The sequence below is a fragment of the Rosa chinensis genome, chromosome 6 (assembly GCF_002994745.2).
Source record: "Rosa chinensis cultivar Old Blush chromosome 6, RchiOBHm-V2, whole genome shotgun sequence".
Lineage (NCBI taxonomy): Eukaryota > Viridiplantae > Streptophyta > Magnoliopsida > Rosales > Rosaceae > Rosa > Rosa chinensis.
This window is the reverse complement of record NC_037093.1, coordinates 48,543,274-48,614,741: the sequence shown is the minus strand read 5'-3', so window position 1 is coordinate 48,614,741 and position 71,468 is coordinate 48,543,274. Positions and strand designations below refer to the sequence as shown.

The following is a 71,468-nucleotide window of genomic DNA, read 5'->3' as shown; positions in this document are numbered from 1 at the left end:
GATTTTGGTGACCCAAAATCACCCCAACACTCTTCATTTTCATGTTTCCCATGCTGCTTCTCTCTTCTCCTAAGTCATTTTTTCTACTCTACATTCTCATATCTCATCATTACTTCCCTCTTTTTGCTCCATCTCTTCCATACCCCTTTTCCCTTGTTTTTAAGATCTATTGCCACTCTCATACTCCACCTCCATGCTTCTTACAATGCTTGTGCTGCTCCCTTTTGCTTCCATTCATCATTTTACTCATCTCTCTCTTCTCTATATAAACATCCCTTCATTACACTCTTAAGACATCGCTCATACCACTCCATTCCACTTCTTTCTATCTCCATCTCCACCTCCCAAAATTCAAACCCATAATATCCATACTCCTCAACTCCATCACCACCACCACAACCACCATCTTTCACCACCACAAACTCCATCACCACCACCACTACTTCATCACTACCACTTAAAGTTAGCCAAAAAAGCATCATATCTTTATCACCATTTCATTCATCATCCACGAGAAGTTCATCATCCATCAATTCCACCATCAAGGAGGATTCAAGGAGGAAAACAAGGGAGGAGGTAGCCATTGATTTGTCAAGCTTCAACTAGTTCATTCTTTCCTTTGACTCTTTAATTTACCATGATGTATATTATAGATTTGATGCTAATTTATATGATTATGAGTGTGTAGTTACTTTGTTGGGGCTAGGGTTGAAAGCCTTAGCCAATCTTGTATGGATTGATGCTATAATATGATGTGATGCAATTTTCTTTAACATGCCTACATGCTAGTTCAAGAGTTGAATGCATATGCTTAGACTTCACCACTTTTAGTATGTATATTTGCTATATCATGATATAATGTTTAGAGATCAGTAATCTTTGAATGTTAAAGAATGAAACCACACTAGGTGTGCATGTGGGGGTTGTGAATTACAATAACTTAGAGATAAGTTTGGTTGATTTGCATGATTTCTTCATCTCCAAACTTTATGCACTTAGGATAATGCACTAGATACCTAACAAGATTGAAATGCATGACTTAGGTAGTTAAGTACTACACCCGAGAGGGGTTGCTTGATATCACAAAAGGAGTATGTCCCTCGTCATAACCGAGAGGGATGCAAGGAGAGAAATTGGTTAACTGATTTAGTATCATTCATATTGAAATGCATCAATACTTGCAAAGGAGGTTAGTGGTAGACAATCTAAATCCTAAATTTCATCCATTTGATCACTAATTTAGTTTAGAATAATTTAGTTCACATTTGAGCATCTAATTGTTTTCAATTCAAAACTATCTTCAAAACCAAAATTAAATCACTACTCCATCTTGCACATACTCACCATGAGCCTAGATTTCCTTGTGAATTTAGATTTGTGATTGTACATTTGCATATTCTAGCTCTCCTTAGATTCACACCCAAGTTAGTGAAAGGAATTCAATCCTCGTGGGTTCGACAACGTTTCTTAAATCCATATACTATTACTTGTAACTCTTATATTTGAGGGTGGCTATTTGGCTAACAGATGTAGCTTTTCAAGTATTTTAAAAAGTAAATTAGAGGTGTACTAAGTATAGGATATCCAAATAGAAAATTTGAAGCCCATTTTTTAATTCTTCATTAATTTAAAGAGGATCAAAGGATTTCACTCCTACCACCTATTTTTTAATTAAAATCAAAAACCGAAAATCTTAGACACAACCGTCACCTTAATTATAACAAATTTTAAACTCACTCTAACATCAAAACAAATGGAGTAGTCAGTAGAGCACTCTTTGCTAATCGGTGCTTATTAGAATACATAGATTTAGTAGAAACTCTAGTTATTATTATGAGACGTTCTCCTGATGCTTACTGTAATATGAGGTTCAGCAGGGGTGAACCTATGTTGGGGTCTGGGGGGTCCCGACCCCGCAAATTTTTTAAAATATCTTCCTTATTTATATATTTTATTCATAGATTATTAATATATACCATACTTATCTTACTGAAATTAATATATTAACCAATCACAACCTAAAATAATTAATATTTGGTATGACTTTAGATTAAACTTGTGTTTTCTTTTGGAAACTATTAAACCGTTATGAAATATTTAAGCTTCTTTCTTACTAAAATTTTTGTTCAAACATAAATTATGGTATAAAACTATTGATTACTTTTTTGCTAATTACCTTTCATGATTTTTTTGAATATTTAGTATTTATGTTTAAGAAAAATTACATTTTGGACCCCCCAAACTTTTGATCCTAGTTTTACCCATGTTGCTAAGGTTGTGGTTTATATTCTGGAATTTTATTTATTAAGGCTTAAAGGCTGGCTTTTTGAAAAACCTAGAGACTTTCGTTTGTAATTAGTTCTTTTCTTAAAAAAAAAAAAAAAAAATCGTAGAAGCTTGTATACATGATCTGAAAACTAAATTCTAAGCGCCATTTCTTTTATTTTTCCTCGACATCCAATGCAGAATGCATAAAAGCCCATAACATCGAGGTGTCTAACTTGTCGTTCCATTAATCCCAGACCATATTCATTCATGATTCAACCTTATCCCTGCATGTACTACCTGTTTTTAACTTAATCTGGTACCCTTCCCTTCCTTTACAAGATTTGGATGGGATTTGCCGATTTGGCTGCATCCAGGGCGGTATGAATGGTATATATGTGGATGTATTTCAATCATCTTTCTAGCCATAAAAATTTAAAGTTCATGTTTTGAGTTCAACATTTTTACTATGTGGGGTTTTACGATTTTTAGATATAATTGTTGTTTACCGGTTTTGCGGTGGGACTCATGGGCGGCGTGGATCGTGGTCTCACTGGTTTCGTGGCGTGACTCGTGGGCAGCGTTGCACAGGCAGCTGCAGACGTGTTGGAGTGGTGGACTAGGCTTGGGTTAACCCGATTTTGCTGGGCCTTGAGTTTGGCTCTTCTCTTTGGGGCTGCCCTATTGGGTCTTCTAATTAAGGCCGGGGTTTTTTAGCCCTAAGTCCTTTTCTATGATTTTTAGTTAGAGTTTTTGTCCATTTATCCCATTTCTAGATATTTTTTTTCCCATTAACCCCATTAAGTTTTTTTAATTCTCTCTTACCCAAAACACTCTAAGGAAGTATTCCCTAATACCCCATTAATTTTTTTTTTTTGTTTTAAATTTTTTTTTAATACCATCTTACCCCTCACCCCTCACCCCTTTGTTATTTAGAGAGAGAGAGAGAGAGAGAGAGAGGGAAAGGGAGAGAGAAAATGGAAGAGAGAGAAACCATATGAGACTTCGCCGAAGCCGGTCATCGTATTCCGGCCAACTTTCACCGGAATCAGGTCATCAGTCGCAGGATTCAGGTCAACTTTTGCCAGCGATCAGATTCCGGCCAACTTTAGCTGGATTCCGGTCACCGGCCACCGCCCACCGGATTTTTCCGAAAACCTTTATTGCCCCCCAATAGAGGGGCAATAGAGGTTTATTACCCCCAATAGACGTCTATTACCCCCCAATAGATGTTTATTGCCCCCCAATAGATGTTTCAATTACCAAAATAGGAACTAATCTTCATAAAATTAGACAAATAAAACTTCGATTAAAGAAAAAAAAATTATATCAATTCAAAACGTCTATTGCCCCTCAATAGACATTCAAATTTTTTTGTCTTTCCTTCTGTCCCATTACTTTAAAAAAAAAAAGTTATATGGGCACCCAACCGTCCAACAGACCCACCCCACTGCCGGAGATAGTGCCAAACACAGGCTGCTCACATACACTGTACAATCCCATATTCACAAATTATCACCCACTCGATTTCTCCGGAAATGCCACAAACACACCACCACAAAATCACATATTAGGAGGACAGAATCAACGGTGGAAACATGGCTCGCCGGCAGGAACTAGAGAGAGAAAAATGAGCTTTATTGGTCTGTAAGAGAGAGAGAGAGGTCTGGCAACTCTGATGTGGTGCAGGTATGGCAGAGATCGAGAGCGGAGACTGACCTAAAAGAGAGTGAGGGATCGAGTGGCAGATTCGAAGAAAAAGATGAGGACGAGGACGATTGGTTTGGCGTGGTTGGGGTTGCGACTGTGCATCGGTGAATGGTCTTACTCGTTCGAATTCGAGCGGATGATGGTGACGGAGCCGACGACGACGTTGCCATGGCTGTACCGGAGAGGCGAAAGCTTCCGGAGCAAGAGGTCGTCGCCGTTCGGTCGCTAAAGCCTCGGGTCTTCTCGTTCCAGATGCGAATCGGAGTCGCCGGTTTCCCATGGATCAATTGCTTCATGGTGTTTGCAGAGAGAGAAAGGGGTGTTTTGGTTTCATAGAGAGAGAAGGGGAGAGTCTAGAGAGAGAGACAGGGATGGGGGAGAGAGAGAGAGAGAGAGAGAGAGAGAGAGAGAGAGAGAGTGGCAGTAACTGTAGTTATTTAATTAGGAAGTGGGTAGAATAGTCATTTTCATTTAAATTGGGTTAATGGGAATAAAAATCTGTTGCTGGAGTAAGTGGGATAATTTTTGCTCATTTTAGGGCTTTTGGTCAAGGACCCTTTTAATGAAGTCTAAATTACAATAAAGTCCTTGTATTTAGGAAACTAAGCACTGTTGTGCACTCTATGTACCTCTAGCGCCTCTAGAGTAGTACTAAAGGAGGATTCTCGCGATCTCTATGTATTTAATCGTATAATGAGTAGGTCTATGTCTATGTATCACTGTGGGTACTACCACTATCTTCTTGTTTGCATATGCCCTTAAATGACAGTGGAATGGTATGTATCCTAAAAAAAAGTAAAGGTTATAAATCTTTTTGTCGCGTCCTGAGTAAGTGAGTTATATTAATGTTTCAGCCTAAACAAAAAAAAATTGTGTTATTTGTAGTGTCGAAAATAAGAGCTTACATACGTGGTCGACTACTAATAAGAACTATGTATCCTGTTTTTTTTTTCCTCAACTGAATCAATTATGCCACTAGGTGTGAGGTTTAGACTGAACTAAGAGAGGTGACAGATCTTTCACTGATGTTAAGATTTAGACAGATCACGGTATACATAGGATATTACTTGAATGATCGATATAAATTTGTACAAGTGTCTCTGTGAAAGACGGAGAATATTTCAGCCTGTTAGAGCAAGTGCACTGGTTTCACCTTGACTGGTCATAGTCAAGAAAAAGCTGACGTGGTGACCGGCCATGGAAGAAACGAGTTTGCAGCGGAGGAGTCTTGCCCGGGCAAACTTCACCCCTTCATGACTACAGCCAAAGAAATAGTCAATTCCATGACTATTTCCATGACCGATCAAGGAAGGAAGGCCACACAAGCCCAACCTTCACGTGGCTGACGTGAGCATGCTACCAAAACCCATCGACGCGCCTTTGCTTGGAAGTGGACAACACCATGAAGACGCGTGGCGCCGCAACTTGATGGAAGGCTGGTCGCTTGTCGCGTAGCGGTAGAGAGAGGGGCCGGCATGCCACGTGGAATCCAACCGTTGGTCCAATTTGAAATCTGATCCCAACGGTCATGAAATCTCAGCCCTTTATTTCAATTAAATGGGAAATCGTACGGCTGAGGATTAACATGTATATATATGTTTGAATTTGAGGCCCAACGGTCATGAAATCTCAGCCCTTCATTTTAATTAAATGGGCAATCCTACGGTTTACAATTAACATGTATATATATGTTTGTAACGTTAATAAACGGTAACTAAAAAATTTTAAAAAAATTCTAAACATTTCTCTATATGTCACGCCCCTGATTTTACACACATGAAAATCGATATATATAACCCCATAATTATATATGCGTGAACGTCCAGTCATCAATACAAAATACCTGAAATCTTTTTCCCTTAAACTTACACACTTATTGATGCCCTGAACCCTCAAAGTTAATATACACTCACTCCAAAGAGTTATATATTACACAAGCTTACGAATTAAATTGTCAACAACAAGATAAACGTAATACTCCTCAGAGCTCACTACAACGGAAGTCCAAATAACGGTAAAGTCACAAAATTGGCTTCCTACCGTAAAGCTGCTAGCTCGCTGCCTCAACCTCGATTATCCTAACCTGCAGGATTAACCCCTACACCGTTGGAATGGTGCACCGGGTTGCCACACAACAAACCCGGTAAGCTTTTGCAAGCCCGTATGAGTAACTCAAACCACACACAACTAACTGTCAAAAATAAGGAAAACAACTCACGCTTTGATTCCTTAAAACACGAAATAAAGGAGAATAACTCACACTTTAATTTCCTTTCAAATCGAAATAAAAGAAAGCAACTCACACCTTGTTTCCTTTTAAAACGAAACATAGAAAACAACCCACACTTGAATTCTATCAATAGAACATAGAAAACAACGCACACCTTGAATTCTATCAGTTGTACCATAAGCGTACCCTAGAAAGCAACTCACACCTTGATTTCTATCAGTAAAACATAGAAAGCAACTCACTCCTTGATTTCTATCAGTAAAACATAGAAAGCAACTCACTCCTTGATTTCTATCAGTAAAACATAGAAAGCAACTCACTCCTTGATTTCTATCAGTAAAACATAGAAAGCAACTCACACCTTGTTTTCTATCAGTAAAACATAGAAAGCAACTCACACCTTGTTTCCTATCAAATGTACCATAATCGTACCATAGAAAGCAACTCACACCTTGATTTCTATCAAAACGTTAATAAGGAAAACAACTCACACCTTGTCCCCTTAAAAACCATTAATAAGGAAGCAACTCACACCTTGTTCCCTAAAAATACGTAATGTCATGAGTTGTAAATAACCAATTCCCGTTACCCCATGAATTACCTATATGGCAGACAGATTAGAGCTCTAACTGAAAAACGTAACCACTCGTCCGGCCAAAGACGTGGTCACCTGAGATTCTGCCCAAGGTCTTAGACCTTCGATCCTCTGGCCGCAATGTCCCTTGGAGCAAAACATTAAAGGAGTCGCATCTGACCCAAAATGTTACACAAATCGCAACGCTTTTGAAAACAATCGAAATCAACATTTCCATAATCATTGTTTTCCGAAAAAGCCATAACACAAAACAATAAAAAGCATCAATTCATGCCCATTGTTTTCATACCCAAATCTCAACACTTTTCTCAAATCTCAACGCTTTTCAAAACAAATCGAAATCAATCATTTCCACAAATCATTTGTTTTCCAAAAGCCACACCCCAAAACAATAAAAAGCATCATTTCATGCATATTGTTTTCACAAATCCACAAACCACCCAAAACATATATATTTCACGTAAACATATATCTACTAATACATGAATACGTATGTATATATATACATCCCATAATATACATATATACACACGTAATCATCTACTCAAAAGTGCCCCTAACACCATCTATAGTTTGCAGTTAACTAAATAACTCTCAAAATAATAAGGGTATTCCCGTTCGTGAAATGAACTTCGTGAGATTACTCACCTCAGGATCCCGCTGCGTCTTCAATACAGAACCGAACTAACACTATCACCAACAACTCGTCCAATTCACCTTTTAGAAGTACCTATTCACCAATGATCTCAAATCAGTAACAATTCACAAACGATTTAAGTCCGAAACCCTTGTTTTGAACTAAAATCCCCAAAGTGGCGCCAATCGAGGCAAAACCACATCCGAGACCTCCCAAAGTCTCCGGAATACGCCCACGATCGATGTGACCAAACCACAAGTCGATCGGACGCTCAAATCCTCACGGATCGAATAAATTCACTGATATGAAACGGTAAAAATCCTAACAATTCCATACGAACTCCAAAATTTGCATATTATATATCGAAACGCTCGTATCAACGAGTAGAACATATATAATACCAAAAACAGTTCCTTAAGTGGCCGGAACACCGCCGGAACACCGCCACAGACGGTGGTGCACCGCCGCCGGCCAAAAACTCATTATTTCACAAAACTCCCAACATCAAAAAGCTTCATCTAAGCATGCTTGTGAATTCTCATAACTGGATCGAAGTCAGAAAACAAGCCTAAGGGATCGAAAACTACCTCACAAGATGTGAACAGTGATCCAATCCGAGTTGATCGAAGTTTCACGTGAATCGATCCAAACAACCACCAAGGATCGATCAACGAGGCCGCTCTGAGCTCAACCAAGGAATCGTTGAAGCCATGAAGTCGCCGGAGTTGTGTTTTCCTGCCGGGTCCGAAAACACCAACCTGCACCGCCTTCTACCGCCGCTACCACCGAGAATCGGCGCTAGAGAACACCACAGGGACCACCAGACGGCGGAGACGATCCTGTCTGGAAAATTTCGTCGCCGGAGATGGCCGGAGCTCGCCGGAAACGTCGGGTCGGATCGACCGGGTCCGGGTCGGGTCAGTCGAAAAACTTCGACTCTGAAGACGCGGACGAGAGAGAAGAGAGAGAGAGTGTGGTTTCCGGAAAAGGAAAGTGGAAAAATGAATATATTTTTCTGATTTTTCCTATATATACTAAAATGGAAACTTCTTCCGCTAGCCATAACTTTCTCATACGAACTCCGATTCTCGCGTTCCACATGTCCACGAACTCGTAACGACGCGCTCTACAACTTTCGTGAAGGAAGTTTTCGGAGAATCCCAACGTATAAAAAGTCAACCTTTGGCAACCCCCTAAAACCATACTTTTCAAATAATTATTCGCCCGAAACACTTCCGCTCCATCCACGAGCCACGAAACGTCCAAAAATCACAATTTAGATTCCGGAAAATCCTCGGAAAATAAATACGAATTTCTGGGGCATCACACTATAAATACCTACCATTTATTTTACAACTCACACAACAAAATTTATCTTTCATAGTAACCCAATTTTTTGCTTCCTCCTCTTCATATAGCTCTCATCTTCCAAATTTATTTATATCCAATATGGCTGAAGAAAGGGGAAACACAGGTCCAGTGGCCGGACAAGAGGGAGATCAAAATGAAGATGATAATATTCAAGACAAAAGGAGATGGACGGATGAGGAAGATGTTCAATTGTGCAAGTCTTGGAAAATTGTTGGGCAAGATCCGGCTGTGGGCACAAATCAGAAAAACAACGACTTATGGATGCGTGTGACGCGACACTTTGTCGCAAATTGGCCCCAAAGCCGATCAGCTTCCTCTTTGCAAGGAAGGTGGAAAATTTTGAAGGTTGAACTCTTTGAGTGACATTGTGCATTAAGGCAAGCGAAAAATTGGTACAAGAGCGGTTCGAATGCAGTTGATGAGGTATGAATTTTTTGATAAATCATTTAATTTGTTGATACATTAAATTAAAATATTACATGATAAATAATGTAGTTGATAAATAATGATGTAATTACAACGATGTTTATATTTGTACTAATTGATTTTTATTGTCAAACGGGATAGATACTTTTTTATTAAAATTATGACCTTTATATTTGTTGATAAATCTTATTGATACATTATAGTAAAATATGTCTTGATAAATAATGTAGTAATTATAATATTGTTTTAATTGTAGTAATTATTTTTCGTTATAATTAAAATATGTCTTCATTAAAATTATGACCTTTATATTTGTTGATAAATCTTATTGATACATTATAGTAAAATATGTCTTGATAAATAATGTAGTAATTATAATATCGTTTTAATTGTAGTAATTATTTTTCGTTATAATTAAAATATGTCTTCATTAAAATTATGACCTTTATATTTGTTGATAAATCTTATTGATACATTATAGTAAAATATGTCTTGATAAATAATGTAGTAATTATAATATTGTTTTAATTGTAGTAATTATTTTTCGTTATAATTAAAATATGTCTTCATTAAAATTATGACCTTTATATTTGTTGATAAATCTTATTGATACATTATAGTAAAATATGTCTTGATAAATAATGTAGTAATTATAATATCGTTTTAATTGTAGTAATTATTTTTCGTTATAATTAAAATATGTCTTCATTAAAATTATGACCTTTATATTTGTTGATAAATCTTATTGATACATTATAGTAAAATATGTCTTGATAAATAATGTAGTAATTATAATATCGTTTTAATTGTAGTAATTATTTTTCGTTATAATTAAAATATGTCTTCATTAAAATTATGACCTTTATATTTGTTGATAAATCTTATTGATACATTTTAGTAAAATATGTCTTGATAAATAATGTAGTAATTATAATATCGTTTTAATTGTAGTAATTATTTTTCGTTATAATTAAAATATGTCTTCATTAAAATTATGACCTTTATTTTTGTTGATAAATCTTATTGATACATTTTAGTAAAATATGTCTTGATAAATAATGTAGTAATTATAATATCGTTTTAGTTAGTAGTAATTGTTTTTATTTATTTCGTAGCGAGATGAAGCACATAAATTGTGGCATGCCGGGATGAAGAGAAAAAAGAAGCCAAAAAAACACAATTTTCAGAGTTTTGCTAGTTACGCTGTTGTGGAGGGTTTTCAACAATTTAAAGACATTCCTAGTCATATATCTAGAGGAACATCAAATGAAGGAAATCAACATACACCTACACAACCAATTCCTGGAAATTCTCCCATCAACTTGGACATGGATGTAGATGAGGTAATTGCAGGTGAAACTGCAAATCCCAATGTGAGGCCTCAAGGAAGGAAGGCTGCCAAAGAAGCAATACGGAAAGGAAAGAAGGCAGCGAAAGATCAAAGTCCTTTGTCAAACAGTCTCGAGAGTATAGCGAACAACCAAATAGAGGCAACCAAGGGCAAGAAAAAACTCGATGACGAATTCGCTCGAAGTCTCCAAGAGGAAGAGAAAAGAGCATGTATCCTCTTGCAAATCGAAATACGAAAAGAGCAACTCCTATTTCAAGAAAGGCAAGATCGAATTAACGAGAGGGAAGAGCGAAATAAAGAGAGGGAAGAGTGTATTATGGAGATTGATACAAGTAAAATGACGCCAAATAAAAAGCGTTATTGGTCAAGAAAACAAAAGAAGATAGCGGAGAAAGAAGATCTTGATGAGCAGCCGCCACCTTCTATGGGTGGATACTATCCGCAACCAAATTTTGGTGGTGCATACCCACAACCTCCTTACCCCGGTGCATACCCACAACCACCTTACCCCGGTGCATACCCACAATCACCTTACCCCGGTACATACCCACAACCACCTTACCCCGATGGATTCTCACAACCTCCCTTAACCGGTGGATTCCCACCACCTCCCTTCACCGGTGGATTCCCACAACCCTCTGCTTCTATGGGTGGATTCCCACAACCCTCTACTTCTATGGGTGGATATTATCCGCAACCACCTTACCCCGGGGGATATCCTACACAACCACAATTTTCACCTTTCTCTACGGATAATTCCACCAACCCTAACCCTCACGATGACCATTCAAACGCAAATTGGATGTCTAGAGAAGATGAGGATTATGATTATGATTTGAATAATTAGTTGATTATGCATGTTGTTAATTGTATTGTACTTATTCATAGTTTTTCATTTATGTAAGCTACTATTTAATGAAATAAAAGTTGTATTTTAAAATTCCTATTATTAAAGCACATTCCTCTTATCAAAATCATAGCACCTAATAAACATAATACAAACCAAATAAAATTGCATAATTATGACATTAATTATCCATAAATCCATGTTAGTAGCATCAAATATATTTTTTTTTTTAAAAAAAAATATCAAAACCCAAAAAAATGAACAATGAACAGTAAAAATGAACAGTGCAGAATTCAGACTAAAACTCAATGAACAGTGAAATTGGTGAACAGTGATGATTGAACAGTGCCCCCCGATGAACAGTCTTGACCGGTCAAGAAAAACAACGGGTGCTAACCCATGTCCAGTGGCAGTGAACAGTATCTTGACTGGTCGAATTCTTGACTTCTCGACCTTGACATTTCTTGACTACGGGTGAACTTGCTCTTACGTGTGCGGTAGTGGTTCCTGGTTCGATAGATATGTCTTAGTGTGATAAGAAAAGATAAATGGTCAGTGCATCCGGCCTGACTTTGTCCATGTAAGTCGGGTTTGGTATAATAAATGTTGTCATGTCCTTCTTCTCAGTAAAATACTTAACCGATATAAAACCTGTGAGTTATTGTTTACAAAATGGTCCATGATTATCGAAGTCGTGATATCCGGCAGTAACAAAAACCTAAGAACTAACTACTTGTGTACAAAGTACTATATTAAAGCACTACAAATCAAAAACACTTCCTGAAAAGCATACTTGAGACGGAGTCAATATTGTATTTATAAACAAATAAGGGGGACTAACTGTTTTGCTAATTAAGCAGGTATTCTTCTACGTACTAGAGGTAATTGGTCTACGTTCTAAAAGGTTCCCGATGAGTAGTTACTCCTCGATCAGTTAAATCCAACTAATTAGCTGAATAGCTAAAAGTGAGATCAGATAGATGCATGGGAGAAATTATTATGTACTCATTCATCACATTATCAGTAGTCCGGATTAATATGATTAATTCATATGACATATAATGACTTGCTGCTGATTTGCCCAGTTCTTTCTTTTGTTTTCTTTACCCCACACACTCATCTCCATCAAAATATTGCGCAGCACTAAGATAATTCAGGACCACGTAATAATTACTCAGACAACTACTTGATCAGTCGGGTTAGTTGCCTCTATTCTTCCTAACTAGCTAGCTACTAGGTTTTTTGGGACTCGTCTCAGTGTTTCACCTTTGGCCCGGTGACTCCACCGAAGTCCTCGGGTGTCATTAGGAATTATCCCATCAGATCTTGGCGCCTGTCGTGTCTCTCACACTTACTACAACAAGAGAATAATCATCATGAACTAACAAATCTCCTCGTAATCTTTCCACCTTTAAGTCCACTTAAATGATAAAACAACCAGCTTGTCCATTTTTCCTGAATAACTTAATATGGTCCGGTTACTTCTTTTCTTGCCACAGGACTCGAATCTATTGGCTATTGACTCTAGCTAGTTTTCCACCATATCCATGATTAAAGTATTGATTTGTAATGATTCCTAATTTGCTGAATACATGCATATATCATGATAGTTAGTCTAATCCATTTTTAGGGTTCATGCTTGATTGCTGATATGATCGACATCAGGTTGGTGATTGAAAGAGATTCGTCTAGTTAATTAACAAGCATCAAATTAAAATCAAGAGTATGTACCTAATTTAATTAATTCAACCGCCTTCGTTGTAGTCTATCCTTTTACTTGTATAAACAATATATATATATATATATATATATATATATATATATATATATATGAGCTAAGCATGTATGTAGCCCATGTTTTCGGCAACATTTCAACCTAACATACACACACAGACACACATATAATTTATAATTTATAATTTATCTGCGTCTTCTTTTTCATCCTTCTCCCTTCATGTAGACATATAGTGCATGCATGTACATGTAATTTACGTTCACATAATTTGAGAATAATCTTTAGTTCTAGCTAGGGCTGTCAATTCCGACACGACCCGATAACACGACTCGAAACCCGCACGAAATAAAGCGGGTTGAACCCGCACGATTAAAAAGCGGGTCAGCCATGGGTCAACCCGCCATGACCCATTTAATAAATGGGTCGGCCACGGGTCAACCTGCCAACACGAAGTGAACCCGTATAACCCGATTATGCTATACTTCTTCTTGAAATTTTGGGCGTTGGGAGTATTTGATCATAGGATTAGACAATTTGAAATATTTTGCTTTATAATTATTAGATTTAATTATTTATATTCTTAGTCTTATGGAGTTTTTAGTGAATTTAATCAATTTATGTATTTTTTTTAGTTAAATGGGTCGCATTGTTAACCCTTAAATGAGTCATTTTGTCTAACACGACACGACTTATTTGTTAAATGGGTTAAACGGGTTGGAAATGGGTGACCCGTTTAATAAATAGGTTGGGTTTGGGTTTAAATTTTTGACACGATTATTAAATGGGTTGGGTTTGGGTTTGTATATTGCGATACGACAAATACCTTAACCCGACACGAACCCAACCCGACACGACCCATTGACAGCCCTAGTTCTAGCTAGCTAGCTAGTAGTTGCTAAACATTAAAATGCACACCCAAATATATAACACACACACACGGATATGTATCTATTAGTTTTGATAAAGTCAATGACAGTATATGTGCCATTCTTAAAAACAAAAACAAAAAATGATAGTATACGTGCATGATTCCTATTCGTGCATATATAGATGAATTTGCTTCTTATTGTTGAAGGTCGATAATATGATATAAAACTATACTGATAAAAAAATGTGATACGACACTATATGAGTGGTGGCATGCATTATGAACTCAATCAGTATCGATTACTACTTAATTTTCGTATCAATAATTTGTGTATCCCCTACATGATCATGCTGAAGATACAAGTCAAACACATTCTTCTCGTCACGTTGTAGGGTTGGAGGTTAGGGCATGTGAGAAGGAATCTGCCTATGTCATTGGTTCTGAAAACCCTAACTGTTTTTCCACATGGGGCAGCCCCATTAATTAATAAATACATACGTTTAGTTCATATAATTTTAGGCTTTTAGCCATGAAGATAGAGAACCTAGGATATTAGCCATGCATTTACTTTATGGATAATATCATAATAATCCCTATAGTCTTTTTATAATTAAGTAGATAAAAGTATGGGATTATTCTTAATGATATTATGTGCCAAAAGCTACTTGTTCCACAGTAAGTTAGCTGGAGGAAGCAATATTCAGATCTTCCGGTCCTATTGCTGAGAGAGGGGGAGGGGGGAGATTGTACGGCTAATATGAATGTAATTAACGTGAAATTAAGCTAATTAGTTGTTTACTTTTTAGACGTGAAGGCCATTGCGTACTTTGCTCCATAATTTATGGGTCAGAAGTCGGCAGCATAAATTTTGCTACATGATTTTAGACTATTTCTATACATTTATATATATTTGTCATAGAGTTCCGTTACTCATTAGAAGTACAAAGACAACACGTTAATTAAACAGCAATATGCTATTCTAGCCTTCTAGGTCAATATTCTATATTTTCTGATTGAGAGAATATGGATATGGGTATAAGATTATCAAGAATACTTACCGTCAAATGCTACTTCTCAATGATGAAGATGCTAGTTCTCTTTTGCTCTGAGAATTCAGAATTGCTATTCGATAAATGTCTAGCGATTCATTTTCCTTTTTTTATCTCGTTGATTTCTGGCTTAAAATTTAGAGTTTAGTTCAAAGGTTTAGAACTTTAGACTCATGATCTAAACACTAGCTGCACCATAAAATGCTCAATCCTAGTTCTAAACAGTAGTAACGATCAAGTAACAATTCATCAAATATAGTATATACAAATATGCATTGCTATGTGATGCATTCGATATATCATATATAAAATAATTATTCTTCTTCACTATACAAATATTCTAAGATAAGGAGTCGTGTGACTCGTGAATTAAAGCATTATTAAAGAAAAACACTCACTTAGGTTGTATGTTATTTCTTTGTAGATGTGAGATTTTCATTTTTCAAATCATTAGTTTGCATTAAGCTACACAACTTCATCAATCTCCACTTTGGCGAGAAGCAACCCATATCAACAATCATCTTGAATCATATTACGGTGTCTTAGATTCTACACTTTCACTCAAGATTTATTTATTTATTTATTTATTTTTTTCGAGTCTTGCTTGCTCCACCTAATTCTCGAGTCATTACAACTATTAAGTTCATTCAATATTGCATCTTTCAGTTTGTCAACTTGACTATACACCTGATTCCACATGCCTTCTTTAGGCTCTGATACGCTTGATTCCACATGCCTTCTTTAGGCTCTGAAACCAATTGTCAAACAACAAACTCCGGATTAATAGTGATACTACAAAACCAAAATCGTTTAATCTTAATAGCTTTAAGAAATAACAATTGGTGTGAAATTTTATTCTAAAAGATATTAGCAAGTGACCACAATTTTTTTTTTTTAATTTCTCTTTTCAGATATAACTCTTTTTCTCAAACACTTAATTTGCATCAAGGGCCACAACCCCACCACTCTCCACAAAGAAGTTTGTTAAAACATTCTAGCTATACATACTGTTACAAATTTCTGACTCAAAATAATGCAATATTGAGCGTGCTTTATGCTTTCTTTGATCTTTGGTTGGGAATTACTTGTATTGCTTTGCCACATTTATGCATGCTGCTCGATTAATTAGGTTTTTTTTTTTGGGAAGAAATTAATTATTGGACATGCATGTTACTTAGCGGTAGGTAGATTTGTAAAGTAAAATACCATTGGCTGCATTCATATATTTAATCTTCTACATAATGATTCATACATTTTGGATGATTGGAGTGCTGCATTAATGCCATGAACTCTGCAATCTGTAATACTATTATTTTCCCTTCTTGCATATTCTTTTTTATCTCAGGGAAAACTCATTTCCATTCTTGTCTTACTTTATCGTCCTCTCCTGCATTATTGCGCGTCGACACCTGGAAATGGAAATAATTAATTAATTCTCAGAAGCAAGCCAAAACTGCCACCAATCCAAACCCCATCTCTGTCTCCCTCCCTCTCTCCCCATAATTCACATCGCTAGCTAGCCTAGCTATCTAAATTTAAGTTAAGGTACTCGACCACCCTCAACCTCAAGACCTCGATCAGCTCTCATTGTTCTCAAGCATAAACAATGACTGGAATATCAGAACTACTAAATGATTCCACATGGTATATGGAAAAGGCCATATACAATGACAACTATTATTTCCTGATTGGGGCTTTGGAGGCCAAGAAATTAAAGAGGGTAGAGTACCAGATGTGTGTACTATGTGTCTATGTCCTTTAAATTTGACCCTCCGGCCAGTTGGAGAAATTATATATCCAAGGACATTATTGATGGATCACGACGTACCCACATGGACATGGTTGTGTTATCCATTTATGAGAGTGATAGATCGTAGCTATCTGTGTGGTATATCTAGCTTTATTTGCACCCAACATATAACAAATCCCACGTTACTTCTTTCTTTGCCAAGTAGGTCTTGTGGTACTTGTTAAATTTCCACCCTGGAAAAAGTTTAGTTCTGTAGTATTCGATCTTCTTTATATACGGTGTCTATGAAGATTTAAGTGTAGCTGAAATGGCTTTTTAATTAATTAGGATTTCTCTCGTTTGATTGTAACGCTTCTGTTAGTAAAATCTATCGGTTGAGCAACTTTCCAGTTTACTAGTAGCTGTGGAAAGGTTTAGGTTCCCGAAAGCTACAGAGCGCTAAATGAATTCACTCGTTGCTGGAGGCTGCAGTACATTAGCTATTGATCATGGCTTTTTGATCCCGAGTTGAAATTGAACGATGCTATGGAAGTGGTGATATCGGAGAGGTGAAGGCATGATCTAGATCGAGATGTTTTATTTTTTAACCACATTGAAAATTGGTCAGTATATATGAAGAGAAATTCTACAATATACCAACATATGACGTACATACAATTATCATTTTTTAAGACTTAATTACTCAAATGAGAACCTACTTTACTCTAAAGAAAACTTTATTTACTTAAACGATGACTTTTTTCATGAGTTATCAAAGTGATAAATATTACATGAAATAGGACACGTGTGAAAAGTAACATACCATAACTTTACTCATGTATGAGAATCAAGTTTTGATGTTTGAACATCCAAAACCACAAGTATGACAATTACAACAGACATAAGTATTAGAACATTACAATAACCTTAAACCTTCCTAACTCCCATAACCTATGAAGCACTAACTCTCACCATTATTCTCATCATAATTCAACCATTATTTTCACCATAACTCCCAACATAATTCTAAATTAATGTTATCTCCAACATCCTCCCTTAATTTAGAATTACTCTAACTTCAAGTTCTTCATCATGATTCTTGCTCCATTGCCTCTTCTTCTTTAACTTGCTTATTTTCCTCTTTGATATCGCCTCACTATGGTCTCTCAGTCCATTGCCCATCTGCTTCTTCATTCAATGCAAGCACCTTAATTCCCTTGGCGGAATTTTTCAATGACACTTCTTTAGTTACTTTGGGTCTTGAGAGCTTTTCCTCCCTCATTACTTAGAGAACTTTCTTTTCTCCTTTCCGTGTGAGTTCATTTCATTCCTCACCAATACTTTAAGGCCTTCATGCCTCTTGAAGCTTACATGAACTCTGACTTGTCTTCGTCTTCATTGACTTTGGCCACCAGCTGGGAGTACTTTTCTTTAGGACTTTCACCCAATCTTCATTGCACCATTGTGCATTTAGGGAGTCTTGTCAACTTCTTTGCACAATTGTGCCACTATGCCTTTAGGAAGCCTTTTCAACTTGACACCATTGTGCCATCTTCACCTGGAGAAAAGATATACCATTTTGTTGAAAGACTTTTGTCTTTCAATTAGAAATCAGAGGAATAAGCTAATTGCCAAAGTTCCAATGACGAAGAATAGAATGTTCTTGCTGAAGCTGCAAACTGAATTGGCAAAGCGTCTAAAGGGTTCCGCCAAAGAATCTTCTTGGATTTGGCACTAGAGATTTGGGCACGTGAATTTTGAAGATTTGTCTATGTTGCGGAAGAAAAAAATGGTGAAAGGCTTGCCAACAATTCATTCTCCAAATCACTTATGTGAAGGGTGTCTTCTTGGAAAGCATTCAAGAAAAAATTTTCCTAAGGAGGCAACTACAAGAGCAAAAGAGCCACTGGAGCTTGTTCATGCTGATGTCTGCGGCCCAATCAAACCAAGTTCTTTTGGTAAGAATAATTATTTTCTGCTATTTATTGATGATTTTAGCAGAAAAACTTAGGTGTATTTTTTAAAGGAGAAATCAGAGGTGTTTGGTGCATTCAAAAAATTCAAGGCTGTTGTTGAAAATATGAGTGGCTGCAAGATTAAGGTGTTGAGATCTGATCGAGGAGGGGAATTCACTTCAAATGAATTCTAAAAATTTTGTGATGACAATGGAATTCGCAGCTTCCTAACGGTGCCATACTCTCCTCAACAAAATGGCGTAGTGGAGAGAAAAAATAGAACAATTCTCAATATGGCTCGAAGTATGATGAGAAGCAAGAGGTGGCAGAGGAGGAAGAATTGGAAGAGGTGGCTACAAGTCCAGCTAAAATAAAGGAAGAGATCAAAATCCAAACTCTTCAAGAGGAAATGGAAGATGGAGCAATTCACACCAACAAGGAAATTTCAGGTTTGGTAAGTCTCAAATTCAATGTTATAGATGTGGAAATGTTGGGCACAAATCTATTAAATGAGGAAATACTTCTTTCTTCTCCATATTTTTTACTCCCTTCTTTTTTTCTTTCTTTGCTCATCTCTCTCTCCCTGTTTTTTTTTTTGTTCTATGCATCCCTTTCTTCTTTTTTTTCTTCCTCATTCTGACTCCCTTTATTTTCTTCTTTGCAATCTTCTCTTCTTCAATATTTCTTTCTTTCTTCAATTTTTTTGCACATCAGCAATACTTCATACACCATAGATTTCTTCCACCACCTTGCAACAATAACCGCAACAACCAATGCCAACACACCATAAGATCGAGCCTTCAACTCTGATACCACTTTGTTGGATAACAACGGAAACGTAAATATAAAAACTAAACTTGGGCTAGGGAGATATGATGCATGAATGACACACAATATGGGAGATGTACGGTCCAAAGACATGTACAGAGCTCCTAGAGAAAGCTACACAGGAGACTCTCAAAATACTTGATAAATGAACTCACTCTTACGATACTTCTACAAAATACTCCTCTAGACCTTACTCAACTAGACTAGCCTACTTATATAGGCCTACACTAGACAATGCCATAAATATCACAATTACAACGAACATAAGTATTAGCTAGGCCTCTACAATAACCTTAAACCTTCCTAACTCCCATAACTTATGAAGCACTAACTCTCACCATTATTCTCATCATAATTCTGCCATTATTTCACCATAACTCTCAACATAATTCTAAATTAATGTTATTTCCAACAATGCAGTACTTGAAAACCTACCTGCAAAGCTTAGTTCCAAGAGTTAACACCATGAAGGTTCCATGCGCGATACAAAGAACATCCAAGCAAGGGTGGATCCAGGATATGAACTTAGGGTAGGCTAACATATATGTATCATCTTTCATTTGTCATATTCTTTCCTTAGAGGTTTAGAACATAGCATAGTCGCTGTAAAGTAAGAAGATAAAGTAATAATAAAAAGAAAAGAAAAAGTTGATGAAGGTAAATTAGTTTCAAAAAATTAATACTAGCAGCCAACAAAGTAAAAAAACTTAACACCCTAACGTGAGTTCCAGTTCGAGATTCCAAGTACAGTACTAGCTTCAAATCAATTATTTTCTATAGCAAAAATGTCATTTGTACAAATGAGACAAAAGTTACACATAATACCTCATTAATTTTTTAGGTCTTGACCGAAAGAGCCATTACTAAGTAATTCCACATCTTCAACTATTTACAATATCATATGACTTCAAGTACTAACTCCAGAACATTACAAAGAGAAAAAGTGTGAACTCAAAACCCAGTGTCTTCTTATGACGTTTTATTAAAACTATGTTAGCCTCAAAGGAACATTACATCTCCCTTTCGTGTGAAAGAGAGGGCTCTAACTACCCAGGGAATATAGGTCATTTAGGCCAAAGAGCCTGAGACAGTGAGATGGCATGACCCGGGTGAAACTTGACTTACCCAACAAAGGTGGACGTGTACACAAATAAACATATTTATAGGGAGATAAAATAAGGTATTGATACGGAATACAGGGAAACTCTCAAACGAACAATTTCAACAAAAAATTTCACCTTCTCTAATCAATTCTACATGTCCAATTTCTTATATGTCATTATTTTATTTACGTTATCCTTTGGGGCACTATGAATTCCTCTAAAATAGGGTATGCATGACAGATTCTATCAGAGGAATTGAAGGACATGCACTACCAAGCTAGACCACAACATTATGAATAATTGCCCCAAGCGCAAAAGATACTAAGGGCTTGTCCGGTAACGTTTTTAAAAATGATTTTTCAAAAATCGATTTTGAAAATAAAAACGAGAAAATAAGATTGGATTTTTGAGATCCGAAAATGTGTCCGGCCACTTATTCCGAAAACAATTTCAAAAACGAGAGAAGATGGCAACTAGAGATGAGAGAGAGACCTGAGAAGAAGATAGCGACGTGAGAATATGGAAGAAGAGAGCACGTTCTTTTTTTTCTTTGTTTTGGAAAATATATCTCCGTGTTTTCTAAAATATGAGAATGAAAATGTGAAAACGTCTATTTGTCATTTTCCTGTTTTACAAGTAAAATAAAAAAATATTTTCAAAAATTATTTTCTGCATTTTTGAAAACAGACAAACGAACGCATTTTCAAGCCATTTTCATTTTATAAAATGAAAAAGAAGACTTGAAAACGTTACCGAATGCCACCTAAGTTTTCTTCTTTTGGATAGTAACTGAATAATACCCATACTTCTACAGTTTTAATTTTATTTTAAAAAGGACAACTAAAATTGTGCTCAATTAGCTTGAGTGACAAACTACCAATCTCATTCCTCATTGGAACAGTTTCAATTTTTGGGGGGAATCTAATTAAACTACATCAACTGTTAATTCTGGCAAATGCATGAAGAAATTCTGCTCATTGCATATGCCTTCATTCCTAGATTTAAATTTTTTCATGTAGTTATTTAATTTTATCAAACAAATGAATGAATCGATAAGGATGTACTATAGTAGTTTTATTTATTTCAAACATAAAGAGATATAGATACATAATACTCTCTTTTATGTATGTAATGGATCGATGAGGATATATGTATACATACATGTATATATGAAAAGCCAATAAGTTTGAGCCAGGATCGAACTCTCCATGAGATTCATAGTTGCATTACTTATAGCTTCCTTGTTCGTAGTCAAAGCGGATTCAGGATTGTCTTTCATTCCAAGGCATAACTTGTATACTCTCTTTTATGTATGTCATGGATCAATGAGGATATATGTATACGTACATGTATATATCATATATGAAAAGCCATTAAGTTTACTCAATAAATACTTTCTTTTATATATGTAACGGATCAATGACTTGTATAAAATAGAAAAAAGTTTATATTACAGTAAAGAGATGCTATATTTTTCATCCATTATTGCATCTAAAGCCTTTATTAGCACTTTTGCCTCATTTTTTAATCTTTTCATGTTATATATTGTTGTAGGTTATGAAGCTATAAGTTTGAATCCCAGTGATCACTGGCAGATCCCGGTAGAGGGTGAGGCAGGCTCAAGCCCGTCCGAGATATTTGGGCTTAAAAAAAAATTAGATGTATACTTTTTTTTTTGTTAATTTGGTATAGTCCATATTGAAGCCCAGTAGCCCACCCGAAGTACTCCCGAGTCCCGAGTCCCGAGTCCCGAACTTGACTACGGCCTATTCTAATATGGAGAATCATCTCCCTTCCTCCTCCTCTCGCCTTCTGCGGCTCTGCCCTTCTCCACTTCTCTCAGAGATCAAGTCGTATCTACTTCTCTTACTCTCCCTCTTCAATTTGGGGCAATGAATTCAATGTAAGTTCAATTTTGTTTAAATGAATCAAATCCAATTTGGGGCAATTTTATAGGGTTAAGGATTGATGTGAAATTCAATTTCGTATGTTGTAGACTTGTAGTGGATTGAAGATTTCGTGGATTGAAGAATGAAGGTTCAAATTCTATTGATCTGATTGCGGTTAAAGGGGGGATAGTTGCTACTGTGCTATCCACAACCATGGTAGCTCTCTCTCTCTCTCTCTCTCTCTCTCTCTCTCTCTCTCTCGACTGAAAGTTCTTCAAGTTTTCACTAAATCTGTGGCAGTAAAGGGCTAAAGGCTTAAGCTTCTCTTGAGCTAGAGCTAGGATTTGATTCAATTAGTGAATACATAGTTCTCTTCAAGAATTTAGTTCAAATTGATTTGGTAATCTGGAAAAGAAGCGTGTTTCTAAGAAATGGTGAAACTGAATACACAAGCTTAGTTGAAGAGAAAGATTCGTGTTGCAGTTTTTGGTATCTATCTAATGCTGAACTTATTGCACAATTTAATGAAAGTGTTGACTGTAGGATATTGTACTACTATTATGCTTCCAGAAATCATTTTCACAAGAATAAGGCTGATATGCTTGTCTTTGTTTTTTTTTTTGTTTCAATAGATTTATGACTTTGACCATAATTACTAGGGATATCGGTCTTTCTTAGTTTGCTACAAACTTCTGTGAGAAACTGGCTCCCAATGCCAAGTCACATAAGCTTTTATCAGTACAGAATCCTCCGACTAATGGGGAAACCGAGAATTTACGTACATTTTCTGTCATGCTGTATAATATATGATTATATTCCATAGTAAATAACCATGCCTTTATCACAGTTACACGTCTGGAGTTTTGGAGATTATTTTTCTTGCTTTTTCTTTTGCATAGTTATTGAACCACTATATATTGCATAACATTCATAATATATATATATATATATATATTTATATATATATATATATATATATTGTTTGTTTAAGAAATCCAAGCCCACCCAAAGTTTCAATTCTGGATCCGCCATTGCCAGTGATATATACAATTTCTAGCTATGCCACCACTGGTGATATGGCTTCAGGCTCTTCAGCAGCGATTGGTGATATGCGTTGGTCTGACTCCGGAGGAAGTGGTGGACTTAGTTTGCTAGCTAGTTTTCTTGGTGTTGGATCTGCATTCAATCAATAAACTCATATATGAATCGTGAAAAGTAATCCATGATATATACATATATATATATATATATATATATTATTAATTTGAGGATGATGCACCTGGATTAAGAATCATAAACAAACAAGCATTGAGTTTGGTGCTTTGCGAAGTATGAGGATAAACTTTGCAATTTGGATTCAATTGGATGAAGGTAATTATATTCTTTATCTAATAATACAGGTCATTCCACTTAATAAACGTATTATTTTTCCTTCATTTATAGGTAAAAAGATTGATTTATTGTATAATGATGTTTGATTCATGATTGATTTACCAAATAGAAAGAAAAAAAAACAAAATTACAAGAGAGGGTAGTTAAGATAATTTAAAAAAAAAAATTGAATTAAAGTAATAGAAAAATAAAACGGGTGTGTGAATAGCACTATATATATATATATATATATATATATAGGGCATTAGACCAACTTTTCAATCATATTTCGGCATCTCAACCGTTCAATTTTTAAGTCCTAATGTGTAGATCATTTCTGTAAATTTTCAGCCAAATCGTTGATCATTAAGGCATTAAATTAGAATAAATCAATGAACGAACCAAATCTGTCAAACTTGAACCGTTTATACTTATAATCTTAAGTCGCCGTTTTGAATGCCTTAACGATAATCAATTTGGCTGAAAATTTGCAGTAGTGATCTACATATTTGGACCTAAAACCTGAACGGTTAAGATGTTAAAATATGATCGAAAAGTTAGTCTAATGCCCTATTCCTAGAAAATACAAAAAAAAGGGATCCCTCACTAGAAGGGCTCTGTGTGTGTGTATGCACAAATTTTATCCATAATGAGGCTTCGCTTTGAAATTAAAGTGCGCATTTAGAGTTTATGGTCACTTTTCGATCGCATATCCACATCTCGATGGTTCAGTTGTTAGGTACTAATGTATAGATCATCTCTATAAATTTTCAGCCAAATTGATGATCGTTAAGGTATTTAACTCGCTTAAACCAATGGACGAACTGAATCTGTCCAACATGAACCATACTAGCTTTAAGGCAGTTATCAATGCCTTAATGATCATCAATTTGCAGAGATGATCTAAATATTAATACCTAAAAACTGAACGGTTGAGATATGGATATGCGACCGAAAAGTGACCCTAAACTCTAAATGTGAACTTTAATTTCAGAGTGAAGCCTCACTCTGGATAGGGTTTAGGGTCAGTTGAGGTTGTAATGAGGACTATTAAAATGAGGACTTCATGCAGACTTTTTAATCAATAGTCGTGAAACCCGCTTTTCGATCATATTTCGACAAATCAACTAGTAGATGTTTAGATAATCATGAGTAGATCATTCATTCATAATCGTGGTTTATCATTTATGAACATGAAAGGTTCAGGTTTGACAGATTTAGTTCGTCTATTGATTTGATATAGTTCGGTATCTTAACGATTAGCAATTTAGAAGAAAATTTTCAAAAGTGATATACTCATGCATACCTAAACATCTAACAGTTGATTTGCCGAAATGTAATGAAAAAGTGTGTCTCACAACTATTGATCAGAAAGTCCTCATTAGAGCCTCTCCCAGATATAGTGAGGGATCCCCTTTTTTCTAGTCATTTTAAGGGATCACTTATTAGACAAACTTTTCGGTTACATATCGACATCTCCATTGTTCAGTTTTTGGGTCTATATAAGTTGATTAATTATGTAAATTTTCAGCCAAATTGATGATTATTTAGGTATTCATAATCATAATTTAGTATTATGAACATGAATGGTTCAGGTTGGATAAATTTGGTTCATCCATTGATTTGATCTAGTTAGGTACCTTAACGATTATCAATTTGGCTAAAAATTTGCAGAAATGATCTACTCATAGAGACCTAAAAACTGAACGGTGGAGATGCCAAATTGATGACCGTTAAGATATTGAACTAGATTTCATTAATGGATGAGCCAATATCGTTCATGTTTATAATTGTAAATCATAATTAAGAATGTCTTAACGATTATCAATTTGTCTGAAAATTTGTAGAAGTGATCTATTCATGGAGATTTAAAAATTGAACGGTGGAGATGTTGATATGTGATTGAAAAGTTGATCTAATAATTGATACCTTAAAGGCTTAAAATGACAAAAAAAAAAAAAAATCCCTCACTAAAACAACCCTATCTATACATATACGATTCTTAATGATAACAAACCTGCGTGGACTGATTGCATGGACAAGAAGGAAGCACTGAATATCATGAGCATGATCAGGGCCGGTCCTGAAAATTAAGAGGCCTAGTGCGAAAATTTAAGTGAAGCTTTATTAATTAGTATAAATAAAACAAGATCTCAGTTGAAGAACTAAAAAGAATATTTAGTATAAATAAAACAAGAAAAGAGTGGAGCGATAAAAAACATAACAAAACAAAGACGGAAAATGAAAAAGGAAAACAAATAAAAAAAACGAGATGAAGATAACAGAAAAGGAAAAATAAATAAAAATAGAGAGACCTTACTAGAAGAAACATGGAACGAAGAAAGACAAAACAAAAGAACAGAGAAGAAGATCAAAGAAAAAACATAAAAATAGAAAGGCCCAAGGGACTCAAACCCAAGACATATCATGTCAAATCAAATAACTACAATGGTTCATCATGTACTTTTACATTTTTAATTTATATATATTTACATAAAGGCATTACGAAATTAGGAGGCCTTAGAAAATCAGAGGCCTTGTGCACCTGCACCACATGCACACCCCAAGGGCCGCCTCTGAGCATGATCACCAGAATGCGAATCAGAGAGAATGAGATGGTCATCTCGATCTTAATTTCTAGCTAGCTCTTTCGATGAGAGATTGATGTATGTCGCTTAGTTTCGTATATAAGCCGTAATAGATGATCATTATATATAGGCGAAGAAGCAGCAAGCAATGGAAAACTACGTTGGCTTTGTACAATTAGCTAGGTCAATCCAATACGGCATTGATTTTTAACGTGTATTTTGGGAGAAAAGGGTGGAAGAATCAACAGATGTGCTCATTTAAGCTAATAAATCAAACACTATTCTAGAAGAATTGATTATTATTCTTTGAGACTATGAGATTTTTTTTTTTTTTAGTTGAACCTCTGTAGAAGAAATCTACTTCATAAAAAAGAAGGCTATTTTATTGATTTTATGACATTGCATGCTTTATCTTTCTGATTTGCTACCGTCTTTGTAAAGCAAATGAAGTTGTCGATATGATACTCTTTGTTAGTTAGTGCATGTATTCATAGTGGGGACTCCTGGTAATCTGGTATTATTCAGGATATTCTCTCGACGTTTATTGTAATTTGAGGTTTAGGCTCTATGTTTCCCCGTATTGTATTCAACAATTTTATCAATCATGACTTGAGGACAGCCGCATCAGCATTTATTTTAAAAATAAAGGATTAAATTTTTTTTAGTCCATGTACTCTGCCTCCAAAATTGTTTCAGTCCCTGACATTTTCATTTAATCTGAAAAGTCCCTAACGTTACAATTTTAGTCTGATCGGTACATTCCGTCCAATTGCTCCATTTGTAAGCTAACGTGGCATTAAAGTTAGCGCCAACTCAGCGCCATAAGCGTTGTGGATGTTGAAATATCGAGAATAACCCTAGCTTCCCCTTTTAATTTTTTCAATTCTTCTCTTTTTGGTTCTTGCTGCAGTCTCTTCTTTCTCTTGTTCCTTTACCCAAACACCGGCCTCATCACCTAGCTCTTCTTCTTCCTCTCATCAAATCCGACCTCAAAACTGAAGAAGAAACCTCTGTTTCTGAATACAAAGCAAAGCCACTCCATGAGCCCAAAATCGAGAATAACCCAGTGAAGGAACCAAGAGATGGTTCGAGCCTCTTCACTTCCTCTATTCTTGCTTTGTCTCTATCTCTATTATGGAATTGTGCTCCTTGTTTGTTGATGGTGCAGAGTCCAGATGGTGACCTTCTAGATGGTATATGCTCAGATGGTAAAATTCTGATTCGAAGGGCAAGAGAGCAAGACATGGGAGGTGAGTCATGGCCTGGTGAAATTAGTGAAAAGATGAAGACCGACGGAGAAAAAGGCCGGTGAATGGCTGATTGACCAACGGAGCAGATTGGGCAATCTGGGTGTCCAGATCAAATCTGGGTCCTGCGTACTGGCATGTGAGTCTGGTTCCTGAGTCATTGGACAATACGGAGGCCGCCGGTGGAATCTGGGTCAAACGTCAGTGGTTAGAGTGCTGGTGGTCTGGATCGAGAAATGACAGGAGGAGAAGACGTCGTGGTAGTCTGTAAGCGTCGGGTCTGCAGCCTGGCGACTGGTTTGGTACGGGTTCGAGTACGGTATTCGATTTGGTATGGGTATGAGCACTCAATGAAGACAAACTCTTGAATTTTGGTGGGAGTGATGTTTTGATTTTGGTGCTTAATTGATGTTTTTGAAGTTCCGGGGTGGTGATAGGGTGGTTTTGGTGGTGGATAGCTCGATGGTGGTTATGGTGGTAGTGACGGTGGATTTTGGATTTTGATTGAAAATTTGATTATGCTGCTTGCAGGGTTAGATTGGATGTGGTGGTGTTGAAGATGTGTGACTGATCTAAAAATTTAGAACACAGAAGAAGGGATAACACTGTTGGATCTGGGTTTTGGTGAGCAGAGGAGGAAAGGAGAAGAGAATTGAGGTTAGTGGTAGTAGTTGGGCTCGGAGAGAGAGCTCGGTGGTGGTTATGGTGGTAGTGGTGGTGATTCTCTTATGCTTCAGATTTTGGGTGTGAAGAAGAAGGGAGGAAACTACAAGAGGGTATATTGGACAATTTTTAAATGATGTGGCATGCAAATAACTGAGGTGGCGTGAAATGGATGGCCTCGTCAGTAACTTAACGGTAGATTTTGACGGAACCCTAACAGAGTGGACTAATTGGATGGAAATTGTGAGGTCAGGGACTTTATAGATTAAATTGAAATGTCAGGGACTGAAACGATTTTGGAGGCAGAGTACGGGTAAAGCTATGGTATGTTAACATTTCTCATACATCAACTATTTTTAACACTCTAAAGACTCATGTTATCACTTTGAGGACTAATATTACTATTTTCAGGATTCATATGGTAAACCAAAGAAATTTACCACTTTAAGGACTTATGTTACCACTTTGAGGATTAATATTACTATTTTGAGGACTCATGTGGTAACTAAGAAAATTTACTACTTTAAGAACGCATGTTACTGCTTTGAGGACTCATTTTATCACTTTTAAGGCAATTGTATGCATGTCATACGTTAACACATTGTAGAATTTTCCGCAGAGTATAGGGATTAAACAAAATTTAATCCTAAAAAAAAAAAAAAAAAAGATACAAAGGGGGAAACTAATTAAACCTATCAGAAAGAACAACATTTACCGAAAACTCATGTTATAAGACTTTTGAGTTGTATACTTAAATTTCTGGAATGATATGTAGCTTGCTTTGATGCGGCGGAGGTATGCAACAATGTTCTGCATGCACAGTGGCCCTTGGTGCTTTGACAACACCAAGGCAGTAGTGGTTGTGGCTTACGATATCGAACTGTTTGGAAATCTAACAAGGTGGCCTGGGAGGAGTATTGGAGCGACTCTAAGGTCGGTGCTCATGGTGGATCGATTTAACGTGCTCCTTAAGTGTCTTGTGGTTATGGTGCCATTGATCTTGATGTATCAAGCTTGGTGTGGCGTTTTTGGCATTTTAAACTTGCACAATGAATGGAGTCATGGAGGTGATCGAGTGTCTCATTTAGCTACGAGAAGGTGAAACTCTTGAATGGATCTGGAAAAGAGATGTAACTCCAGTTTCTTTGGAAATCATAAGATCTTTGGTGCGAGAGGAAAGTGTTGATCCATATCATTTTGACTTGGTTCAAGCTCTTCTCCTACTCGAATCAAACGGAACGTGCTGAGCTAAATCTTTTTCATGTAAAACCTATTTTATTTAGAATTTAGATAGGAAAAATCGTATGATTTTCTGAAACCATTTGTTATGGCTTGAGTCCGTAGTCAATCAAACTTCCGATAGGAACAGTTGACAATTGAATCTTACTTTTCCCGTTATTTCGTATCCATAATAGTGTGAAAAGTTGTTTAGTTGTTCAAGATTAATCGTGTTGGGTTTCTCGACCGTTTGGCTTAAGATTAGTTAGTTCTCTTTCCAATGGGAGGCAAGGTAAAGGATCTAATTTGGCGGGAGTGTCAACCTTGACGTGATGGAAGTCATCAATTCTAGCTTGATTATCCCTAAACCTAATGTGAGCTTTTCCATTTTTATTTGCTTTCCCGTTGTGATCGAATGAGAATGGATAAGAGGATACAAGTTATGCCTTGAAATGAAAGACGATCTAAATCTAGCTACTTGGTATACGAACAAGAAAGCTATTACTAGTAGTAATGTAACTATATGAATCTCATGGAGGGGGTAGGGATATTGTTCCTAGTATTAGACCATGGAGCACCCTTCTTCGGCTCGTCTAGGGTCGCCCAACATATGACAACTAGGTCTGGTAGTTCGAGTTCGATATCAACTAGGGATCCATGTTCTTCTATGCAACATACTCAAAGGGTTAACTCAACCCCTGGTTCGTCAACAACGGTGCCTATGGTTTCTCCTCTTCCACCGCCACTTTTCTCTGCCAATCCAACATCCTCGTTCTATGTTGATTGATCTGGATTTGAGGCCCGAGCAGTGGATGATACGCATTTGAACTTTCCGAGCGTGTTGGTGTTTCAAGAATAGCTTCCAAAGGTTATCATGAAAAATCAGTTTGGGAATCTCATAACTTACAGTCCAAGTGGTCGCGCATTCCCTAAGAGGAAAAGAACGTTTTCCTTCATTCCAGCTAAGGAAGAAAATAAGGAATGTGGAATAGCTATAATCGAGTTTTGATTTTTTGTGTTAAACTACGACAAATGGATCGGGGCCCTGAGTTCTATGTGGCGAGTATCACCTGCTCATGCTTTCTTGGCTTAATCATGGCTTCGATCGTATATGCTCATTAAAAAGAACTAATTCGATCATTAAGTCATAAAAATTGAGAAACCATCTAATTTGGTTTGTTGTCATTAGCCAGCCATGAGATCATCATCTTGGAGCGATCATTTGTCGACAAATGTTTCTATTACAGTTGTAGTCTTTAAAGGATGAGAGCTATATTTTTCATGGCAAATGTAATTTTTGGTACCGACTAATGTATTCTTTTTACTCTTCATTGATACTTTTAGACCATGATTTTATTACTGTCAGGATAAATTGATAATTTAAAACTCGTGGTGATGGTAACAAGTTGATATAATTGAGATGCAATCAAATATACAATTTGGGATTTTTGCTCCACCTAGTTAGGTTGTGAAACATGTAACTGTGTATTGCTCCACTATGAAGAAATAGTGCTGTCTATGATTAGTGGAGCATTGACCCAAAACGGTCCGAACATTGGTGATTGGGGAAGTATCTGAGGTTGGAAGCACGAGCAGTCATGAACATTGAAGGGTGCAAGAAGCCCAAGTGATAATTTGGAGCAAAAACCATTGGTGGTGGTGGAATATGAGAAGGAAAATTGACATAGTAACACCTAATTAGGTGAAACATGTAACTATGTATTGCTCCACTATGAAGAAATGGTATTGTCTATGATTAGTTATGTAGCAATACATAGTTACATCTTTCACAATCAAACTAGTGGGAGCAATACTATTGTTTATGATTAGCGTTATTGACAATTCCTCTCTCTCTTTTTTTTTTTTTAACTGACTTTTAATTCAATATCTTCAATAAATATCTTCTCACAAGTATTTGCAAGTGAACAAAAGAAGAATTCTGGAAAAGGTAATAGTAATTCTTATAGCCAAAAGGAACAGTATATAGGTAGTTCAATATCTGGACTTACTACTGAACAAATCTCCTAAGTAATGGCCGAAGGCAAAACCCATGAAAATGGCCCTTGGGCGAGTACATACTGAAAAGTGACCAACTAAAGCTAGAGATGCTTGATTATTATTCAGACCAAAAAAATGCAACTAATCCCATCAAACTTCTCTACAAACGGAGAGAAAGGTCAAGCTTTTGCTCTTCATGACCCTTATGATCACTATTAATCCCAAGACTATTGTGATTGTTAGTTATCATTGATGAATGTTGTTGAGAAGACTCTCCGCTGAAACCATAGCATCTTGGGCTTCTCTGCCAATTTAAGAAGCTCTTCTCATCTTCCTCACTGTTACTATTGTAACCATTGTTAACATAGCTGGAACAGGTATTCCCACCATAGTACACTAAATTCTCAAACTTGGGCGCACCATTTGACCCGAAACGGTCCGAATATTGGTGATTGGGGTAGTATCTGAGGTTGGAAGCATGAGCAGTCATGAACATTGAAGGGTGCAAGAGGCCCAAGTGATGATTTGGAGCAAAAACCATTGGGGGTGGTGAAATATGAGAAGGAAAAGTGACTGATGCATAGTGATCAGAGGCACGTTTGGCTTTTCTTGCAGCTGTTCTTTCCTTTTTGTGAGCGTTTTGGTGGCCTCCCAAGGCTTGAGAGCTGTAGAACTTCCTTGAACAGAAGAGACAAGGAAATAGTCTTGATGCTGCATCTTCTTCTTTATTGCTTGCTTGATCATTACCATTTTGTGTTGTGACTACTTTCTCCTCACCTTCCATATCTGCAACAAAGCAAAATAACAAAAATCCCAAATGAGAAAACCAAATAAAGTTTTATAATTTGAGAGAGGAAGTTAGAGGGTACCTTCAAAAAGAGAGAAAAAGTGGTGTGAGTTTGAACAGTTCTGGTTGACAGAGGGAAGAAGAAACAAAATGATGCAAATGTAGCACTGGGTTTGGAGCTTTGGCTTTTCAAGTGATCAGAAAAGAGAGTTCGGAAGCCAAGTTCTGAAGGACTAGTTGGAAAATGTGGAGAGTCTTCTGATCAGTATAATTATTAAATAGAGTGCTTGACACAGAGGGAGTGTATGGGCTTGGGAACAGATGAGATAAGTGAGAGAGAGGAGAGAGAGGGGGGAGGTTCCACTTCCCAATCCAATTAATCATCCCTTCGTTCCCACCAATCACTCTTGAAGCAAAAGCTTCATGGGATTGGATGGCATTCACTTCCCAACTAGTTATTATCTCTCTGCTTTTATCAGAAAAATTTAAGCGTTTTCATAAGCACTTTGGCTTCCTTTTGCAGGAGAGTTAGGTCCCATATTTAATATCTATGACTTTATTAATTACCCATTTAACTCTTGGTCTAACCAGGTCTGCCACAACTGTTTCTTGGTAATTCACTAGTTTGACAGTTTGAGAAAAAATGACCTAAATTAAGGAGAAGGGTAATCAATGGAAGTCAGAGTGTCAGAGTAGAGCTTAGCTTTAGATATGTGATATCTGTGCAATGGCCAATCTGGAAGGATTGGGTGACTTAAAAGCTAAAGAGTAAAGAGTAAAGCCAGTCCCCCACTTGGCCTAGCCTGGAACTCACACTCTGATCTCTGCTGCTTTGGTTGCCCCAATATATATGTATATATTTTTCTTCCATCTTTTTCTGCATGCAAAATAATTTGCAAATTGCAAACTGCAAACTGCAAATGGCTTTTTCTCCCTCTCTCTGATGCAATGTGTGCATTAATCCTCTGCTTCTGTATGGATGGGGATGGGGCTAACGGCCACTAGTCTCATCTTCTCTACCCTGCACCGCCAATCCTCTTCATTTTTAAACCAATTTTCTTTTGAATTGTTTTTTGCATGCACTGAACCATCACGTCACAGTGTCAATTGCCCCCATAGGAGAATCCAAAACCTACCTCTCTGCATGTCTCTAGTTACACGTGGCGCTCATTCAGCGGCTCGAAACAGCTATGAGTTGTCAGATATCCATGCCATTCTCTCTGTACTCATCTGCTAGTGATGATCAAAAATGGAAGCCGTGAAAGAACAAAACTGTGAGTCTGAACAGAAAAGGAAAAATAATTGAGCCTAAAAGACAGCACAGATAACATCATCGACCAGACACATTCTATAGTTAGACTTGAGCCGAATGAGAGCCAAGAAGTGACATCATTTTTGATAGGAAGACAAGGTTTCCTGAATCCATTCACAAAAATTTACAGTTGGATTTACAAGCTCTAAACTAGAAACAGCTCTTAAGAATATGGATCATCTAATCGTTGGAGTAAAGTTGCAACACAAATCATGACTTTCTCTGAATGAATGTTGATTGTGAACAAATATGTTGTGAATAATTTGTGAATAATTACATATTTTCCAGGAGGAATGAGAACTATCAACAAGACTAATAATCAACAAGGATCACTCCTCTCTTTGGAGGCACAGCAAGGAATTCTCTTCATGCTACTGTGGGAGACAAAATAAATGGACAGAACGGCATATATAACGATTCAGGAACAACCAAAACATCTACTTATAGAGCAAAGGCTCGATGACTCTGTTTCTGGCTCAGACTCGGGCTTTTTGCGAGGAAGATGCTTAAAGAAGGCCATGACTGCTCCTGTCACACCATCCTCATTCTCCATATCCTTGGCAAGTTCAATAGCACGCTCCTTCACCTGGAATAATTTTTTTAGGTAAGTTCATTTCATACCTTCATACTATTTCCCGAACAATTCTTACTGCCTAATTAAGTTTTCCATTTACCAAAAACAAAAAAAAGGGGGGGGGGGGTGGGTGGGGAAAAGAAAAGAAGGAACTTCCTGATATCCTGAAATTCTGTAGTTCTTAATTTGGCATGTTATAAAGCAGAGGGGAAAAGCAAGATGATCAACCTACAAGTTAATCTATAATCTATACTACTATATAAGAGAACAGTTTATTCAAAAAAAGAAAGAAAAAGGAGAACAGTTCATGCTGACACTCTTTATGTGCGTTAATACTACTCATCCGCAGGTTTCTGGTAAGTATCCACTACTATCACTCACCCACTCTCTCCTATACCCTATTATTTCTCTGCTATAACTCCATCACCACATTCATAGCATGTATGGGAGTTTCCATTTCACATTATTGAAGATCAACACTTCCTTTATTTCCTTTCTTTTCAACCTTATAGTATATCTAAAAACAGCTGGATTGGGTGCTATTTTAGCAATCAATTCTAGGTATAAATCAAATATTGCCGCTCACTATAGCTGATACAAGTCGCTTTTCGCACACCTTTATAAAGCATGCATTTGATTAACAAAATCAGGTTTCTCAAAAATCAAATTACCTTGGGATCAAGCATGTAATTTATAGCATCAACCAATTTGGGAAGTGAGAACTCATCAACTGCAATGGGTGCAGGGCCTACTCCCCTGGCATGTACTCGCTCTCCCCAGAAGGGTTGGTCTCCAAAGAAAGGAACAATTGTTGTCGGACACTGACGTACAAAAAAAATGTACATTTAGGGATAAACTAAATCATTAGTCAGAACTTGAAAGAACTCAAACATAAGAGGGGGATATGAGACAATTACTGCAGCTTTTAGACCAGCAGCCGTTGTTCCAGCACCTCCATGATGCACCTGAAGAGAAACTAAAAAACATAAGAATTGTCCAAGATCTTTTTTTCAAATTTTGAAAAACAAAGAGTTGAATGTCATGAGATTTTAAGTGAGGCGTAGCCACTATCCTAGTCCTTTCAGATCCACGTACCCAGTATGAAATGCTAACATATTACTTTGCTGTTTGTTTCAAGCACTAGTAACTTTAAAAGATAGATTTTGTCATCTGCCTCATGATCGATGTTTATAGCCTTATGAACATGATCTCCATTAGTACAAGTAGTCATATCAAATTAAAGTTAGCTGTATGTAGCTCCTTATCTATACTATTATTAAGAGAAGAGGCTTTGTTAGCCAAAATCTAAAATTTTGACAGAATTGACCCTAGAAGATTAACCAACTTTTTTCTTTTTTATTTTCTGAAGAAAAAAAAATTAATACCTTGCATATGCAGAGCATGTGTGGAAAAATGCTAGTTTTTCCATTAATGAAATTGAAGATTACTGGACTCAATTAGCTATCACAAAAGACTGATAAAAAATGAACTTCAGAAGAATCCAACAGTCAATTTCTTTATAAAGAGAAGTAAAGTAACAGGTAAATCGAATCTTAAATAAATTTATTATCCAGATGCTATGAATAATAGATAGCTAAAAGAAAAAAAAAAATGAGGATAGTCTTACCACTGCCTTGCATTGTAGAAACAGCCAGTCATGAGGGCAGTTGTCCAATAAGTATATGGATTCCTTTGGTTCAGCCACTGAGAAGAACAATATCACGCGAAATCAATCAGTACATTCCAAAGGTCAACTAGCATAGAAATAAAATAGAAATGGTAAAAACTTACAGTTGCCAAGGCCACCCCAGCCTTTGTTAATGATGCCTCTCTGTCCTGTCTTTTCTAATGCATCGACGATTATTTGGGTCATTTTCTCTGGCTCTTGAACAGGCTAATATTTAAGAATGATCAGCAGATTTAAAAGTGTTAAAGCCAAAATTCTGAAACCAAATTTCAATTCAGAAATGTGGGCAATTCAATCCAATTATCAAGAAAACCAAAATTCTCAAACCATGAAAAGCTGACTTTGGAGATTGTTAAAGCCCAAAGATAATGGAAAAACAGACACATAATCAGAATTTAATTATTTGCACTGGGTAGAGGAATGTAGGTCTGTGTAGACTGTGTCTGTACACACATCCATGCATTTGCAGCTGAGTGCAAGTTGTTTTCCACAAACCATTTCTCAATCTTTTTGTAGAACAAGTTCATTTCATTGCAACTGTAGAGTCCAATTGATTAAAAAGGGGAGAACAGTTTATCTCCACGTACCAAGTTTAGACTTGATATGCTCTAAATTTTGTTTATACTTTTGAAATTAGAGTAGGGAACAAAGTAAGAGAAAATGAACTTACAAGGCTACCAAACCCAATGTATATAGGCTTGTCACCAGCTTTAAGCCATTCCACTAGTGGTTGTGGAGGTTCATAATTTGATGCAAGATCAAGGAAGCAAAATCCCACCACATCAACCTTAGGTCCCCAATCTGCAAATCAAGTGTTATTTAGTAGAAAACACCAACAGATATTGGCATACCTGTTAAGCATCATGCTTACTTAAGAAAGAATGTTCCATGCAGACAACAATGGGAAAAAAAATGATAAAAGGTTTCGTAATCCATTCTTTTCATTTCTGACAACAAGAAACGTTATGATGGAAACTGAGGAGATCAAATGTAAATATCAATCTAAAAAGAAACATTTTTAATCAATTACTCTTTGGAGATGGATATATCTATCTGAAAACAAGCACCTATAATCTATGCGTCTTTTAAAGGATTGTTTAAATAAGTTTTTCTTTTTAATTAAACGAAGGATATATGCTGTAGATGAACGTGTGCACCATACTAGCCTAGATAGCATGTTCAAATGACTGCCACTCAGCCAAGCATTGTTTAAAACCTAGCAAGTTTCTCAAAACATCATGCCTTCATCACCCAAGGAATTCCAAATGATTAAAATTAGAAGCGCAAGGTGAAGTACCTTTTGGTTTCGGAACAAGATGAGGACTCCATATGTATCCATGTGGGACATCAGACTCAGAGCCTTGTGAACCGCTTAAATATGTGACAGGTCGTAATCTCAATTTTTTCTTCCGAACATCATTAATCATGTCCCGTATTCCAAGCCATATTAAGGAGTCAACAATTTGATACGATAGCTGAAAATTTGCATAGTCCAAAAAAGTGAGGAAAAAAATCTGGAATTGTAAAATGAATTAAATTATCAAAACTCCAAAATAAGGAAAGGTTAAAATTCAAAGGACTCACTCTATATCCAGTTTGTTGTTTAACGCGGGACAAGGGATGTGGAAATTCACTTGTTGGCCTGGTAAGGAAAAGGTCAAACATACACAATGCAGATTCAGAACAGTGAAAACCAATACAGAACATTGAGCAACATGCAAGAAAGATTACAATTCAGACAGATTACATTACCCAGACAAGACTTACGTCCATGGCATTGTAAAAAATATATGAAGAGGTATTTTCAGTGCCTCCGCCACATGAGTATGCCCTGAAAATGTATTCATCAGGTTAGTGGCAAAATATAGACAAATCAAAGCAAGTGCATGTAAAAGTTCTGTTTATAAAATACAACTGAATGTAATTAACAATAATATGTCGGTGAGCCATGGCCTGTTGGTTAGCTAGCCTAACTAACACTGTGGATGTCATGGGTTCAAATCTCACTGACATCAGGGGAGGTGGGGAAAAATTGTCGTCCAGAATCAAAAAATAAAAAATAAAAATGCACAAGTATCTTGGAAGTTAATAGCGCAGACAACCTACAAACTCTGCTAGAGGAAGAAACAAAATAATATGTCTATTGGATAATCATTTACCACACAGTATCCCATCCTCCAACCCAAAATTCAGTCACCAAGAAATTCAAAACCTGAAAAAGATCTAGTATTACTTAAAATTAGATAGATGGTGTTGAAAGCTAACCATATGCTGGGGGGTTTGCAATAATTGCATCCGCTTTAAAGGGGATACCAGAATCTACATCAGGCTCTTTGCAAGCTGGAAGTAAGGAATATATAATTTCCTTTATTTGGTTACGCTGAATGGGAATCTCCGAAGGCCCTGATGGCAAGAAGCCTTTATTTTTAACCATATCTGCTCAAGGAAACAGAACAGAAAAAAAGAAACAAGTAATTAGTTATACGAAAATGAATGATGGAGTATTCAGCTTTGACAAATATTTCAAGTAGCAAGACAATCAATACACAAGACACGCACAAGATTTACTAAAATACAAAACCCCTTATAGCCAGAGTTAAATCATTTTCAATGAACCTTTATATAAGAAGCTTCACATATTGTAATGATGCCAGGATGAGCCAAAGAGCATCCGTGGTAAAAATTTATCAGTCAGAGTAACATCAGACAATTTACAAAAATACAAAACCCCTTGTTGCCAGAATTATAAGAAACTTCACATATTTGAACTAATGTGCAGGATGAGCCAAATCAGTCTATAAGTAAAGGCATCAAAGGTCACTCAAGATCACCAAACAAATCAGTCACTCAAGATCACCACACAAATCAGTCACTCAAGATCATCCAAAGTAATTAAACAGATGATTTGCTTTGGTACATACAGCCAGCAAGAACTTTTGGATCACCGCCTAAAGGGTAGAACTCCAAACCAGCAGTCAAGACAAACTCTTTAAAATTTGAATGAGTAGCTAGTCTTACACGATGGCCATAGTCCTGCACAAAAATGATCTCATAAACAAATTTGAATAACTCTCATAATCATTTTGAAATAGCTATATTGTAAAAATCTAATTTCTATGTTCAAATTCTATTTAACAAGCTCATAAGACTAAATAAAGCTAACATTTTAACAAAGTTTCATGATTTTAAATAATTATATTAAAAGATGAAGACATATATGCTTCATGAATATGAGATAAATCCTCTGACCTGCAAACGCTTGCCAATTGCAATAAACGGCTGCACATCTCCACGCGTTCCAACAATAAGCATTACAATTTGCATTGGTGGTATGCATTGGAGCTCTGTTGCATCAAGAGGCTCATCAGCAACATCGGTACAACCAGCAGTGGATCCAACACCAAAAGATTCAGATTCAACATCCCCTGGAACATCGAATTCTACAGTTCCGTCATCTTTCACAGTGGCTATTCTATTTAACAGCTTTAACTGCACAGTTGAAACTTTAAGTTATAAGAGAAAACATAAGCAGAGTCCGAGACACTATTCATTAAATCTAGGACTGGTATAAATTTGAATAAAATATGTTATACAATCTCCTAAAGTTTAGGTGCCACTATAAAAAAGGTGGATCCAGAATTTCACAAGAACAGGTGTCAAACAGAAGATTATGTATGAATCAGAATGACCATATGAAAATGCATTATATATGATTACCTTTTCTGTTGATAAATGTGAACAAAATCTATCGCAACTTATTAAAAAGGAAGCAATTAATTTATAAAGACAATTAAAATTCATTTTGTAATGACTTATTGGTGCTACAATAGAAGTCTAATCATAGTATACAACAATAAAAACATGCAAAGTTCCATACGAAAAGAAAAATAATGAAGCAATTGAAATTAATTAAAATCTACATAAAGCAGGCCATAACATGAACAAGAGAAAATCAATGGGCCATCTGTTCATTCTTCTCTGGCCATTAGCTAAGAGAGGCCACATTTTAATCCCCTCTAATGATATACTGCAGGGGTCACACACAGTTTTAAAGGTTCAGGTTATATTTGCAGGGGCATAGTCACCCATGGTCTCTTCTATACATCTTCTCCTTCTATAGAAAATGACTATTATGATCATATTGTGGATATGAGTTAATAACAATAATAAAACTTCTCCTCCCATAAGCATTGGCCTTATGGTTCAACCACAAATTCATAATGTCTCTTCTCCCTACTCACATTCACTTTTATCTTTTTGTTTAGTAAGGATTAAGAATTGGCAACTTGAAAAGGAACAATGTAAATCCATTGCAATCCTCTTTGCCTTCACTGAACAAAACCGTTCGAACAGATAACATAGGGTTCTTATGTCTTCTTTCCCCTCTCTAGTTTATACTCCTTTGAACTCATAGCTAGCCTATATTATTCTAACTCTAAAAGCCGCATACCTAAATTTGGTAAAATAATTCAAGTATATGTTTTCCCTATTTCATGGTTTATGGGCTGCTTCTTTTGCAGAACCAGCCATACAAAAGTAATAATCTGATGGCAACTCCTATGTTTCTTGACAGTGGAGTGAGAATTTAATATGACTAATCATACATTCCTTTTTTTCTAGTTGTGAGGTGACAAACATATCATTCTTAAGAAAAACCTCCAAATTTCCATGAGCAAAGGCCACCAGTTATGTTAAGCTATCACTAGATATTAAGCAACTTGGACAAGCTTAAGCATATACGGTACAATGATGCAAGAAGCAAAGAGATCATCTTTAATGAATAATACCTTCTGATGGACTGAAGTTTTGTCGTCAAAAATCTTTGCTGCCTCTTTGGACAATACATTAGGTCTGGTGCTCTCCGTTTTTGATCTCTCCAGCTTTGCTGGAACTGAATGTGGTTCTGGCCTTTCATGAGTCGGTGATATCTCCACTGGCAATGCGTTCGTTTTCGAAAAGCTAAAGCCAGAACTTCCTGAATTCCCTGAAAATTCATATGTATCATCAATTTCAACACATTACCGAAACTAACTCCGAATTACAGTCCTGCTAGTTCAAAACAGAGCATATAACAAAAATAGAAACTTTTAACCAGTCAAATAAATGCAACAGTAACCAGTAAGAGGAAGAGTAAAACTTAATTACTTCCTAAATACGCAACCCCTCGTCTAATTCTACATCCAATTCTAACAAAATCTCAAACTCTCAATTGCACGCATAATTCACAAACCTGTAGAGCTACTGCCGCCGCCGTTATTCACCGGAGCAGTAACGCCTCCGCCTCCGCCACTAGCCTCTCCGTTCTCCAACTCTAATCTTTTCCCGCCACTTCCGCCGTCAATTTCCTGCTCAATTCTCCCCGCAACTTCTACAGAACTCTCGGAACTACTCCGGCGATCGTCCGCCATCACCGCCGCCTGTTCCGGATGACACTCCGGACCGCGCGGCCGGTCCTGATCCAGATCGGAAGCGAGAAGAAGAAGAAGAGCGTGGCTTGGATTCTGAGAACGCTGTGAGATTCGAAATTGAGAATCGGAGAGGGAGAGGGAGAGAGAGAATCGGAGAAGAAAAAGAAAGAGAGAATTGGATTCTGTCCGGAAGAGACGGGCACGTTCGATAAAAGTGGGTGGCGATGGAGGGGTATGAGTGATGATGGTGTGCTTCATTCACTAACAGACACGTAACGCAACTGTTCGCGTGAGGTGTATTTTCGCCCAGCCCCGCTGTTTTTATCGCTTTATTTTCCGACAATCTGATTCATTGCTTCTTAACATAGGAATTGTTTGAATTTTGAAAGCCTTTTTTCGGGGAAATTTTTCCTATTAGGCCTGTTGTACAAACACTCCTCTTCTGTTTTGATAGTCTGGTTATACAGTTACTTGCGTACTTACAAAGTATTTTTTTCTTCAATCCTGTTACACGGTTACCTTTATTGAAAATTACATCGAGTGATGATGTGTCATTTCAATTTGTTACGTATTATGTATGCAAGTAAATGTATTGGAAAATTTTCACATTTGAAGACATATTCAGCCAGACTTGACTAAGAACATATGACATGTTGAATGAAAGTTGGATGGTTAGGAATAGAAAAATGCATGTGTTTTACATTTCAAAGGGAATAAGAAGCGACACAATTCCCAAAATTATTTGACTCTCAACCATAATGTTTTGGAAAAATGGCAAATGTCGACGCAATGAGAGGCCATGGATAGGAGTAGTCGATCAAGAAGCATATTGTAAACGTACCACGCCACGAAACATAGACTTAAATTTAAATACTTGGTGTCAAGGGATAAGGTATGCGGTGATCGTACAAGTGCAGACAACACATGCTGGATTCAGATGAAAGCCCCAATATGAATCAAACAATACCCTAGTGCGTTGTGACTAAACATAACGAAGATAGTACTTGAAGTTGAACACTAACAAAGGTCGCAAGTAACGTGCTAGGGATGGAATGCATTAGGGAAATTTGGTGCGTGGCAGAATGTTGAGGTGTACTAGGACAAACAATCACATTGTTCCTCAACTTCTAGTCATCTACTTTCTTGTCATGTTCAAGTAATTAAGTCAGAGTAATCAGTCATATTTATGCACCCAATGATTAAATGCTACGAGTCTCAACAATCATGACATTAGAGAGAGTTAGTGCAAAAAAATTCGAAATAAAATTTCCTTACCTACTTTGTTGACTAGAGTCGGAGTGAAATAGTGTTAATCAGAAGGCTGCTCCGGGAAACTAGTTTAAGATGTGATCGGTTTGCGTTGATAAATGAAATTAGGGAGGTACGTATCCAATGCCTAAGTCAGCTTGTGCTTGAGATGTAGTAAGTGAATGTGGATGTGACTGCTTACCTCAATTGTTCATTCTACCAAGTATTCATATGTGAGATTAGCTTATATCTTCATTAGTGCGCGTAGTGCATGCAACTCCCGCAAGTCATGCATTAGTGGGTCCTCGACTTCACATCATCTTAAGAATAGATAGAGTGCTCATGTCTATTGCGGGGTTGTGGGACTAACTAGCTCATCTTTGCCTAATTATTTTCGAGTTGTTTTGTTTTCGATGAGATTTATTGATAGAATCAGAAATTTATTTAGATGTTTGGCAAATTTCTTGTTTAGAACTTTAGCAGCCAAATCAAAATAAGTTAAGAAAGAATCTCGCTCCATCCAAACCCTACCCCTAGTATTCAACATGTGATTCCTTAACAAATTTCTAAATCTCATGTAGTCTATTACTCTCTAATTATTTAATTATTGTTGGAGTGTAAAGTATCATATAGATTTCTAATCAAGAAAAAGACCGGAGGAGAAGCAGTCGGACCTATCCAAGAAATTCTCTTGATTATTTTATACCCTAAATCCCAAACTCATGTGAGAAAAACCATGTTTATGCATGTAGATTATTTCTTCTATAAGCGTCCTGAATCAAGACAATATGTATGAATGAACAAAAAAAATCTTAGACCTCAACTCAACAAAAACATATCTCAGACTTTACTTAGATCAGGATCAATGGCTGGGTCATTTAGTGTGTATGGGTTATCGAACTCGGTTAATTTTCACTATCTAGACAGTGAGAACAGCCAGAATCAAAATCTCCTTGAAGAAGCTGCTATTTATCTCAGCCATTCAGAATTTTAAATTTTTGTGGAATCTTCCACCACCGCAGCACAAGCTAGCATAAGAAGAAATGAGTAACGCAAGGAAGTTCGGCCGACCTACGACCTTCCTCATCATTGATATGGATTTCATGTTCTAGTATGACGAAGAATTGAGGCAGAAGTTCTTTTCGAAGATTGTTTGCTATTCATGCTACAAAGTTGAGCTCTCAAGCTTGAAAAAACAAAAAACCAAAAGCAAGAAGAAAGTAAAAGAAGAGAACGATTCTAAGTTTGTTAATGAAGCGAAAGCTCAAAAGATTGTTTTTAAACATATAACAGTTGGGATCCTGCAAGAGTTTGTCAATAACTTCTTGAAGATGTAATATGATATTAGGATTAAGTTGACTATTACTAGGACTTATGTAGTTGATGTTGAGATTATGAATGATGTTGGGATTATGTAATCCAGCATTGAGTTGGCTATTCTATGACACATAATGTTGGGATTGAGTTGCTAGCTTTTATCTTTCTGAGCTAGCTGCAATTTCCATACTCCCATTTCCTTTCTTTATCCATGGACAACAACAACAACCCTTTTTATTCCCAACCTCTATGGTCATAATCCACGATATATTTCTAACCAAAACTACATTATAGACCCAAACGACCCTAACCCACACCTCATTTTAAACCCCAATGGCCCTCCTCGTCTAATTGAAAACTCATATTATAATCCTCATCCTGGGCACCAGTTTCGGCCATCTCACTTTGAGCTCCATGAGAGAGAGGAAGGTCATCGGAAGGAAACCCATGAAATGTGGGAAATCATGTACTAAGGCTTCCAATAAACCTAAGACACGCAAGTACACGGGAATGGGGAAGTGCTCTGATGAGTGCGAGTGGAGGAAGCACTTGGACCCTCATTATCATTGATGAGGTGCCGAGATGGCTAGGCTTGTGGGGTGGCTAGTGTGTGTTTAGGATCCTTTGGTGGTGTTTACATTTTTGTGTTTTATTAGTTTTTGTTTATTTCTTTGTAATTTTGTGTTGTACTGGTAATATTGAGAATTTGGGATCCATTTAATGAAGTTTCACGTTCTTATTCTATAACTTTCACACAAAAAAAAGTTTGTTAATGACTCTTTATAAAAAAAATACAAAAAATGTGATGATGCATGTTCATAAACCCATACACCGACACCAACAATTGCAATAAACACGTAAACTAATCCAATTCTAAACACATACACATACCCCCAGTAGGGTCACAATAGCTAAATAACAAAAACTCCAATATGGTTTCATGTCGTAGTTCAAAATTGTTGTCTCACATTTTCTTTGCAATTATTTTAAGTCGTACTTGAAAAATTTTGCGTCTTTTATTTATCGTACAAAAATTTTCTTTTCCAGTAGTATGTTTGAGTGATATTGGTTGGTAACTCATTCTCACCATATCTAACGCTATTAGCTGCAATCATTTCATAATCGCACTTGGAAAATTTTGCGTCGCTTAATTCACCATAAGAAAATTTTATCTTTCCAATGTAGTATGTTCTAGTGTCTTCCATTTTGGTTGGAAACTTATACTCCATCACATCTATTGTTTATTAGCTGCAAAGAAGTTTGTCGATTAGAAGATAACTATTTAGAACTCTCCAAATTCAAAAAATGAATTTTTTTTCTTTGAATCGAACATGATTTTCTCAGTTTTGCCCACTTTAGAAAATAAAAAAAATATTTCCGTAGTGAAAAAAGTTCTAAATTTTTTTCTCAATATAACTGACATTATTCTTAGGCTCTGTTTGGTATTGCGTTATCAGGCATTAAACAGCTTATTTTTAAATGTTTTAGCTTATAACCTGTTTGGTAAAACTCATAAACATGCTTATCGGGGCCGCAAAAAATAAGGCAACATGCACTCCATCATATGCTTCTTTCACATTATCAACAACTTCCACTCTCATAGGGTCATCAAAGCAGCCCTTGATTGCATTTTGATTAACCAAAAGATAAATTTTTTTAAGGAAAGCACATTCCTTTTGGAGAGCTTTACATGCACTTATTGCAGGTGAATTTGTAAGAATATTAGCTATGTTACTCTTATAGGTGACTCCAGATACGGCAATCTGTTTGTCTGTGAGTGTAGCCATATTGGTTAAGACCAATCTCACAAATTGTTATCTCATCTTTTGTCCAACTTAAAAATCGGATGCATCAGTTGTGCCTCTGTGTCCAATCCACTTTTTTAGAAAGCATTCATCTAGTAACAAATATCTTTCATTAGCTCAAGTATTCAACAACTAAATTGAATTAAGCAAGAAAGAATCTCGCTCCATCCAAACTATATTCCTAGTATTCAACATGCGATTCCTTAACAAATTTTTGAATCTCATATAGTTTATTAGTCTCCAATTATTTAATTATTGTAGGAGTGTAAAGTATCGAATATGTTTAAGACAAAAAGAAATTGTGATGAAGACTGTACTTGAAGATGTAATATGATGTTAGGATTGAGTTGACAAGTAATATAGTTAATGTTTAGATTATGAAGGATGCTAGAATTAAGTTGACCATCACTATGACTTATGATGTTGAGATTATGTAATTCATATTGTCATATGACTCTTTATAAAAAAAATTATTTAAAAAAAAAGACAACATGTATGTATCAATTAACCTATATCACAAATTTAAATACCAAGACAAAAAGAAATTGTTATGAAGATTGAACCTAATATGAAGTGGTGAATTTGATCTATAGAAAATTATCATTAGTTATAAGTGTATCAATATTTTGTATGCTCAGCCACTTAACCAAAAATAGCTCGAAATTTTCATAGCATAAAATCCAACAATTTAGCCAGTCAAAATAGCTGAAGAACAAAAACTTCAGGGTTTTTTACTTCAACAGTGTCTGAACTCTTCGAGGACTTTTGAAATGATACCTGAACTTTCAAAGTGATCAAAGTGATATCTGGACTCTAATTTTCTTGTCAACGGAATACCTACGTCAGAATTCCGTTACGAGTCCGTTAATTTTATCATGTGAGGCGCATGTGTGTCCGTAAAACAGAGCAAAATGACATATTTGCCCTCACACCCAAGAGTCCTTTTAGCTGATCCTGAGAAAACCCTTTCACCTGAGATTGAGTTTCTCAGCTCTGTTGGGCTCTCAAGGGTGGACCTTGCTAGAGTTCTTAGTTTTAATCCATATCTGTTGTCAAGAAGCTTGGAGAATCAGATTGTGCCATCTTATAATTTTCTCAGGAATATGATTTCCCAGAAGAATGTTGTGGCGGTTTTGAAGCGCAAGTCTTGGATGTTCTTGGAGAATCATTCCAGGAATGTGATGCCCAATATTGAGGCTTTGAGAGAGTTAGGTATGCCCAGAGCATGCATTTCTCTGTTGCTTGCTCATGACACCCAAGTGTTGATGCATAATTATGATGAGCTTGTTCAGCTTGTGAATGAGGTCAAGGGGATGAGATTTGATTTGAAGAAGTCAACTTTTGTTGTTGCACTGAGAGCATTGTGTGGGAAGAGCAGTAGGGCCATATGGAATCGAAATCGCGAGATTTACAAGAGGAGTTGGGGTTGGTCTGATGATGATGTTATCTCTGCTTTTAGGAAGAGCCCTCAGTGTATGATTTTGTCTGAGAAGAAGATTATGCAAACAATGGATTTTCTAGTGAATAAGATGGGATGGTCTGCATCAATGATTCCCACACATCCTATAATTTTGTGTTTCAGTTTGGAGAATAGGATCATCCCGAAATGTTCGGTTGTCAAAGTTTTGATGAAGAAAGGATTGGTAGATGAAAAATTAAGTCTGACTGATGTTGATTTGATGGGGATTGGGGAGGAAGAAAAAAGAAAAAAAGATGAAGCAGAATTGCAGAACTAAACGCAGAAGAAGAAGAAGAAGAAGAAGAAGAAGAAGAAGAAGAAAGGTTGAAGACCAGGACAGAGAGAGAGAAGATTTTGTTTTGTGTTTAATCTATCACCTAAGAATAGTATAAATATAAAGTTTGTAGAGGTTATAACACCGGCAGCTCGTGCTCCAGTGGTGGGGAGTAGAGCTCTTGTGAAAGAGGTTGGGTGTTCAAATCTCATGCGTTGGAAGGTTTATATATTTTGTTTAATTATTTGGTATTGCCTAAAAAGAGTATAAATACAAAGTTTGGAAGTATCATATCGAGGACAGTTCGTGCTCCAATGGTCAGGAGTTGAGGAGTTGTGAGAGAGGTTGGGGGTTTGAATGAGTCTTCTAAGGTTTATATTTTGTATAATTATTCGGTATCTCTTAAAAAGACTATAAATATAAAGTTTGGAGGCATTATATCGAGGACATTTCGTGCTCCAGTGGTGGGGAGTTGAGTTGTTGTGAGAGGGGTGGGAGGTGGGGGTTTCGAATCTCATGTCTTCCAAACTTTGGAGGGAATTGAATTTTTGATCGATTTTAGGGGGAATTGGGATAAAAAGTCTGTTTTGCCCTCACTTTTTTGATCACGTGTGCCTCACATGCCTCCGAATAACGGACCCGTAACGGAATTCTGATGTAGGTATTCCGTTGACAAGAAAATTAGAGTCCAGGTATCACTTTGATCACTTTGAAAGTTCAGGTATCATTTCAAAAGTCCTCGATATGGCCTCGTGTTGTAATTCGGAACTGTCCTCCCACATATTCTTCGCTCATTTCAGAGTCATACTTGGAAAATGTTGAGTTTCATACTTTTTTATTTTATTTTTTTATCAATAATTACTAAAATTAGTTATTTTATCAACATACATCCGATCTAATGGCGGAGCTAAAATTTTAGAATGGAGTGGCCTAAAAAAATATTTTTTAAAAAAGTTTACTAATTCTTTTAATTTTTTTTTTTGTTTTACAAAACCACATCTTAGATTTTTGAAAGAGCGCGGTTATTGCCACCCTACCATTTTCTTAGTTCACCCTACAAATATTTGAATTATTGAAATACTAAATTACCCAAGTGTAAAATGATTAATAAGTACACTAAATTTTTTAAATCCAAAAATGTGAGGAAAAATAAATACATAAGTAATTAATTAAATACAAAGATTACTTAATTTCTCATTGGTTAACATTAATCTTTATCTTCTCCACCCAAATGTGAATTTATTACTTTTTTTTTTTTTGTCTTTTTGTTACTTCCTCATCGTTAATTCATTTTTCAATTCACAAAGCCATTAGTGTTAACTTTATCAAAATCTTTATAATACCATTTGTGAACACGAAAGTAAAAAATTTAAAACACAAAAAAAAAAAATTAATCTCATCTTCATTGCTCATAGTTCTAGACTTACTAATCTTTTTTTTTTTTGAAGAAATGTACTAATCTTTTTAAATGGATTGAAATAGTGAACACTGAAATTGAAAAAAAAAAATTAGAAAAATGAAGGTAAATTAGATTATGATTTAATTTCTTGAAATAGATTATGATTTTATTAAGAAATTTTAATATATTTTAGTTTTTTTATTGGTATAAATTAAATGAGAGATTTTCGTTAAAAATATTTTTTTTAATTGGATATGTTATATAAGGATGTTCTTGGAAAGAGAAATGGGTTAGATAAGTAAATTTAATAATTGAAATTAAAATATAGGGTGTAATAAGCAAGTAGGGTGAACAAAGAAATTGGTAGGGTGGCAATAGCCGCACCCTTTTTGAAATTGAAAATACTGTTCAACTAAATTGAAATCAAACTATAATGTCAGTACATCAAGCACATTAATTAGAGTACTGAAGGAATCAAATATCTTAATACATACTTACCAAGTTAATACATTGTTAAAAAAACAAGAATAATAGACATGATTTCACCACAAACCGTCTCGCACTCTCGTCATCTTAGGCTGGTGATCCTTATGTCCCGATGCATAATATCTCTCTGTTGGCGAAAATCGCACACATTGAATAGGATGACTTTCAGCAACATTATTGGAATCAATCTCAACATGATTATGATCGTATAAATGAACATAACCATCATCTCCTCTTGCAGCAATTATATTTCCGGAACGTGGATGCTTGTATAGAGAAGCTGTTCTACAGCTTATTAGATAATGTTGCGTAGTCCACTGATTATTATCAAGCGTCAAAACTTGCACACCAACACGGATACCAGTAAGAGTAATACTGGTTTCATCTCGACTCACTTCACAATTGGGTACAGCTGCACGAGTCTCCAATTTGTGAGCCAAAAAAGTCAGACATCTTGAATCCCAAAATCTAACACCCGTCATATTACTATATGTGCTCACAAAAGTATTAGGGGATAGGCATCCTACAGCCCTGATTGATCCAGCAACCTTATCATGATTTTTCACAGGTTGGATTGTATACAGTGAAGCCTGATCATAACCCAACCGAAATATCGATATGTGTCCATTGATATCTCTAATTAGTAAATCTAGAGCTATGGTCTCCCAAAAAGCACAAGCTCGGACAATGTAAGGGTTTTGATGTGTTTCTAGTACTTTCGGTAGACCATCCTCATGTTCTATTCCACGCCAAATCTTCACAGTGCAATCCGCTGATGCAGTTGCAGCATACACAACATTCCGCTCCAAGGAACAACTCCATATTGGAGCGTCAGTGAGTTCCATCTTCCCTAGAAAGCATAGCTGTGCTATCTTTACTTGCACTAAGGACGAAGGTACCCTCGGCAGTAACTGAACTATAGGAAAGATCCACGACTGAAACATCAAGACCAGCAATAGTGTAGAACAATTTCAAACCTTTAGAAAGAGAGCAGCGATATGTAGTAGAACTGTAGAAGGGTGCAATTGATGAGAAACCAGAATGCCATTCGGTGGTGATTATCTACCTACTCATAATATCAGATACTTTGGGAATTATTCTCCAAATTCATCAGAAATGCATCTTCACCAGAAACGAAGCATCGTGGGGATTGAGTTTCTTATTTCTGGGTTTCAACCACATCTTAGATTAATCACATATCAAACAATCAAATAGCTAACTGGTTAAAAAAAAAAAACATTATAACGTTTGATAGAAATTCAATAATAAAGTCTAAGACACGAACATACTTACTCAAATTGCTCCCTACACACTTGAATTGAATAGAGGATAAACTTGTGCCTGAAGAGTGAAGAGGGAAAACGGCAGTCGGCATAAGAACTAAAATTTTTTGTTCTTAACCATCCCTGAACATCCAGTCTTCTAATGCAAAAATATCCTGCTGCGAGACAGAAGGTCTTGAATTCGCTAAAGCGATACGAATATGAAATCTGAAGCAAATGGGGCGGAGAATGACGGTTAACACAAGATGCTGTAACATGAATCAAGAATATCATATCTGCCACACTATATCCTTTTGTAAAGCAAGATAGGTCGTTGATATCCTCCTCAGTAAGAGAAGAAATGTCATTCTTTATAAGAAACTTTTTCAGTAACAAGGCCCTCTTCTCTTTACTAGGCAATGTAATGTGTATCTTCTACCTGAACCACATCAAGGCTGCATCATCCAGCAGCTGAGGTCAACTTATAGAACCAATAACCAGAATTTGCTTGCGAGCAAGTCATCCCAAGAATGAAGATATGGCAGCAGTTTTTCAATTTGATCCATAAAAAGCACAGCTAGCTGATTGCACCAAGCAATTGTAAACACAGCACGAACTATCCTCACCTTGCAGATCAGTTGAACTCATAGAATGTGAGTCCATTTAACTGTTGAAGATGCTGAGATTTGAAAAAGCGTAGCTTTAACCTGTACAGTCAAAGCTTTCGCAATCATCGATTTTCTTGTTCTTGGTGCCCTAAATAGCAAAACAGCCTTATGGGAAGAACAACCTTCGAAAAGAAGCAACATATGGGTTACAATCATCTCCATATCACTATCAATTGACTCCAAAACAGGATATTTATCCATATGAAACCAATAAACATGCTCAATAAGAGCAAGAGGTAAACTCCTCAATTTTTTTTGGGTAAACTCCACAAAATTGTTTCACAAAACGTTGTTGAATTGCATCCACCAAAAATTAGGGAGAATATTCATTCTAGAAATGTAGGACCACTGGAAGTCCATATGGATCATCATTGACTGGTTTCGCTGACAATCTCCTCTCAATTAACCATTGATGATCCGTAGCCTGTATGGCTACAAAAAAATAAATGTTGAGTCTCATATTTCACTGTAAGAAAATTTTATACTTCCAACATAATACGTTATAGTGTCATCCATTTTGGTTAGGAACTCATACTCCATCACATTTAACGCTATTAGTTGCAAAGAAGTTTGGTGATTAGAACAAATATTAATTGTTTAAAATTTATAAATTTTAAAAACACAAAGTATTTTTGTTCATTGAATCGAAAAAACTTGGTATGTGCATTAAGTAGAATAAACATAAGGACTAAATTCTGCTTACTACCATGTACTTTCAAGGGTTCATCAGTTCTGTCCTTGCACTTCTAATTTAATCAGAAAAGTCCTTGCACTCTCAAATTTCATCAAATCAATCCAATCCGTCACCACTTCGTCAATTTTCAGGGAAAATTTCCAAACTATCCATCTGCATTCACAACACTAACGTGTCAGCGGGCTGCCTAGTGATGAGTAGTTTAGGAATTTTCTCTGTGAGAAGGTCCCACGTTAGCATTTTAACAGCGAAAATTGACGAAATAGTGATGGATTGGATCGATTTGATGAAATTGGAGAGTGAAATGACTTTTCTAATTAAATTAGAAGTGTAGAGACTAAACTGATGAACCCTTGAAAGTACAATATAGTAAGCAGAATTTAATCCTAAACATAACATTGACTCACATCAGTTGCATAAAAATTGATTGATGCAATAATATTGTAGCACATTATGCGTTAATCATTTCAAATTGATAGATTCAATATTAACACGCCCCCAACATTATGAGAAATGACATAAGATACAATATACATGTTTCAGAAAAAAAAAAAAAAGATACAATTAATATATATTTAAGAAGATAAGCGTTCTTGATATATAATTGAAGCAATAAAACCGTAAGTGTTCAAATTATGTACACCAAGTAATTGCCTCCTCGAGTAGATTGGCAAAATTTGCCTTCAGCATCCATTTTTCATTAGAAGTGATCTTCAAATGGATCAAATAACACACATTTATATATTAAAAAAAAAAAACTATATCTCAACGAAATTGGTTTAGTAACTATAAAACCTGAATGCTCTAAATCAACTTTCTTTCCCCCCAAACTTACTCTATGTTATCTCTACTACAGAGCAACAAAATAGCAACACAGAAATAGAGCATGCATTGCCCTTGGTGGTCTTCTTCCTCTACCATAACTCCCTTTAAATTGGTAGCATTGACTCAAGAAATTCTTGGACATTGACTCAAGCAATGACTCTTGTTCAAGCTCTTTCATTTTGTGTTTTCTTCTCAATTTCCTTCATTTTCCTCTCATCCATCGCCCAAGCTCCAGCCTCGGAGACACCGCCACAGCTCTACCGCAGTCTTGTTGTTGGTTCTTCTCTTGCTTTGGAACCGGCAAGTACTAATTGCAGCCCGCGCTACAGCACCAGCTACCACAATAACAATTAAGCTTTAAAATTTAAAGGGAAAAATTCACCAACGGTGTCTAGACACTTAGGAGACTTTCAGAATGATACCTGAACTTACAAAGTTATCAATGTGATACCTGGACCCATTTTTTCGTATCATCGTCATACCTATGACCAATTTCTGTCACGGAGCCGTTAACATGACAACGTGTGATGCACGTGAAGCACTAATTGAGGACAAAAAGACTTATTTACCCTAAAAAATATTGGGTTTTTTTGTTTTGTTCTCTTTCTCTTTGTCTCTTTCTTTCTTTCTTTCTTTTTCGACTGCTTCTTCCTCCTGATTTGAACCATCAAGATCTCAAATACATTGATGCCCAGTAACTACATAATCATATGATGATATGTACAATCATAGTCCCCATAGAATAATCCAGATTAAACTCATTAAAGAAACCTTTCACAATCTATTCACAATGTCATCAACATCAAGCCAGTCATTAGATTCTTTGGTCTCTAACTCTCTATCAGTTTACGGGAACTTATCTGCCCAGTCCCAGCATGTCTGCTTTGAGAGGGTGACCTTGAGAGGCTGCTGGTAACTCTCTCTGAAGAGAACTATCAATTCCAAATTTCAGACTATAATTGGAAGTTGATCCACATACATGTACGCCTCAGTAGTCTCACCTCATCTCTCTTCATATCCATTAATATTGAATAAACCAATAAAATACAATCTTGCTCATAAAGGATGGGTTGAATAGCTGAGCCTCAGTTCGATTAAACAAAGCAAAAAGCTAAAGAGTGACCCTATTTCCAGAATTGATTATGAAGCCTTAAGCTTCATTCACCACCAGATCTAGAACCAAAAAAACAAAAACAAAAAAAGCGTCCCAACCATATCACTGTAAGTCTGTAATTCCGGCAAGCCGGCAACTAAACAAGCCCCAAGGCCCCTAACATCCTTCATGGTCGTCGTCATCTCTCAGAGATGGAAATTTGACGGAATCATTGATTGATGTTATTGGACCGTCGACATTGGCGGCGGCTTCATGGCCTTTGATGAAGAATCGAGCTCCAATCAGCTATTTGTTGCAATCGGTGGCTAAGAATTTGACTCCAATTGCAATCGGTGATTATCTCTCACACACACTTTTCCAACGGTTTGGGATCAGACTGAAATTCAAAGAGATAATCACCTCACATCAGAGATCAGAAGGACGAAGCTTTGATGACAAACAATCTCAGACTTCAAGCAAAGGGAATCGAAATGAAACAATGATTCTTTATTTGCCCAAGGAAACACTAATTCTTCTGATCTGGGTTTCTTTCTTTGGCCAAATTCGGATCTGGGTTTAAGAACTCATCATGCTTTAATTTTTGTTTTTGTTTTTTGTTTCAGACATAAATAGACAATTTTGCCCTTTGAAATTCAGTCACATGCATGTCACGTGATCATTTTCAACTGCTCCGTGACGGAAATTGGTCGTAGGTACGATGGTGATACGAAAAAATGAGTCCAGGTATCACATTGATAACTTTGTAAGTTCAGGTATCATTCTGAAAGTCCCCTAAGTGTCTAGACACCGTTGGTGAATTTTTCCCAAATTTAAATGTATTGAAATTGAAATCAATGCTTTTCAATGGGAACATGACAATTCTCTAGAAATTGAAACGATGTCATTCCACCACTCATCACTTTTGTGAATTTCAGCTAATTACAATTTATTTATTGGGTTTCTTTCCTCCTTTTATGAGATTAAAGAAAATTTCAAATATTAATTATTTATCATTGATACAAATAATAATTTCATCCAATATCTAATTAAGTTGTAAAACAAACACAAACCACTCCAAGATATGGCTGCTGATGGAAAACGTTGGGTTGAAATAGTCCAGCTTGAATTTGATTAAAAACTAATTAATTTGAATAAGTGTTACATTTTATGTGTTGTGAAATGACACACTGGTTGGTGCATATATAATGTAATATTTGCGCCGAATGTCTCGACATGATCACAATCGAACGATTTCATCTACAAACGACAGAGACCAATGCTGAAAGACCAAATGATGATCGATCGTAACTATTTGCAAAATATCTCTCTTTTTTCAGTAAAAAATAAAAATAAAAATATATAGAAAATGGAAGAAAAGCAGCACAGAAGGAATATTCAAAAGAAGAAAAATAACAAATAAAGCTAATGTTTCGCTATAACTTGCATATACTATGCCTCTCCCTTAATTCACGGGCATGTCGAGATTGAACCTCTAGCTGTAAATCCACGCTCTCATTTCCCCAATCCCCTTCTTCTCCCCTTTTCCCCAATTCTCCTTCTCAGCAATGAAAGCTTTGGACCTCCAGAACCCACCTCCAGGTACTCTCAATTTGCACTTTTTCAATCTTGATCGACGCCCATATGACTTGTGTGTGCTTCGTTTAGCTCTGGTTTTGAAATGTTGATGGTGATTTGAACGATGTGATAGTGTTGGTTTCGTTTGACTGATTTGCAGGTAATGGTTTTGTGAAGAGAATTGGACTGCAATTGCTCTTGTTTGCTGGACTCAGCTTCGTTTTGTGAATGGTGTTACTTCAATCTTTGTGTTTATTGCATGATTTTTTGTATATAGTGGGATTCTTTTCTCTGTATAAATCTGTGATTGATAGGGGTTTTGGTTTGGGGATTGGATCATAGAGGAATAGTACTATACGGAATTTTGGTTGTGAAGCGTAGAGGAATAGTATGTGAATCCTGGGTTCTGAATTTGATTCGATTTTTCTAGAGAAAAAGAAAAAAAAAATTAGAATTGGGAGAACATGAAGTTGATGACTATGGCAATGAAGTGTTGGAGTTGAAGGTTGTGTATGTTTTTTTTTTTTTTTTTTGGTATGAATTGTGGTTTTTACGCTTCCGTTTAGTTTGTCAATTTGTAGAGAGAGGTATAGCAGTTCAGGCATGCAGCTAAGTAGGTCTGAGAACTTGCTTGGTACCATGACCGGTGAGGTGTCATGCTCATCAGGTCAATGGATCCAGCAAGAGTCGACCCCAGTTGTCCAGAATATGGGAAAGAATGTGCGCAGAAATGTCTCTGTACAGACGGGGGAGGAGTTTTCCTTGGAGTTTCTTCAGGATTGTGGTGCGGTGAGAAGAGTTCCTTCTGCACCTGATACAGTTCTGAATTGTGAAAAGGGGGCTGGATTGAATTGTAATCAGAATGTTACAGTGGCATATCAGGATCTTACTGGTATTTTGGGGTTGAGGAGAATGGAGTCCGAGTGTGCATCTGACACATCTGAGTTTGTTGCGGCAAATGGGTCATGTAAAGAGAATGAAAATGAGGCTCATGTTGATAAGCTAAGCAGACACAGCGTGAAGGAGGTTGATGGTGGAGAAGGATCAAGGAAGGCTGTTGGAGAACTAAATTGTGATCGAGCTGGTTTTCGGCCAACTGCTCCACCTGTGAACGTGTCTGAGTCTCCTCATTCTAACAACTTTAATCGGTCAGGAGTGTTGCATGGTTCTCAGTCTGGGAAGATGAAATTTCTTTGCAGTTTTGGTGGAAAGATTTTACCCAGGCCTAGTGATGGGAAACTCAGATATGTTGGGGGAGAGACGCGTTTTATTTCTATTAGGAATGGTGTTTCATGGGAAGAGCTTGTGAAGAAGACTTCCGGTTTTTGCAGCCAGCCTCACATAATAAAATACCAGCTTCCAAATGAGGATCTTGATGCTCTTATATCTGTGTCATCTGATGAAGATCTTCAAAATATGATAGAGGAGTATCATGGGCTTGAAAGGCATGAGAGTTCTCAGAGGCCACGGGTCTTTTTGATTCCTCTGGGTGAGTCTGAAAATTGTTCCATTGAGGTTGACACCATACATTCGAGTAACCCTGATTACCAATATGTTGCTGCTGTAAATGATTTGGTAGATCCAAGTTCTAGGAAAACTAGTGGAGGACAGAATTTGAGTAGTGAAGCAAGTCAACAGGGAACAAAAACTTTGGTATTCCATAAGGAGATTCAGAGTAATTTTAAAGCCTTGCATCATAGTCAAATTTTGAGTGAGTCCCAGAATATGACTGGGTCTTCAATTCAATCACCTCTTTCTCCTATTCCACATCAACAAGCTGATGATAGGCAATGGGGCCAATCTCATGGAGGGCATTGTCACAACCACAATCACAGCAATACTGTGGTGTCTACTTCAGCTGTTGGCCAAAACGTTGGTGACTTTGATGGGTTCTCCCGCGAGATGCCAGTGCATAAGGAAAGTAGATTTCTTTCCGACAAGCCTGTCTCACAGCCAGAAGATCTAATAGCTCAGTTGTCAGGTTCCATTGGTTGTCATCATGGCATGCCACATGCACTTTCTGATTCAAAACTACAAGAGAATGGAGGGAGGTCTGCGTACTGTTCTCAAGAAGGAATGAACTTATCACACTCCTTAAACTTTGCAAACGCTCAATTGTTATCATTCCAGAACTCAGGAATTGCACAAGAAAAGCCAACCCAACTGCATGAAAACAGTGACCCTTTCAATCCTTGGGTACAAAACAAGTCAGAGAATATTGAGTCGGTAGGACTGCAGAGAAGACTGGATTTGCCAAATTCTTCTCCATGTTTAGAATCATTGGGCAGGAATGAACATACACAGAATGGTTCTGGTGACGTTCATGACAAATTCCAAACAGCTAGAAAGAAAGATTCTATAACTTTGGAACTCCCAAATAAGTTGAACGAAAAGGATATTTTCTTGCAACATGATGACACCCTTTATGGGGAAAGATCACCTGTCATTGGGGTGGAATGTCCGAAGAGATTGCCCAATATAAACCCCAATATAACATCTACTTTTGCCTCTGGGGTTGTGGTTCCTGCAGCCAGTGATTTCATACCTTTGGTAGATAATACAGTGCATGACCCCAAGAACTTCCAACTTGGCAAAACCCCTGTCAGTCTTCTTGTCACGAGTGAAGCAACTGCCAATGACCAGGATTGTGCTTTGACAGGGATGGTAAATGTTGAACAAGGACACGCTGTTTCAGCGGCTAAGAATCCTGAAGTTTCAGGCCGATTTCCAAGCACTAGAGAACACTCCTGTGATGGACGTTCTTTGCGTGATCTAATCTCAGGGTTGTCCAATGGACCAATTTCCCATGAACCTGTACATCCACAATTTGTTGCAAGTCAACATGATATAGGTTTCCAAGAACCCCTGCTCACAAGCTCTGCAAATTTTTACCCATCGACAGTTCTTGATGGTCTTGAGTTCCAAAAGAGTGCTCATATGGTGTTGCAGAAGCCAATCCAAAATGCTGCTTTTAAAAGAGAAGTATCCCTCCTTGATGATGATTTTGTGTGTTATCCTGCTACCAGTGTTGAGAATTTGAGCTTGAATGGCGAAAATGTCTCTTTGGCACAAACACAAGCCCAAACAATGAGTAATCATAAGGGACAGTTGGATACAGTAATAACTGCAGAAGATGTAAACAGTGGTGTTACTCCTGGCATTCAGTCTTTATTTGTGGTGTCCCCATATGTTGTTGACGAATCCATTGGTGATCTCATATCCCCAACTGCAACAGAGGTGGAGAGCAGCATTCAAGAGTCTGAGTTTGAGGTACAAAAAGTAAAACTGATTATATTTGTTTATTAGGTTTTGGATTGGTGGATTTAAATTGCTCCTTGGTTTGTCTGTAGGATGATAAGGGTGATATGGGAGACAAGAATGATTCATTTAGTGATGCAATGATAGTTGAAATGGAAGCCACCCTCTATGGTTTGCAGGTATTCTGCTGATGTCTTGATCTTTTTCTTGATTTGCACACATTGGTAGATATTTAAAAAGTATATTTCATCATTTTAACGTCTAGAAAAATTGTATTTATATATATATATTTTTTCTTTGAATAGATTTATTGGCCTTGTTGGTGAATTAATTATGTTAGTGATTGAAAAATCTAAAACTGACTGATTTATCCAAGCGTTCTTTATCTCTTTTTACTAGAAACATTTAAATTTATAGCCTCTCACTAATATTACATAAGTACATGTAATTATCTTCATGGAAAATCAATGGTTCTCATTAGTACTGGTTTTCATGCTTCCTACTATGTTTTATTGTTGCCACATAAGAAGAGATGGTATGTTTCTCAAACAAATTGTCGCTTGCCTGGTCACCAGGTGTATACACTTGTAATACTGTTTTTGATTGCTTTCGATTGCCCCTTGGGATAAAAGTAGGACTGACATGCTCTCTTACTTGTGAAAGACCAGCTTCATAGCATATATCCTTTTCCGGTATTAGCAAAATTCTAGTTTCTTCATTTATCTTTCAATTTTGATGTCCAGATCATTAGAAATGCTGATCTTGAAGAACTACGGGAATTGGGATCTGGTACATATGGAACTGTTTATCACGGAAAATGGCGGGGATCGGATGTTGCTATAAAGAGAATTAAAAAGGGCTGCTTTGCAGGGAGATCATCAGAGAAAGATCAATTGGTGGGTCTCATAATCTAATTCTGTTCCAATTCATTTGCTTCATTCTCTATATCTTTTTGTGTTTGCATTTTTTCTTTCACTCGTTTTCCTTTATTTGAAGGGTGGGTGGGTTCTGAATAATCACAAATGGTTATGGAAAGTTTTTGTTTATGGGCATATTGTCTTCGTACATGTTTGCCATAGAACAAGTTGTCATTTCTCCTTGATATGTTGTATACCTTATGACACGTATCTTGAAGCTAATTTGGTTCATATCCCTTTACCAGTAAAAATAATTAATATTGTCATTTTACCTGCCTGTGAAGTTCATTGCTCTTTTTGGCTGTATCAGACAAAAGACTTTTGGAGAGAGGCACAGATCCTTTCAAATCTTCATCATCCAAATGTGGTTGCATTTTATGGGATAGTACCTGATGGAGCAGGAGGAACATTAGCAACCGTAGCTGAATATATGGTGAATGGATCCCTTAGGCATGCCCTGCTTAAGAAGAATAGGTAAATTTGCTTAATTTATTTTTCGGCTATTTGCTACCTACTGTTACTTATGCTTATCTTAGAACATGAGATTCTTTGTACAGATCACTTGACCGGCGTAAAAAGCTTATAATTGCTATGGATGCAGCTTTTGGCATGGAATACTTGCATTCAAAGAATATTGTCCATTTTGATTTGAAGTGTGACAATTTGCTGGTCAACTTGAGGGATCCTCAACGACCTATATGTAAGGTAAATAGTACACAGACCTTATCCATGTTCAGTGATTGATTCAAATGCACTTGAGTAAAAAATGTGGCTTTGTAGGCTTTATGCAATGACAGAGGCCTTATAATTGCAAGTCTTATTAAATCAAGATAGAGTACTGTAGAATATTTCCAAGCTAATAGTTGACTAGAGGAGTATTTGGGCAGATGCAGTGGAATTCTTTTCCCCTCGTATGTAAACTAGAAGTCATAATTTATGCTTGTTAGTTTTGTGGGACGTTTTATGTGGACATTTCAGCCAAATATAACCTTTCTTTCTTCACCACAAAAAATTCACACTTAGTTCTCTCTTTTATTTTAATGTTAGATTTCCTTTAATACTGGTAATTGGGTATTCACTCTTTAGGTTGGAGATTTTGGATTATCAAGAATCAAACGCAATACTATGGTATCTGGTGGTGTGCGAGGAACACTTCCATGGATGGCACCAGAATTGTTGAACGGTAGCAGCAGCCGGGTCTCTGAGAAGGTTAGCAGGACTTTATATATTTTTATATCCTATATTACCGCTAAAGGAAAAAAGCATCATTTGCTAAAGAAATTAGCATTCTGGTATTACCTTTGACAGGTTGATGTTTTCTCATTTGGAATTTCAATGTGGGAGATCTTGACGGGAGAGGAACCGTATGCAAATATGCATTGTGGTGCCATCATTGGTAAGTTTACTTCACGGTGTCTTCCCTAGTACTGATTTCTTATGTAGTCCTGCATATGCAATTATGGAAAGGTAACAAAACCATGTTCATATAAAAGAAATTTTGTATGTGATGATTGAAGAGGAAATGTAATGATATTTTTATAAAAGAAAATAGTCTTGATACAAATATCTGAGTGCAACCTCTTTTTGAAATTTTATACATGCTCATCTATACTTTGCTTCCTTTTAGACTACAATAAGCTCTATGCAATAGGATCCTGATCCTTTGGATTAGCTCAAGGATTTAGGCCAAGTATTGTAGGACCCATAGGAGAAACTTTTAATTCATTATGAAGTTCACCTTGTCCAATAAGTTCTTCAACTTCATTTTCAAACTAATAAGGAAGAAGTTCCTTAGTTTCCATGGTATCAGAAATATTATGTGATATCACTGGAGTTTGTTATTTGGATAACGGGTATCACTACAATTATGTTGTGGGACAGATGTTGTTAGAGTTGGCTACTATACTACTATACTCATTTTAGCATTAAATATAAGTTAAAAGTATCTATATACTGACTGCCTTAAGTTGTTCTCCTTTAGACCTTTACTATTGCTTCCAATCACACCTGGAGCCAGTAAAATATTTTTTAATTTGATATTAACATTGACGGTCGCAGACTTTACTTGTGTTTTGTATGCTATTAGAGTATCTGTTACCTGCTTGATTTTCAACTACGATTACTCTACATACTTTTATCTTTATATCTTCTTTTCCTGATTTTGTAACTTGTGATCGAAGGGGGAATTGTAAAGAACACTCTTCGACCAACTATTCCAGAGCGATGTGATTCTGAGTGGAGGACGCTAATGGAAGAGTGCTGGTCACCTGATCCAGAAAGTCGGCCGTCATTTACTGAGATAACTAACAAGTTGCGAGCTATGTCCAACACACTTCAGGGAAAGGCTTCTGGTACGTAATCAGACAAGACTATGAAGCTTAATATCTTTACATGAATGAACAACATTTGCATGCACAGTTGACATTCTTCAGGTACGAGGATCATCTAGTATTGCTCCAATGAAAAACCTTCTCTTTGAGTACGAAAACATTGAGGGTTGGTTTGTCCCCAACATTTGATGGTCTTTGTTGATAAACAGATCTTATTGTTTTATTCTTTTGTAAAAAACACCTGGTGACACCAGCATGCGAGCAAGAAACCCTCCAATATTCTGCTCAAGACACGGCTTAGTCAATATGTATATACACAGAAAAGCATAGAGCTTTGTTTGGCTTATCTAGATACAAATGAGTGAACTGCGAAGTTAATCTGGTACACTTTACCAATATGTACATATCGAGTTTTTTTGGCTGACATTATTATTCCCGTGTATTTTTTTCCTGGAAAGAAGATGATAAAGAATATCATCATTCTTCAACACCACATATTTGTTCATTTTCAGAACTCTAGCGGTGCAGAACCCTAGAACATTCTCTTGCACCTAGACAGCCTCTTGTCATGTGGTTCTCGCATGAAATTATAGAGGTACTGTAATGTTCATCCGCTCAATAACCAGCAAGGAATTATATTACTCCTTTGGTTTGAGCTCCCTATTTTCGATCGGTCAAAGATTAGTCAAAGCACCCACCATGCATGAAAAGCAAATAATTCCCCACAAAATGAATACGAGTGTATAATTAGTTGCTAACTTCGACCCGTCAAGGTGTGTCCTCGCTTGCTCAAGTAAAATGAAGTAAGCAGAAAAGATCTCCTTTTCACTTTTATAAATTCTAATATCTCTTCGGAAATGAATCAACAGTCGTCAAATTGTGATAGAATCATAAGGAAGATATACTACATGCAAACGAATCCAAACATTTTTTGTGCATGAGCAAGATGCAAAGATTGTTCATCAATTGTTGTGGATTTTGCATGGTAAAATTCTATAGAGCTTCTCTGAGAAAGATGGGAACTTTGTTTATAGTAATTTTTGAAAAAGAATTGACCTTCTTTGCAAAGAGGACTCCCCACCTAACATACGTTTGACCTGAAATAGAAATTCTTTATGTGTGGAAAACGTGGGGTTTGTTCTTCCTTGTAATTTCGCAAAAGAGTGAAACACAAACCCCCACTGAACAATTGGTGCATTATTGCAACTGGTTCCCTTCTTTTTAGTTGTGGGTCAGTGAGTCAAGTCAGAGCCTTTCCACTTGCCCACATGAAAATTGATTAAAAAATTGGCTCAGCCTCTTTTCTTGGTCATTCTTTACTGGGATATTTCAGTCTCCTTTCTCTCTCTTCCTTCATATATAAACGCACAAGACTTGAACACATTACTTTGAGGCTCTTGTGCATACTGAAAATTGAAAAAAGCTTTCAAGTTTCAACTTTGAAGAGAGAAGAGAGGTAAAAGATGGAGAAAGCTCTTAACAGACAGAGGGTTCTGCTTCACCACTTGAGACCCAATTCTTCTTTGTCTTCTGCAACTCAAACCCATGAATCTTCTGCCCTCTCTGTAAGTTTTACATCCTTGTAATTTGTTAAAGGAGAATGCTTTGTGTTCTGGTCATGGTGGATTTGATTGGTTGACTTTTGTGCCTTCTGGGTTTTCTCTGATGATCTTGTTTTGGTAGGCTTCAATATGTGCAGCTGGGAATAGTGCTGCTTATCATAGAACAGCTGCTTTTGGAGATGATATAGTGATTGTAGCGTGAGTAATTGACTGAAATGAGAAACTTGTTTAAGTTTTTTATAATCTATATCTTTTGATAATGTTTATGCCTTCCCTGTGCTTGATATTGCCTGGAAAACCATGTTAAACAGGGCCTACCGAACTGCCATTTGCAAAGCAAAGCGAGGCGGCTTTAAGGATACTTTAGCTGATGATTTACTGGCACCTGTTTTGAAGGTTAGATAAACGTACAGTTGAATTCTTTTATGTCGAATCTCAGGGATTTGTATGTTTCATCTTAGTTTTATGGGGCTAATTTAGCTGTGATGTACTTGTTATGTAGGCAGTCATAGAGAGAACAAATTTGAACCCAAGTGAAGTAGGGGATATAGTTGTCGGCACAGTTCTGGCTCCTGGCTCACTTAGAGCCATTGAGTGCAGGATGGCAGCATTCTATGCTGGTTTTCCTGGTAAGTCTTTAATTGTACATGGTATTTAAAGGGGCTCTTTATGTTTGGTTTTGTCTATAGTCAGAAGCTTATGGTTCATCTGTTTTATCCAGATACGGTTCCCATCAGAACTGTCAACAGACAATGTTCATCTGGCCTTCAGGCAGTTGCTGATGTAGCTGCATTCATAAAGGCAGGGTATTATGACATTGGTGAGAGAATATTCCGGGTTATGTATCTACAATCCATCTGGTCTCCATCAGTGGATCTGACCTTTGCTTTGAATACAGGCATTGCAGCAGGAGTGGAGTGCATGACAGTTGATAGCATTGGTAGTGTCCGTACACTTAACCCCAAGGTATTTTCCAACTCTATCTACTTGATAATATTTGCACTCAAGGAATGGTTTCTTCAACTGAATATATGTCGTTTACAGGCTGAAGCCTTTGCACAAGCCCGTGACTGTCTTCTTCCTATGGGTGTTACTTCTGAAAATGTTGCACGGCGTTATGGTGTAACACGACAGGAGCAAGACCAAGCTGCTGTGAGTTCTATCAAGTATTTAATATGCATTAGGTAGGTCGATGAACTGTTATATAATGCATCTGTTGTAATTTTCTAAATGTATGTAAAATAGGTTGAATCACATAGGCGTGCTGCTGCAGCAACTGCATCTGGTAAATTCAAAGACGAAATTGTCCCTGTATCTACTAAGGTAAATACAAACACATATTCTCCTTGGAAAATGTCTTTTACTTTCCAGTAGTTGATTATTTGTTTGTATAGGTTGTGGACCCAAAAACTGGAGAGGAGAGGCGTGTTACAATTTCTGTGGATGATGGCATCCGGCCAAATGCAAACATGACTGATTTGGCGAAACTGAAGCCTGCATTTAAATCAGATGGGACAACAACTGCAGGTATTTCATCACTCAAGTATCAAGTAGCTTGTTACTCATGACAGTATCTTCATTTATCAGGACTTTTGTCCTCCTCTAATGCAAATGAATCAAGCATTGTGAATTTAGCTTATTTATTTTTTTATTCTAGGAAATGCTAGCCAGGTGAGTGATGGCGCTGGAGCAGTACTCCTGATGAAGAGAAGTGTAGCTATTCAGAAGGGACTTCCTATAATTGGTGTTTTCAGGTATGACATTGTAGTCCTGTTAAACAATAGCTAATCCATTGCTTGAAAAAGGAATATATATTGGGCTCTTGAGAACTTGAGATGACTATAACTCATAGCAATGAACTCAGATCACTAAGGATCATATTAGTTTAGTATTTTTGTTGCAAATGTTAAATGAGTTGGTTCCTTGGGATCATTGTTTTTCTTTTGCATGTTTTCTCTTTATTTTGTTGATCATAGAGGTTATGGTTAATCAAAGGGAAATTAGTTGCATAGTTGTATATAACTGCTGAACAGTCCTTAGGTTAACCTTGTTACAGAGGTTCTGAAAATAACAGTCATATTACCATCATAGATAGATGAATATGTAAAAAGGTTCAACAAGATACTTTGGTTGACCAAGGAAGAAGACTTTAAGAAGCTTTGTAACGGGCAAGGATAGATACTTCAGTGTTAGCTGATGATTAAAAAACATAATCTTTTGTTTTGTTTGAGAAGACATAAAATAATAGTAAAGAACTCAAATCACAAAGTGACCAAATGTTCAAAGATGGTTGATGTTTACTCATCTACTACTTTCTGGTCTATGTTAATCGTTGCTGTTTTCTTGGGATCGCTCTTTTTTTTTTTTTTTTTCTGCTTTTCATGTTATCTGTTTATTTTGTTAATTGAAGAGGGTATGCTTCATCAAACGAAACAATAGGGCACCTGACAGAGAGCCACGTACCCATATTAATTTCTTGTCACAAATCCAATGCCTGCAATTTTTATCATTCTGATCCTAAGCTGCATCAAAATTTAGTTTTTTTCTTTTCCCATTAACATCAGTTCATTGCCACGTGCCGTTATCACTCGCAGAATCTAAAACCTTTGTTGCACCAGCCTCCTTATGGTGGTTAAAATTCCTGGAGTATGAACCTTTTCAATGAAAGAAAAAGGATTAGGCAAAACATGCTCATAGATATATTTACGTCAGTTCTTCTAGATTTTCCATGAGTAAAAGCCTCATTCGCTAGCCTTAGCCAATCAAGAAAATATCTGCTGCAATCAAACATCAATATTGACATGGAAGCCAAATCCACTTATAATGGCAACCCCAGATCCGACACCAACAGTCCAAGGACCATAAAGGAGGACATTCTGATTTGATTCTGGGCACTCCAATCTTTTAAAGTACAGGGATCAAGAAACCAATTTTGATAGTAAGAACAGATTTAGAACATACTCTCCACAAAAAGTGATTAACCTTAGGAAGAGAGGAAACATTATAAACCAGTCTCCAAACTCTCTCACTGATGACATGCAAAGAACTATAGGACGGAATAGAGAGTTTGCATTTTCAGGATGCACTTTACAATAACCAAACCGCACAATAGATTGACCATTCTTCTCGAGAAGGCCACACCATTGTATCCTTTTCTCAAGTAGATGGATTTGAAGATTTGACCAATGATAGCTCCAGGTACCCAGCTTCTTTGACTTTACCACTACCACTGACTGATATGGGTTTCGAAAGGAACTCAAGACCATTTCCCTGCAATTTACACCTCTCAATACTTGGAATCCGCCTATCCTTCCAAATATTAATGCTTTGGCCATTCATATCGTGCCAACTACCATGTGAAACTTCTTTACCTAGAAATTAAAATCCTTCCAATTATTGAAACCTTTACTCCCCCCTCCTCCTCCTCCTCCTCCTCCTCCTCTCAGTTGTGATTACAATTCCCAGCTTTGCCAATGAATTTCCCACCATTAGTGAACTTGAGAAATTACACTAATGAACTTTGAAAAAGATACAGAGAATGTGGGGATGGCATCAGCCACATGCTAGACAAGAATCCCGCTTAGCCTGCTTATAGATCTACCCCCCCCTTTTCCTCTGGAAGACTCAAGTAAATCCCAAGATTATCAGTACTGTTCAGATCGGAACTCCAAAAAGTGTTGCTATATATCAACAGGGGCATAGAAGCTAAAAGAAGTTATAATTAATCAAAGCGAAAAATTAAGGTGCTAAGTGGAGGCGTCTTTGGCCGTGTCTTTGAGGAGTATTCTTTGTTGGTCTCTGAGATATTGTAGAGTTTTTCTGTTAGTCTGTTGGTTCCTTATACTTTTCCTGTAATTAGTTCATTTTGTTTCTAACCAATCCCTGTAATCAGTTTGAATATAATTTTACTGCTGAGAAGTCATTAGGTTCACCTGGCTAGTATAGTTATGAGAGCAGTCAATGGTTTAACCAATATAGCTAGATAAATATCAGAAATTTGATCACGTATCATATCATCAATATTACTTGCATAGTCTTTTCATATAGTTTGGTTGATCTTGTGGATTTGTCTGATTGTATGAAAAGACCAGTACGTGGATATTATCTTCAGCAAGGCTTGTTATACCCTAGTTACCAGCTTATGTGGATCTCCCTCACAAGCCATTATTAATTGCGAATTTCTGCTGAGTATCCTCATAATCCTTGCACAGATAAGGTTGGATTTCTGTTATCTGTATACTCTTTATTTAACCAAACCTCTGCTTGCAAAACCAAGGGCCTCCTTCAGGAGCCTATACCCCAAAGGGTCCAAAGTCCAAACAGTTGAAGGACACCTGTAGTTCGCAGGATTATCAGTACAGTTCATCCCCAGAACCTCACTCAAGTATTGCTGTATATCGACAAATTATATGAAGAGAGGTCTATAAAAATTGATCGTAGGTTTGCTAATGAGATTTTGAGAATAGTCTATTAAGCATGCAGAAACTTTCATCGAGATTATCTGTTGTCTAAGAGTGTAAGATAGCTTCATGACCAGAACGTATAGAAATTTGCTCAAGCCTTCTTTGGACCTTGATTATGATTGTAGGTTTGCTAATGAAATTTTGAGAATAGTCTATTAAGTATGCAGAAACTTTCATCGAGAGTATCTGTTGTCTAAGAATGTAAGATAGCTTCATGACCAGAACGTATAGAAATTTGCTCCAGAACGTATAGAAATTTGCTCAAGCCTTCATTGGACCTTGATTATGATTTTATGCCTTTTTGTACAGGAGTTTTGCTGCTGTTGGTGTGGATCCCGCTGTCATGGGCATAGGTCCAGCTGCTGCAATTCCAGTAGCCGTGAAATCTGCTGGTCTTGAGCTTGGTGATATTGATCTATTTGAAATAAATGAGGTAGAGTGCATTGCTAATAACTTCATAACTTTTTTTGACGAATTATAGTTAGTTTAAGGGATTCTTTGGCTTAGCATTTTGTGTGTATCCTTCAGGCGTTTGCATCTCAGTATGTATACTGTCAGAAGAAATTGGAACTTGATTCCGAAAAAGTCAATGTTAATGGAGGTGCTATTGCTTTGGGTCATCCCTTGGGCGCTACAGGTATATGGAGTGACATGCCCTAAATTAAACATCTTCACCACTTGTTATGAACCTCCATCTGATCTGATGACATACATGAATGGGCACAAAGACACATGACTCAATAATGCTTTCAATTGTGCTATCATCTGGCTTATTTCCTAATATGACAATTAGAGAGCTAAACATTTTTTGACATTCCTTTTCTGTATCTCAAGTTGATATGTTCTCGGATCTGCTGTATTTTGTGTTAGGTGCTCGGTGTGTTGCGACTCTATTGAATGAGATGAAACGCCGTGGCAAGGATTGTCGTTTTGGTGTAATCTCCATGTGCATAGGCTCGGGTATGGGGGCTGCTGCAGTTTTGGAAAGAGGTGACACGGTTGATGAGCTATGCAATGCTAGAACATGCAGTTGAAAATACCAACCTTTGATGATAGGTAGATACATAGGTTTATGCTCACGTTGCTGGTTTGAATATTTGCTGTTGATGATCAAAATAAATAGTTTCTGGACATATGTTTCTGGACATATGTTGTGGCTTAATTGAGCTCTCTAAAGTAAGCAGATCAATCAAATATAATAATATGTTTTATTTGCATGGTAATTTGCTATTGTCGTTTAATCTTTTGAATGTCTCATTCTATGAATGAACTAGTATGTGGAAATGTGCTGTGAAAAGCCTTATTTTATCCTACTGACCAACATATATGGATGTTACTCGCAACCCATAGTCAATTTCAAATTCTGCCGAGTATCTTATCCTCGCTGTAAAAATGTTTTTCAATAACATATATAATAGTAATCCATATAAATGCAATCCAGGTACTCACATATTTACTTCAATCTCAAGTAGAACTTGGGGAATGCCCATGTCCATGTTTAACACCACCAATAAGCAGACTTTCTTTGATTGAACGAAAAAGAGGTGGGGTGGTTTGATTGGATAATCATATACTGTATGACTTAGAAACTGGGCAAAGAAAGGAAAGCAATGCAAAACAACCAATGACCAATGTGATTCCCCCATCATGACACCAATTGGTTTCTCAAATTTTTGCTAGTTGGGGTACTCTTCCATGTTAGTTTGCTTGATTCTAGTAATGTCTCTGTTTCTCTCTAAGTATTGGTTACTCTCAAGTCTTGATACCAACCTAAAAGGGGGAATTTGCAGGAAGCTTTCCCCTCATGTACGTCAAAAGAATGTTTCTGGTTCCATTCAGCCTACCAGCATGATTCTTAAAAACTTTCACGTGTTTAATTTCCCTGGGAATCTGTTTTCAAGGAGCTATTAATTCTGATGGTTTGATGCATTCATCTGTCAAACTCTATGGCTCTTGCCATAAGATCCTGATGCTTCCGCGCCATACCTAGCTTGCTCATTGAAGCTTTCACTTGATCTTTAATTCGGCCACTCTAAGAATTGATCTACTTGTTCACTGCTAAGAGTTGAGGATTCTTTGATTCAGTGCAAATTGATGATATTTGGCTCCAACGTCTATTGATTCTTGCCCAGACATTCAGGTTTTGACTATCGCCGCTGCTAACTTGCTCAAGGGTCTTTTGAATCTAGCCTAAAACATCCATGTGCTGGGAAGTATCTAAGGGTAGCCTATTTCTATCTTCACTCGTTTGTTGATGCTTACTCACAAAGCTCTTACTAGTTAAACTCGATCGTTATGTTGTTTGATTGAAGTGTTTAAAACAAAGTTCTGATAAAACAATAATCTAGAGCAGCATAAAGTATGATGCTTCCTATCAAACAAATCTAGGCTGCATATTGGTGGCTTAAAACAAAAAAATCATTTATGTTTCAGTTTATACAAAAAAATTATATTTTAGTGATTGGACAACATTGTCCTTAATGTTAACAGCTTGTTAATAAAATATTTAACAACAGTGACCAATGTGAAATAGATGGTCAAGTTGAGTGATTTTTATGTTGTTTTTGAAAATATATATAGCGTGTCGAATGACGTATAGTTAAGTGATATTTATGGCTTTTAATTAATGAAATGTGGTTGGAAGCAAAAGTACTAGTGGTTTATGGTTGAGTTTTTAGAAGAGATACTCTAATGTGTGTCGAGAGCAAGCATTATGCTGGTCAAGAATTAGTTGTCAGCAAAGTCTTATTACAACTTGTACGTAGGGCTGCACACGGATTGGGTTGGATCAGTTTTGACTCCAAACTGTCTCTATGCCAAAGTGAGCTGTTTAGGCATTTTGGAAAACCGGTCATAAAAAAAAAGAAGCTCAATCCAACCCAATCCAATCCAATTAAAGATGGTTTGGTTTGGTCCGTTAGGCGGTTTTCACCTGTATAATATTAACATGCTATTTATGAAAAAATTCATAGTAAAAATTCAATCTCAAGAATTGAAATTGTGTTGAATTATCTAAATTTAAAATTCAATAATTAAAATCCAAAACTAAAACCTAAATTAGATTCAAAGTGATTCACTTATTTAACAACTTAGCCATCAATACTAGCTTAATATGATAGTATTAAAGGTCAAAGAATGAGAGATTAAGAGATCAGAGATGTGATATGAAATGATCAAAAAAATTGTAGCGATATTTAGGCCTTTGGGTCTTGAATTCAATATGATAATATCATTTGAGAATAAAGTTATAACTGGAGATTTAGAACTTACTTAGAACAAACAAAACAAATGAATATATATTTATTATGTGTGTGTATATATATATATATATATATATAAAATTTCTCTTATATTTCAAACATATCAGTCGGTTCGGGTTCCGCGGTTTAAGT

At 36.6% G+C, this 71,468-nt stretch overlaps 6 protein-coding genes and 1 long non-coding RNA gene across 16 annotated transcripts; 4 read left to right on the top strand and 3 right to left on the bottom strand.

The window, feature by feature from the left end:
* Positions 1–17,595: 17,595 nt before the first annotated feature.
* LOC121050119 lies at positions 17,596–23,100 on the top strand. The gene is made up of 3 exons (XR_005802026.1): positions 17,596–19,222; positions 22,254–22,602; positions 22,696–23,100. It is a non-coding gene; the product is annotated as an uncharacterized LOC121050119 (long non-coding RNA).
* An 8,571-nt stretch (positions 23,101–31,671) lies between these two features.
* LOC112172032 (protein LATE FLOWERING) lies at positions 31,672–33,820 on the bottom strand. The gene is made up of 2 exons (XM_024309188.2): positions 32,543–33,820; positions 31,672–32,459 (listed from the first exon to the last, which is right to left on the bottom strand). The coding sequence occupies exon 2, from the start codon at positions 32,455–32,457 to the stop codon at positions 31,834–31,836; it is 624 nt and encodes a 207-aa protein (XP_024164956.1). The 5' UTR covers positions 32,458–32,459; positions 32,543–33,820; the 3' UTR covers positions 31,672–31,833.
* Positions 33,821–33,965: 145 nt separating this feature from the next.
* Positions 33,966–41,852, bottom strand: LOC112172031 (sterol 3-beta-glucosyltransferase UGT80A2). 3 transcript variants are annotated; one of them, XM_040508819.1, is made up of 14 exons: positions 41,264–41,851; positions 40,821–41,008; positions 39,283–39,522; positions 38,955–39,066; positions 38,299–38,469; positions 37,801–37,864; positions 37,618–37,675; positions 37,331–37,508; positions 36,704–36,834; positions 36,138–36,240; positions 35,974–36,050; positions 35,264–35,311; positions 35,018–35,167; positions 33,966–34,358 (listed from the first exon to the last, which is right to left on the bottom strand). In XM_040508819.1, the coding sequence occupies exons 1-14, from the start codon at positions 41,697–41,699 to the stop codon at positions 34,191–34,193; spliced, it is 2,124 nt and encodes a 707-aa protein (XP_040364753.1). In that variant the 5' UTR covers positions 41,700–41,851; the 3' UTR covers positions 33,966–34,190. The 3 variants fall into 3 exon arrangements, with proteins under 3 accessions (XP_040364753.1, XP_024164954.1, XP_024164955.1); XM_024309186.2 differs by having other exon boundaries at positions 40,821–41,017; positions 41,264–41,847; XM_024309187.2 differs by lacking the exon at positions 33,966–34,358 and having other exon boundaries at positions 35,026–35,167; positions 35,264–35,322; positions 40,821–41,017; positions 41,264–41,852.
* A 4,870-nt stretch (positions 41,853–46,722) lies between these two features.
* LOC112171476 lies at positions 46,723–47,440 on the top strand. Its single transcript, XM_024308657.1, has 2 exons — positions 46,723–47,284; positions 47,394–47,440. Exons 1-2 carry the CDS (start codon positions 46,723–46,725, stop codon positions 47,438–47,440), a joined length of 609 nt encoding a protein of 202 aa, XP_024164425.1.
* A 2,045-nt stretch (positions 47,441–49,485) lies between these two features.
* On the bottom strand, positions 49,486–50,274 carry LOC112171474 (serine-threonine kinase receptor-associated protein). Its single transcript, XM_024308656.1, has one exon. It carries the CDS (start codon positions 50,272–50,274, stop codon positions 49,486–49,488), a length of 789 nt encoding a protein of 262 aa, XP_024164424.1.
* Positions 50,275–55,374: 5,100 nt separating this feature from the next.
* Positions 55,375–62,477, top strand: LOC112172685. Of its 8 annotated transcripts, none has more exons than XM_024310134.2 (10): positions 55,379–55,570; positions 56,128–58,816; positions 58,897–58,983; positions 59,548–59,700; positions 60,032–60,195; positions 60,279–60,426; positions 60,808–60,930; positions 61,030–61,117; positions 61,902–62,072; positions 62,140–62,477. In XM_024310134.2, the coding sequence occupies exons 2-10, from the start codon at positions 56,150–56,152 to the stop codon at positions 62,238–62,240; spliced, it is 3,702 nt and encodes a 1,233-aa protein (XP_024165902.1). In that variant the 5' UTR covers positions 55,379–55,570; positions 56,128–56,149; the 3' UTR covers positions 62,241–62,477. The 8 variants fall into 8 exon arrangements, 4 of the variants coding, with proteins under 4 accessions (XP_040364949.1, XP_024165902.1, XP_024165900.1 ...); XM_024310132.2 differs by having other exon boundaries at positions 55,707–58,816; XM_024310135.2 differs by having other exon boundaries at positions 55,380–55,570; positions 55,707–58,816; positions 61,902–62,477.
* Positions 62,478–63,365: 888 nt separating this feature from the next.
* Positions 63,366–69,310, top strand: LOC112172686 (3-ketoacyl CoA thiolase 1, peroxisomal). The gene is made up of 13 exons (XM_024310136.2): positions 63,366–63,616; positions 63,735–63,811; positions 63,925–64,009; positions 64,116–64,242; positions 64,335–64,433; positions 64,512–64,579; positions 64,658–64,765; positions 64,859–64,936; positions 65,008–65,140; positions 65,271–65,367; positions 68,386–68,509; positions 68,605–68,713; positions 68,947–69,310. The coding sequence occupies exons 1-13, from the start codon at positions 63,515–63,517 to the stop codon at positions 69,108–69,110; spliced, it is 1,371 nt and encodes a 456-aa protein (XP_024165904.1). The 5' UTR covers positions 63,366–63,514; the 3' UTR covers positions 69,111–69,310.
* Positions 69,311–71,468: the final 2,158 nt, after the last annotated feature.

Bases quoted from the DNA above. Each gene is read 5' to 3' on its own strand.
- LOC112172032 (XM_024309188.2), bottom strand. From the start codon at position 32,457: ATGGAAGGTGAGGAGAAAGTAGTCACAACACAAAATGGTAATGATCAA.
- LOC112172031 (XM_024309186.2), bottom strand. From the start codon at position 41,699: ATGAAGCACACCATCATCACTCATACCCCTCCATCGCCACCCACTTTT. The intron at 41,018-41,263 runs GTTTGTGAATTA...ATGAATTTTCAG, and splicing joins CGGCGGCAGTAGCTCTACAG to GGAATTCAGGAAGTTCTGGC. The intron at 37,509-37,617 runs GTGAGTCCTTTG...GCAAATTTTCAG, and splicing joins AACAACAAACTGGATATAGA to CTATCGTATCAAATTGTTGA.
- LOC112171476 (XM_024308657.1), top strand. From the start codon at position 46,723: ATGACATATTTGCCCTCACACCCAAGAGTCCTTTTAGCTGATCCTGAG. The intron at 47,285-47,393 runs GTATGATTTTGT...TTTGTGTTTCAG, and splicing joins TTTTAGGAAGAGCCCTCAGT to TTTGGAGAATAGGATCATCC.
- LOC112171474 (XM_024308656.1), bottom strand. From the start codon at position 50,274: ATGGAACTCACTGACGCTCCAATATGGAGTTGTTCCTTGGAGCGGAAT.
- LOC112172685 (XM_024310134.2), top strand. From the start codon at position 56,150: ATGCAGCTAAGTAGGTCTGAGAACTTGCTTGGTACCATGACCGGTGAG. The intron at 60,427-60,807 runs GTAAATAGTACA...TTCACTCTTTAG, and splicing joins CTCAACGACCTATATGTAAG to GTTGGAGATTTTGGATTATC. The intron at 61,118-61,901 runs GTAAGTTTACTT...TTGTGATCGAAG, and splicing joins GCATTGTGGTGCCATCATTG to GGGGAATTGTAAAGAACACT.
- LOC112172686 (XM_024310136.2), top strand. From the start codon at position 63,515: ATGGAGAAAGCTCTTAACAGACAGAGGGTTCTGCTTCACCACTTGAGA. The intron at 63,617-63,734 runs GTAAGTTTTACA...TTGTTTTGGTAG, and splicing joins ATGAATCTTCTGCCCTCTCT to GCTTCAATATGTGCAGCTGG. The intron at 64,243-64,334 runs GTAAGTCTTTAA...TGTTTTATCCAG, and splicing joins ATTCTATGCTGGTTTTCCTG to ATACGGTTCCCATCAGAACT.